Raw genomic sequence first — 72,089 nt, 5'->3', positions numbered from 1 at the left:
AAAGAAAGACAAGAATTCGAATGGTGAAAACTAAGCTATATAGTTATAATTCACACGATGAATGCAATGTTACGTCACAGGCGGACAATAGCTGCTAGAATAAGGTTGTGACACATTAACGGCGCAACCTATTGTTGTACGATATGTATTCAGTACCTACTTGTCACAAAACTAAAGCAAATTACAACAGCAGATCCTAATGAACACGCATGCAGGTACTGTATCACACAATCAAACGTAAAAACTTGCGTTACAATAGTTTCTTTTTATTCATTGCTAACGTGATATGTACGATTGTAGAGACGTATAACGTAACGTAGAGATATTTGTGTACAACGTTTGTTTATCTATCTGTATAACATAGCATTTGAAGTGAGGAATCTGAAGCTGTTATGCTTCAGCAGTGCCGTAACTAGGGCGGTGCCAGCGGTGCCCAGGCACAGGGCGCAGACCCTGGAGGGGCGCAGAAATGACCAGACCAGTATCTAGTTTTGTTTCATGCATGGTAGTTAGTAGGTACATTTTGTTTTATTGCGAATATGGTGTAGACGCGCCCTGTGTACTATCTATATCTATATGGCATTTTTCAAGCGATCTTGAAACAACAACACTTGTAAAGGTGGTTTTATATTTGTCTGATGTGTCGTGACGTGACGCGTCAGAACGGTATCGGTTTCATACATTTAGTACTAGCTGATGCCCGCGACTTCGTCTGCGCAGGATTAGTATTTCGAACAATATGTTTATAAATTGTAGCCAGTAGCGGCTTTAGGGTAGGGTGCGGTTGGGCGACGGCCCAGGGCGCCGGACATAAGGGGCGCCGCAGGCGCCCCCAACCAATCCTTGATCAGAATTTTACTCCTATTTTTATTTTAATTTTCATCAAAGATCGCAGCTTACAAGAACTGTATCCAAATGTATGGATAGCATCAGGGCCGCCTTAACCTATGGTGCAGGGTGTGCGAATAACCCGGGCGCCGCGGGCTCAGGGGCGCCGCGGTACGCTCCTGGACCAAGAAATTTCAATTAAATTAATGTATTGTCATACAATGCCGGGCGCGTTAGATACACTACTTTTATGTCCGAAAACTCAAAAATTTTCGCGCTCGCTTCGCACGCGGTTTCTTTACACTTACGTTTTTTCACATATAGCTACTTTGAATTTAATGTCCCAATACTCAAAAAAATTCGCGCTCCCTTCGCTCGCGGCCTCTTCACTTCACAGTCGCCTTTTATTATATATGTTAAGGACTTTTAGTGATCCAAATCTCAAAAAAGCTTTTTCGGGCTTGCTTCACTTTATAGTTGTTTTTATTTTTCAACATTTTTTTGTCTACCCTAGCAAAAAGGTAGCGTCGTTTTTAAGTCCTTTTATTAATTAGAAAGTAACTTCTTGTTTCTACTTATGGTACTACTTTAAGTCCCAAAATTTTAATTCATAGGCGCCAACACCAACAAAGAGTTATCTACATTTGGGCAACATTTTAAGTCATTTTTGTTTTGAGTTCTAAAATATAACAAAAAATTTCGCGCTCGCTTCGCTCGCGCAATCAGAACCTGTGTCCCCGTGTTTTTGCATTCGCCAACCAGCAGTAACTTATGTACGATTGGGCTACATTTTAGTTAATTTTTGCTTGGACTTGTGAACTATGAAAAAAAAATTCGCGCTCGCTTCGCTCGCGCAATCGGTAACTACATATATTATGTCTCTGTTTTTCGTATGGGTTTCAATTGCAGTTGGGGGCGCCGTAGAAATCTCGCCCAGGGCGCTAGTAGAATTAAAGCCGGCACTGATTGTAGCCTATGTGTTATTCTGATGTATAAGCTATATTATTGTAAAGTTTCATTAAAATCCATTCAGTAGTTTTTGCGTGAAAGAGTAACAAACATCCATCCATCCATGTATACAAACTTTCGCGTTTATAATATTAGTAGGATGGTAACGTTCACACTAGTGCATAACGTGTTGTGTTGTGATGGCTTATGTATGGAACCGATACAGTTCTGACACGTCACGTCACGACACATCAGACAAATATAAATTCACCTTGTCTTGCTCGCAATATTACATACACAAACAAAAGTACAAGACAAAAGTACAAGACAATTTCTGTCTATATTCACTTGGAGGGCGCCACTTCTAACTTAGAAGTTCTAAACAAATCTGTCAATCTAGCTGAGGAGATGTACATATAGTTCACGTTACGCTATCATTGCTGTCAGCCACATTCATTGGTACTCCCTTTATCTTTAATTTTATTCATTAACTACGCGTGCGGCGTTACTGACGCACTAGCGTGCGAGAGATAGATTTTGTATAAACAATTTTTATCTTAAAGAAATCTACTAAGTACCTACTGTTACAGCCTTTTTATCGTCCCACTGCTGGGCACAGGCCTCCTCTCACATGGAGAAGGATTGAGCATTTATCACCACGCTTGCTCAATGCGGGTTGGTGATTTCAGACTTTATAGTCCAGGTTTCCTCAAGATGTTTTCCTTCACCTTTTTATTAGCCATTGGTGTCTAAGTATACTTAGAAAGTACATACAAACTTAGAAAAGTTGCATTGGTACTTGCCTGACCCTGGAATCGAACCCACACCCTCATACTCGAAAGGTTGGTTCTTTACCCACTAGGCCACCACGACTCTTACCTATACCTTCGTAAACAAAAAATAGATAGATTTATTTTTATGCATGTCGGCGCGTTGATAACATTAAAATTATGAGCGGGTAACCCCGAATAGAGTAGTAAGTGTCACGACGAGTGATGGCAGCAGTCATTCTGGTGACAGGTGCCAACTGAATTGTGCACATACTAACCTATTGGCTCGAAATCCCATTCCATCTTACTGATTGTGTTTGATTGTGAATAAAATGGTGAGGAAACCAAATAATGGAACGGTGGACTACACAAGCGTGCCTTTATTTTTGAATTCCGGTCGTTACAACGCCCGAGATGCAACGTGACAGCCATGACCGCCGCGAGGCTCCTTCTGACGCTCCCACATCAGAAGTGGGATGCAATCCGAATGCCCACATGTGTTAAGGATTGCCCTGCTACGTGTTCAACAAAGTGAAAACGCTAGTAGCGAAAAAAAAAATATGTCTGTTACGACACTGCTATCGCAAGGAAGAATCCTGTGTGGAAACATCTTGTACTGCAACATAATGTTCATGGAGCTGTCTATGTAGAACAAGAATTTTGTGAACAGATTGGTTTCGGGAGAATTTGCCACGTGAAGATTGCAATCCTTATAGTGCTTAATAACCAGTAAAAAAAAATGGAACGTCGATTATTTAAAATGGTGTTTTTTAGAAGAAGATTTATAAAGAATTTCAGCGAAGGTACAAGTATGATAACCACGGTTATGGTTATGGTATCGGTTCCATTTTTTTTTTTTACCAGTCATCCTTGTTATCGAAGGTATGCTAGAAAATTAACCGAATTTATCTAATTTTCATGTTTCAACAATGACGGTGATTATTGTGCAATATGGCGACAAAATTACGGCGTGAATGGAGCATCCCAGCTGCCTGCGGAGCTTGACGTGTCATCGTGAGTTTAGAGTGTCGGTGCTCGTGCATCTCCGTGGTGCCTGCGAACGTGAAGCCGCTGTACTGCGAGCCATAGCGATGTGCGCATCGTCATGCGCGTTGAGTGGAAACCCGGTGAGACCGAACCATTTTTGCTTTATGTTGAGGTTATTTGTCATACGACATTTATAAACTTGAGAGGCAGTTTCAATCGCGTTTTTTTTAATTGATTGAATGTGCATCAGACTATAGATTTTTGGTAACATTTGGCGCTAAGTTGTACCAATGACGGATACCGGGGTGACTTGAAAAAGACCCGTTGGCCTCGTGATGGCATCGGGGTGACCAAGAAGAGACCTGTGTAAAGTCTGCGGTACTATTGTTTTTATTGTGTTAAGCTGTACCTATTGATGGGTATCGGGGTGACCTGGAAGAGACTCGTTGGCCTGTGTGACGGCATCAGGGTGACCAGGACGAGACCCGTATACATCTGTGGTACAGTTGGTAACATGTGTCTGATAGCTTGGCTAAGGGAACCCTGTGTGACATCTACTAGCCTGTGTGGCAATGACTAGCCTGTGTGGCAATACCTGGCCTGTGTGGCAATAACTAGCCTGTGTAGTAATGACTAGCCTGTGTGGCAATGACTAGCCTGTGTGGCAATGACTAGCCTGTGTGGTAATGACTAGCCTGTGTGGCAATGACTAGCCTGTGTGGCAATAACTAGCCTGTGTGGCAATAATTAGCCTGTGTGGCAACGAATAGCCTGCGTGGCAATGAGTATCCTGTGTGGCAACGAATAGCCTGCGTGGCAATGAGTATCCTGTGTGGCAATGATTAGCCTCTGTGGCAATGACTAACCTGTGTGGCAGCAATTGGCCCGTGTGGCATTGACTTTCGGAAATGGGTGACTTAAGGGAAACATTTTGTTGCGCTTGGACTTCAAAGAAGACGGATCAAAATTGCCCCACGTCCTATAACAATGTGACGTATCTCAAAAAAAAGATAAAAATGTTTAAAAAAATATGGCATACTCTCCAATTCATTTTTTTTACACCTTCATACGAAAAAAATGCTTTAAAAATTGTTCAGGCGCTGTTATGAAAACATCGTTCATGGGACTATTTATGGACTATTTTATTAAATTATTTTTTGTTTTGATTTGATTATATACCTCACAGTTGGTCCCATAATCATCAGGTCCGGATCTGATAATGAAAACCCTGAGAAATCTAGGGCAACTTTTGAAAGTTGTAGGTATGCGCAGGATAAAAACTTGACTATAAGGTGTATGTCTTATAACAAAAAAAAAAATAATTAAATAGTCCATAAATAGTCCCATGAACGATGTTTTCATAACAGCGCCTGAACAATTTTTAAAGCATTTTTTTCGTATGAAGGTGTAAAAAAAATGAATTGGAGAGTATGCCATATTTTTTTAAACATTTTTATCTTTTTTTTGAGATACGTCACATTGTTATAGGACGTGGGGCAATTTTGTATGGATTGTGATCCGTCTTCTTTGTAACCACTGTAAGATGTTGTACAACATGGACAAGGGAGTCATTTGAGGGGTCAGGGAGGCCGAACGGAGTAGACTGTAAGATGAAACCGGTACACACGAGGACGTGTGATAATGCAGGATGGCCGTGTCGGCGCGTTGATAACATTAAAATTATGAGCGGGTAACCCCGAATAGAGTAGTAAGTGTCACGACGAGTGATGGCAGCAGTCATTCTGGTGACAGGTGCCAACTGAATTGTGCACATACTAACCTATTGGCTCGAAATCTAATTCCATCTTACTGACTGTGTTTGATTGTGAATAAAATGGTGAGGAAACCAAATAATGGAACGGTGGACTACACAAGCGTGCCTTTATTTTTGAATTCCGGTCGTTACAACGCCCGAGATGCAACGTGACAGCCATGACCGCCGCGAGGCTCCTTCTGACGCTCCCACATGCACATTTGTCCACTTTATTGTCAGAGCCTGGTTAGAGCATTTTTCAAGGGCGCAGTTTTGAAAGCTCGCACCGGGCGCATAAAAGGCTAGTTACGGCACTGTGCTTCAGTTCTGTTAGCAGGTGTTGCTTCTAACGGCGAACCTCTGCAGTCTACTTCACTAAGTCTGAACTTATCAGATACTAGCGACCCGCTCCGGCTTCGCACTGGATAACAGTATATCCCCACTATTTAATGTATGTTATTATACATATAAACCTTCCTCTTTAATCACTCTGTCTATTTAAAAAAACCGCATGAAAATCGGTTGCGTAGTTTTGAAGATTTAAGCGTACAAAGGGACATAGGGACAGAAAAAGCGACTTTGTTTTATACTATGTAGTGATTCAGAAGATATCAAAAGTGATACCACAGATTACTATAATAGTTACTACGTAGTGATACGAAGACAGTTCAGACAGCTTCTCACGCACGACACTAACTTAGTGCGATAATGCGTTAAACTTTTAAGATTAGTCATCGACCTTCCTGTTCGATGCTTTTGGTACCTAGGGTGTCTAGAAAGAGAGAGAGAGTTAATGTAAAAAAAATCAGCAATTATGATCACCGATCATAGTATAACATAATCTGAGATACGAATACCCATTTTACAGGTAATACAGCTGACCTGAATCAATAAGAACGGCATAGTCAACAAGTAGACAACACAGCAGTCTGCTCAAGGTGCTTCCACGTACGAGGTCTCAAAAATAACTCTATGCTGTCAGCTGTAGTCATGCAATTTACTATGGATATAAAGTAGCAGTGTCGTATAACACAACAAGTGTCAACAATAAAGACTTCTATTGCTAAAGTTATAATATGGGAGACGCAAGAATGACGACGCAAGCGATCGGTCAAAATACACGCAAAAAACTTTACGTTGAAAACTATTGTGCTAGATGTAGCTGTTCATCAATCTGAATATTAGCAACAAGTAAGATTAAGTAGAATTAGTATTGGCCTTGAAGGGTGATAAAATATGGTAATAAATTACCTGCGTGCAGCTCGCCGGGCGCGGTGCAGCGGCCGAGTGCGGCGGTGCCGGCGACGCATGTGCAGTGACCGGCACGTATTGATTCATTGCCACGCAGGTCTAGACGCCCTGACACCTGCACCCCGGCCTGCCCCCCCCGGCCTGCACCCCGGCTGGTACGAGCCCCCAACGCAACACGGTAGGGAACCACAGTTATGACGCAATTGATCTGAGCAGCAATTGATTCAGGCGACCTAATTCACTCGACGAATAGTTTGTTGTGTTATGTAACTGTTTTATTTTTGCGTGTCCTGGTACGTAGCTTTTTTTATTACTGTAAGGACCCTTTTCCATTTCAAGTGAAAGGACACTTAGAATAATTAAAAAGTCCTAATGTTTCGAATTCACGAAATATGAAGTATTTTACTTTGTGGCTTCAACCACCTAAAATGTTTCAAGTTTATTGGAATAGCACAATACGAAACAGTTCTTACCGCGGAGCCTGAATAATTGAGGCGTAAAGGTCAAGCCGTGACGGCTAATCGAAGGTCCCTCGCTAATTCATCGACACAAGTCCAATAGCCTGTGACCATAGTGTTTACATAGCTCTGACAACATAGGCAGTAACATCGACCACGCCTTTGTCAATATTCATTCGGATTAATAACATAATTTGTATGTGCGCCGTATTGTTATACCTGCGCTGCAGATCGTTGGGGCGGTGCTTTAAGATCCGTAAGGAAGATTGGACGGTTAATAAAAGGTAGAAACCTTCAGATGAACGACTGCTGATTACTTTCCTCGTATAACAAGTTATTGTTTCTGATGATATGAAACAAGAGTTAGTACTTAGCTAATTTTAGGCTACAACTGAGCTTAAAAGATACGATGCGAACAGAAAATATAAACCCTATTTAATTTTATGACGTATTACACCATCGACATATAAAAGTGCACATGATGTAAACAGGTACATGTGCGCACTGCACCATGCGTAGTGTAACATTGACACAGGGCGACACAATGGCGTGGACAATGCGGTGACAGATGGGCCTCCGCCCCCGGACCTTGCGGGTTCCGTCATTACCCGCCCGCCGGCCTTCAGCACCAACTTAATTCATATCATGGTGTGCAAGTGCATGAAATACACCGTTGTCAACCGGAGGAAAACTCACTAATTACGTGTTCAGTTCTCGCGAAAACCTTGGAGAGGACGTAATTATACTGCGAGAGGAAACATAACGACCAATCAAATTCTACAAAAGACAATCATTTTAAGCGTTTTAAAGAATTCTTTCATCCAGTTAAAGAGAAGTTTACAATAGAATATCACTCATCAAAGAACTGTCAGTCTAGGTTTCTAGATTCGTGAAGGACGACAGATGGTCTGGTTCGGCAGAAATGTTAAGAGCTGGTAATTTTTCTTATGAAAACTCAAGAACATCAAAGCAAAGATAAAACATCACAATAAATAAGAAGTAACTGTTTTTCATGAAAATAAGATGTTCAGTAAGCATGTTTTTCAGTTTTTGTCGATGATTTTATGGCACTTTATTTTTCTGAAAATATATATTTTCTCTATTGTGCAACTTGAGCTCCAAACCTTATGAAGTAACCGGCACAGGCACACCTAAGTAGTGCACTTTACACCTAATTCCCCAACCTTGGCTTGACGATAACATCTCATCCAAGTGGATCGCACTAAACTAATCGCCGCCCACTAATTAGTCGCCAGCGTGACAATCACTCAGATACCACTGACTCATTCGTTGTAAATTGTTATGATGGCTCTTATCCGCAAAGAGTAAGATCACTTGCAACAAATTGCGATCTCTTTACCGCGTTATATAAGCAGTGGTGGCGGTTTGACTTGCACCCGGAAATTTAGCTATGTCCATTTCCATGTTGTATTGTATTTGAAGTCGTCAGATCTGGTTCATGTAATTATTGTAAGGAAATCGATAGGGACAGAATGCTGAGGTTGTAGCAATATTTCTCATGTGTTCTATGCAAAAAGAGGTAGTTGCTGTTTTATAGATACAACTCGCGCACATCCCACCGCTACATGTGATTCGTTCCTGAGTTATTGCAATAACGAATGCATTAAACACAGTGACCGCAGCAGGCAACAGCAGCGTGTGGTACGTGCGTCCTCGCGTATCAGATGACGTTAATGACGGATCATCTTCAGGTAATCGCTATACCGCACGTCGCGTATTATGGCACATTGTTGGCGCCACTATGGGAGTTCTGTCTTCGAGATAATTTTCTTCTTATCTCATGTGTGTTGTGTGGCGACTATACGAACATACCACCGGATAATGTTGACTAAAATGAAATATGATAGATGCATCGTGTGCAAATTACCAGCCAGTCATCAATGGCTGTCTTCCAAATTTTAAGATCCGGATAGATCGACTGTGGGTGTCCGTCAGATAGAGTACAAGATAACAATAGCAATAAACACCAATTGAATTGAACACACTCCATTGATCAGCCAGTTTACCATCAATTAAATATTGGAGCATTTCAGAGGATCAATTTGTGGAAGTCATGCCTATAAATAGACCTGTTCCTACAATATACTGGTTAGAAGCTTACTCATTCAGTAGTCCATCTACTGGATAATGAAACGCCTACGTTCGTCTGAAGTCTAGATCGGATCAGATATCAACTTGAGAGATGCCCAGATAGCTTTGATTGGGAGATTAACGTCACTGCAGTGAATTTATCTAGATAAATGAGAAATATTTTCCAATTAAACGTTTCAAGAAATCTCGCTCGATAACTTTATCCTTTGACAACAAACTGAAGCAAATATTCACATATCAACCTTCATCACATTAATTAAACAGTGTAACATTGTGACTCACGTTTACTTGTTGTATCAATACAAACCAATTACCTAAGTTCCTGCTAGTCTTCATTAAAAGTTTCGTCTGAGTGAAACTTCGCTCAACACCTACGTCATTAGGCAAGCAATTAGTGAAACCTCTGAAAGCTTTTAATGAAGTCGTATATCGTACTATACAGTACATTATGTGGTAACAAACCTGCGGTGACTAGTCACGCTTGTCCCCGCATGCGGGAGTGGGTCCAATCTTCATGTGTTTAATTGGAGCAACTCAAGCAATTGCCGTTGCGTCACTTACTTCGCTCACTTTACGGCGGAATAGCTGGCTCATCGAGTTACGAGTACTTTGGAGACAGCCATGTACTGGATTATTCGTGTAATCATGTTGTTTCATCAAATACATACATTCTGGACTATTAGTTGAGCTGGCTGAGGATTTAGTTATCCGTGGAGTGTAGTAGTTTTATGGAGTTGCGGAAATGTTATGGTCTCTGATCTTTACCTGCATGAATATACCTTTGGATTTCGAAGGACTACGTCGAGAATATTTTTTAGGTACATACCGTCATCAAGGTTGAGGGTGTTGGCGGCCCGGCGCGCGTCAGCGGTGGACACGTCGTGCTCCACGAAGTACTCCTCGTAGCGCACCTCGAGCAGCGCGTCGCTGGCGCCGGCGCCCCAGGGCTCCGACTCGTTGGCGCGGGAGGCGTTGGCGCGCCCCGTGCCCACCGGCCGCGACGCCGCCGCGTGACGCACCTGCAGCCAGGGGGTAAATATAGGCTAGTTTCATAGTGTTCCGTTAAAACTCATCAACGCCTCAAGCATATGCTGTGTTTGTTGGGGAAAACGAATTCTTCGCTATGACTTTTCCTACGAGCTGTTACGTCGTGTATACGTTGACATGCGTCTTCAGGGTTCCATCAATTTCTTCTGCAGTATCGCATCGGTTCCACCGTTTAGTGAGGAAAGCGTAACTTAGAAAAGAAACTCACATTTGCATTTATAAGAGGTAAAAGAGCACATTCTAAAAAGTTTTAAAATCTCGTAACGAGAGTCCCATCAGGCAGGTAGTAATAAAGCATGGTTCACCAGTACTTCAGGTACTCGGAAGACGACGTCGGCGGCCAGCAGCGGCAGCAGCGCTAGCGCGGCGCCGGCGCACAGGCGCGCGCGCACCCCCGCCCGCCAGGACACCATACCATCGCTCGCGGCGCCCAAGCACCACACGCTGACAAAAAAACGTATATAATGTTATTTTACCAACAAACAATTACTAAGTATCATAAAACAAACAGTAATTTTTGCATTTCAAGTCATTGCAACTAAGTAATTTATGTATTGACTTTCATTTATCAGAGAGGCGCTTGCAGAAGAACATCAAAGAACTTTTCCAGAATACCCCAATTTGTTAGTATGTAGGTAGTAGAAAATAATGACTTATAAAATGAAAACGACGAAAACATACTAAGTGAAACCCTTCACTCTAGTGACTCTAGAGTTCTCTCTAGTGAGTCACTCTAGCTAGTGAATAGTGATGTGCTAAACGTTGGAACTAATTAATAGATTTACTAAGAATAAGATTGATTGCTGCAGGCTGCAGTGGTGTTACTTCAAAATGATCACAGGGCTAAATTATATAATGTAGATATGTATTGTCATAAATCAAACAGATTACATATAGTTTTATCATGTAGCTTCTAGCTTTGCTTACGACATAACAGTAAAATTGAAATGGGATCATAATATAATGGTTAGTGCAAACTTCGTCGGAGTGCCGACTTGCAATGACTATTAAACCTAATATTTAGCACTCGAGCGAAGCCAACAAGCCTGCCGGTCGTACAAATGGCTGCATTACTCGGGTACGCCGTATTCTGCGTGCCAATAAACAGCTTTAGAAAAGAAGACCCGTGGCACATGCTGGACATGAACTTGATGGTTAGAATTTCCGCTTTTCCTAGGCCTCTCAAGGCAAAGCTTGAGTTTCTATACAAAGCTATCCAGCTAGTAGAATATTGTTGCCAAGAGTATTTAGCGGGATATAATTTTGTCTTATTTAAGTAGTAGCACTTCTGCTGCACTTGGTGTCGATGCACGGTGCACAATATGCATGGGAGTTGTTTAGGCATGCGCGGCGCGTGCGACTCGCCGACCACTTGGAAACGTTACGCGATTAGTACGCTGTCAGGCAGCAGCCATGGGAGAGTTCGCTTGATACTATGAGCTACTGAGCTACATGACAATTCCTACTTCAATTTCTACTATTTTTCGTGAAAAACTTATTTTTTGTAACGATTTTGGAAGTTCTCTTAAAAAGAGGTCATGGATTTCATAGCTATGCTAACAAACACAAAAGTAATAGCGCTCAAGATAGCACTCTAAATAATAGTTCTAAGACTTCTTGAAGACTTAGTCGATTTTCGTATATTAATGTTTTCACTTTCTGAATCACCGCCTTCGCGTGAGTGGTCTTTCATATCCTCCTTCAATTAATCACCTACCGAAATAATTTTCTTTGAATTTCTATTATGAACTAAATAAGGGCCATGAACTACGAGTGTCCATTGTGTCCGTTATTGGGTCAGTGGTGTAGGGCCCGACGTGTCCGCTCGCACGTACCCACGGATTACTGTTCCCGACAGTTTGACACCGCGCCGTTACTCCTAAAGGAGTCTCACTATATCAAACACTGCTGCATGTAAATTAAGAAACGATATTTTAAATTCAAACACATAAATGATAGTATACCTAATGAAGTAATTAATGTGTAATGGCATGATTGAGCCTCATTGTACAACAATGCAACATTATATTTTATACTGGTTCAATCTAGAATTATCTTAGCTAGGTTAATGCGTCTACCATTTACGGTCAAGCAATAAAAACTGTCAATAGGTAAAAAAACAACGTGACAGGAGACAGGAATACTAAAGTATCAGATAAGTAGGTCCTCGTTGTGGGAATCCATCCGAGACAAATTGTTGGCTGTTGACCAATCGACGGCAAAAACTCGGCCTTCGATCGACTTCCCGCAGAAATGTTAACCGATCACGTGAAACGATTGAGAAAAAGTCTCCAGTAATGATGTCAGTTATTTTACAATTGTATTCCAGCACAAATTGGTTTGTCCGAGCGCGTGTTTACGTTCACAAAGATCTTTGTGAAATCGTTGTAAATTTTAGCCAAATGTTTGCAACTTTATAGTAAACAAACGGCTTCTAACGATCCTGTAAACACGATGAAAGATATGCTTCAATAAATCATATGTATTGTGAACGATGATGTTGCTATTTAGGCTGAAAAGCAAAACGTTTACTATTATTTCAGTTGGTCAGCAGAGTTGAAAATATTGCCTGAATATTGCGTAAGCTCGAATATTTAGGACAAATGAATCATAATAAATTGTCTTGGGATCTTAATAATTCTATTTGAAAATGTTCTGGTTTAGGCGAAATAGTCGAACGTTTTGAATAGATAAAGCCGTAGGTACTCATCACAACTGAGCACAGCTTGGTAACAGCTCCGGCTGAACTTTTTATGTATACGCGATTTACGACATGTTAAGTGGCTAGACGAAGTGATGCGATGATTTCAGATAATGCAGCTTCAAGGACCGGCTGTAAACCACACCATCCACTCACAAACCTATAAAAACATCAATAAAGTACTGCCGATAGATGTCGTAAACTAAAAATATTGTTCACCTTGAAATTTATTAGAAAACGATTCGAAAAGTTTACAAAATTATGATGCTGCTGATAGTTATATCGAAGTTTTATTTCGCCAGATAAAATATTGTAAAGTTACGACCCCGTCATCCCGCGATGAAGTGCCTCTATTTCAGGCTATTTTTTGTGAAACTACCGGCCCTCCATCTGAGTATTATCAAGACGAAAAGAAACTCGGCTAATTTAAATCAGATTGTGGAAAATGATTGCGTACAATTTAACAGCTGCAACATAGAGGGATCACGACGCCGCATGAAACCGATCACACAGTTTGTTGTTAGTTACGTAAAGACAATGACTTATGGACGCTCAGAATATGTTGAATCATGACACAGTTACTCGTTCAGTTTGCAGTCAAAGTCAGCTAAACAAGTGGAGATGGCCCACATTCCGCTGCAGCGTAACTATAACTATCTGGAGATGTATGTAAGTGTGTCAGTCTGTACGTGGATGTCCGCGACGTTGTAAAGTGACACCCGCGTGACTCTTCCGCTGCCATGTACACCGCCACTGGATGCCACTTAGCGGTGCATCTTTAATTACGAAGCGCTTTGATGCACCACGCTTGGATACTGTAATAAAACCGCGGTTTTCTTCCTTGATGTTATGTTAGAACGTAAAAGGGAACTTTGGGAAAAAATTACTTTGATTTATTTATCAAAATTCAGATTTGAGACACGTTAGATCAGTTTTCCGTTATATAAACTATTCTAAAAATGAATGTAACTTTGCTCTTCTGCAATTTGAAAAGGAAGCTACACCTCTCCTACAAAGATAAGGGGAAATGTTCTGCACGTAAACTGTACCGTACTGTAAGTTAGTGACACTATCTTATCTGCACTAGCCCATGCGCCGGTCGGTGTGACAGCGTGCCAGGACGGTGCGGTGTGACAGTGTGACGGCGCTTTCGTGCGAGAGCATCAAGTTCAACGACACCCAAGTACTTCCACTGTGATAAGCTCAGGATTTGTAGACACTGATAAGCTCGCGATTAACCAACATTGTCGACAACTATGGATAATTCGTATTTCTGGGCTAAATGTTGTAGTAGCCAGTCTCATTCACTTTCAATATAATTGATACTTAGTTACGATAAGGCAGAACATGATGTATGTCTCTGACTGCACTTTGAGCAGCTGATTGGTTGTAGATGATATTTTTTCAACATTACTTACTTAAGTACTCTACACTATAATTTAGGAAAATAAACCAGGAATATTTCCGGTATAAATCAATAAACTATTCACGCTGAAAATTAACTAACGGTAGATTTGAGTAATTTCAACAAAACAACATCGACTAGCAATACTGGACAGTGTGGGCTGCGGTCAAATTTTTTGCAATAAGTAGTTAACGGTAAGGAGGAACGCGTAAGAAGTTAGCTGTGAATTTATCATAGTTTTTGCCCTTATTGTGTGATGGTATTCTGTGAATATTTTATCGATGAAGCTGAGCTTTTGTTCTCACAAATCTGGCGCTTAGAATAAAAGTGTCTACGGATTGATTAAACTTCACTTAACAAAGAGTTTACTTGCAATATGCTTTAGTTTTTGTATGTATGCGTAATGAACGAGTTGTTTAATATGCGTTACATGTGGCCGTACACGACAAACAAACAATTTGGGTCGCGATCCTCCACCTAAAGGGGACTGCATTAGAAGAGAGGTGTGTAACGTGTGTCAACACTACAGTGACACAATGTGAGCACTTAACTATCAATAAATTACTCCGACTTATTCGAGTAGGTACCATTCATTTAACCACCGAACCATTTAACCATCGTAGCAAGAGTAACCATTGCAAAGATAAGTTATTCGACTAAGTAATTAAAATCCATCTAAATAAATCGTTTCTTTGAAAGTTTCATTAACATTAGAATGACGTCCCAATACTGGCTAATCAGTTCTTCAAATACTTGGGATAAAGAAGAATTTACGAAAGAATATCATTTGAAGAACTGTGCTGGTCAACGGAAGACATAGGTTCGCAAGTGAAGTTGGGGAAAAAATGTTCTAACCAATAGGTAAGATAGATTCAGAACAAATCTATAGAAGTGACGTTTGGCTATGAATCAGCGAGTCCTGCGCCCACGCAGCGCGTCACGAGTAGATATCAATCAGCTAGAACGCGAGTGGCAGTCATTTGCACCTGGCCCGGTGGCCCATTCGGCATAATGTATGGCCCATTATGTATGACCCATATTAATCACTACCATTTGTAAGAACGATGGGTACCATTTGCTAGATATATCAGGTTCAAATATTTTATTGCCTTCAACATCAATAGAGATAGAGTTACATACTTCGAATTTAACTGCTTCATTGGTTTAGTTTTCGCAGGAGTGATTACTAACCAATAGATTCTGGGTCCGTTTAAGGAGTAGCGACTTACTGTAAATATTATGTTGAATCTAGTTTTGCAACCCTCTGCTTTTTATCCACAAATGTTTATCAAAACTGGTACTGGTAGCTTGGCCTGATATTTCTCTGGAAAGTCTACGGGTATTGATGGCAAGAGACGCTATGTATCGGTAAGTGAACAAGTGGAGACTACATGCGCTTGAGTGGGTACGCAGGCGCGCCGCCGCCGGCACTCCGCACTCAGCACCGTTCCGCGGCACCCATGGACCGTGACCACGTCAGATACTGCAGGGTGCATGACACTAGCGGACAACCAATCAATATACGTATAAAATAAATGGAACGAGCATAGGAAATATACCTACTGCAATATTGTCAAGTTAAACTCTTTCTGAGAAGTTAATTAAAAATAATTTTGGGTGTGCGAGCTTTCTGATAGGAGGGTATTGCTACTGCTGAACAGTGGCGGCCCTAGGGGTGTGCGAACTGTGCCATCGCACAGGGCCTCGCGCTTGGGGGGGCCTCGCGCTACAACCCACACTAATATAAAAAAAAAAAATTATTAAAAAATATAAATCTGGTCCAAGAAAAAAAATGTGCATTTTTTCTTTACTTCTAATTCATTCTGCGTTTACTTTTTGAGTCCTCAATTTAACAAAAAGTTGGCACCAAAGTAACAAAAACCACTGGCTCTCGATCCAGTCACGAATTCTTTTTATTTGTGCTTAATTCCGAGTTTAATTTGAGAGTCCTTAAACAAACAATTTAAAAAATTCGCGCTCGCTACGCTCGCGACTGTTCACTTCGCAGTACCTTTCCTTCTAACTTGATTAGAGTAGTTTTATGTCCCAAAACTACGATTTTCGCGCTCGCTACGCTCGCGACTTCACCTTCCACTGTTGTTTCTTATACAAGTTTAGGTGTTTCAGTGACCCAAACCTCAAAATTTTCGCGCTCGCTACGCTCGCGACTTCACCTTCCACTGTTGTTTCTTATACAAGTTTAGGTGTTTCAGTGACCCAAACATCAAAATTTTCGCGCTCGCTACGCTCGCGGCTTCACCTTCCGCTGCTGTTTGTTATACAAGTTTAGGTGTTTCAGTGAACCAAACCTCAAAATTTTCGCGCTCGCTACGCTCGCGACTTCACCTTGCACTGTTGTTTCTTATACAAGTTTAGGTGCTTCAGTGACTCAAACCTCAAAATTTTCGCGCTCGCTACGCTCGCGACTTCACCTTGCACTGTTGTTTCTTATACAAGTTTAGGTGCTTTAGTGACCCAAAGTTCAAAATTTTACTTGATTTATTTTTTCATCGATCCTTTTTTAACTGAACCTAGACGGTAGCGCCGCTTTTAAGTCCTTTTATTAACAAGAAAGCAACTCCTAGTTTCCGTATGAACCTTCTTATTTACGACGTTCGAACTACTCAAGTCACAATCTTTCAATACATAGGGGGCGCTTTTGTCATGATGGCACCCGAACGCTACATGAGCTAGAGACGGCCCTGAATCAGTTATACGAAGAGCTGAATATTATCTCGGTGCTGAAATATATATTAGAAAATAATTTAACTGAAATTTATCCCACTACCGAAATAGTCTTGAGAATTCGAATAATAAAATATTCATGTCGAAAAAGCAGTTTTTCGAGGCTTAAAATTATTAAAACATGTTTAAGGAATTCGATGACACAAGATCGCCTTTCAGCAATTGCTATTCTTTCGATCGAAAATGACGTTGCACATACATTCCATTATTCTGCTTTAATTAAAGATTTTAGTCTTAAGAGAAGTCGCAAGCATCAGATCATTTTAATATTTGTTAATTTTGTGATTCTTTAAATATAAACTGTAGTAAAATTAAATTTTATTAATTTGTTTAACTTGAGCATTTCTCCTCAAACATGACGTTTAGCTAAATCAAAACACCAGCTTACTATCGCAACACATACTTTTCACGTAGGACAAAGGGCCTCGCATAGACCTGCCGCACGTAGCCTCGCAATGGCTAGGGCCGCCGCTGCTGCTGAACGATGAAAGAAAGAAAGTTTTACAGAACTACTCGGTTCTTCTCCTTATTACTTAAAAGTTGAAAGCTGTATCCCCTTATAACACCCTGGGGGCTATCACATTCTCTACCATTTAATTTGCTTACCACCTCCGTGTCTTACAATACATAGGTAACAATATTGATTCGCGATCCCGCTGTCTGACTGATCGAAGAGGTATACCAGTGAGTCATGCAGTCTTCCGACCGTGACTGTCTTCCACTCGATATGATTGTGTCATTATAGCACGCAATAAATAATGCCACGGTTGAAGACATGTGCCTTATTGGAGATCGATAGGGGTAAGTGAACCGTGACAATAGTTCTGCAAACCTACTTATGTTCCTTCCAGCCGCAAGTAGTAGAAAATTTAATAAAACGTTATACGACTCCTGTTTGAGTTTATTATCGCAAACGTTTGTTGAGTGTATCGCGTTGAGCTGAAAATTATCTTCGCTAAATAGAGATATCCTCAGCGCAGATTAACTGGGATGTTTGCCTGAACTCTTTCGGAAGTTAATATTCATTATTTACCTACTCATGACCAGCAAACGTGTAGCAATTTGTGCCTCACTTTAAGAAATCTCAATTTTAGAACACCGTTTTTTATTAATATTTTCGCTAGAATTAAGAATAAGGAGTAAACCAAGACTTCGGGTACGTTGACCTTCAGACTCAATGTCATTGACCCCAGCCACCCCTCGCGGAGGGAGCAGAGGTGGGACCCCAAGTTGTGCGAAAGTAGGTCACTGGGGTGTCTGGCCGAAACAAACTGCCAAACGGTCCTGTAAGTATTACTTTATTCGGAATACGAAGTCCTTAACACTTCCAAAAGGTCAAAAGATCGGTTTGTCGGATATCAGGTCCAGTAACTTTTATATTAATTTTCTTTCTAAATGCATTTTCGATTGCGTTGGTAAAGTAAGCTCTACTTTTAACTTCCAAACAAATCTCATTCATGTATAACAATAATTCATTTAGATTCACAATGACATGCGTCTTACTCATTGAATAAAAATGTGCATGCCGGTTACGTGAGCGACAGGTGCAGACTTCAAGCTATTGTAGTGATGTCCGTCAGTACAGACAGACACGTTTTATACACGTAGCACCCCTTTAGCATTGGCGTAGCTTCTCTGTTGAATAGCGCGTCCGGTCAGCTCGCAGCTGCCTCGACACATAATGCCTCATTCAGCGCCATTACATCAGCACACAATACGGCCTATGGCGCACATAGCTGCTCTATAGACCAACGCGTGGAAGCGGATAGGTGTGGGCTTGCTGAACTTTATTTACTTTGCGATATGGTGCCCTGTTTGCTAAGTTTCCGCAGAAATGTCTATAAGAAACGTGCGTGTGTTGCAGTATGAAGTCTTCAGAATATAAAATAGAAAAGAATAAAATGTTTTGAAAGATTTGGAATATTGGAGACGCTTCTTTTCAGCTTGTTTGCCACATTTAAAACATAGGTGACAAGGTCAAGAGCCGCACGACTATTTACTGAAAAAGACTGGTTATTGGTGAATTACATAGCAATGGAGGAAATTACAACATCTTTGTGTACATAAAACGGGTTTAATTAGCATGTACATTTCATTGAAGAATACGAATAAGTATTAACATTTTAACTTGTATGCTCTCAGAGGGGTTTTGACAATATGTTGCTGATTGATGAAACACGATCTCACACCACTGAATAACATAATTAAACATTAAAATTGTGTATCTTTGTCCTTCATATTTACGATTTGAATATCTCAGAGCTAGAAGTCTATGATTTTTTTTATCTTTGGGATCCTCGACTAACATTACCTAATAACCGGATTTTTATTGTAATAGAGATTCGATAAGAAAACAACAGTTATGAGCTGTAATCGATATGAATGAGCTATAAATCGTGGTGAATGCAAGCGGATCGCGCACGCGGAACCGGGCGCGGCTCCAAACAAAGCCAATGAATTATGCAGTAGGATGCGCTCGCGCACCGCGCGCCGATCCTCCGCGATAGTCCAGTCAATCGTATTGGATTTCAGGGAAGAGATGCATCACGCAGGGATGGCTCGTGAATAGGTAGAGGTTTTTAAACTATCAGTAATGTGCCGCGGTCTAGTAATTACAAAAAACGTATAGTTTTACCAGTTAACCATAACTTAGCATTGTGCTTAATAAAATCCAACTGTTATTTTTTTTTGTGTTTCTACAGCATAAACCACTCAGATATAGCGTCCATTACGACACTAAGTATTGAACTAGTTAGCCTAAGTAATTGGATTAGGTGAGGCGCTACTGGGCGTCGGGCCTATGTGTTACATAATCTGTGAACACTTACATAATATCTAGATATAGGCGAAGTCGGCAGGTCTAGTTGTAGCCGGGGAGACGCTGGGCGCCGCCGCTCAGTGGGTGGATGATGCTGCAGGAACGACCGCGAGATTGCTTAAGTATCGGGCGCGGAGGTCACAGCTATCAGCGATGTTGGCGACAGATCATTGCATTAGCTGATGATTTCGAACAATGAAGGAAATCCTCTTTACTGGAATGAGCCGCATTATCTAAAGTGGCAGATAATGTGTTTTCGTGTTGAAACTTGGAATTTTTACGCCAGAACTTCCATGTTCCTTGCTGCTTCCTCGGTCTATTAATATTGAAGGTCGCGTGTAGGGATTGAATGTATTGCTTTTTATCGAAAAAATATGAGGAAACTTTTGATATCGATACGAAATATTGTTGGTTTCGCAGACGCAGTAGCCTGCATTCATCATCATCATCATCAGCCTATCGCAGTCCACTGTTGGACATAGGCCTCTCCAAGTGCACGCCACTGAGATCTATTTTCGGCTTCTCGCATCCAGCCTGCATTCAAAAGCTCAAAAATTACGAAACACCTAAAACGACATGTGCAGTAGTCTACAAATTATGTCTACAAACTAAATAAAGGAGTATGATCACGTATCTATTCGTCATAAGTTCTTTAATAATAGGTTTCAAGAATAACTTTAGCCTTCCAGACTTCCAGTAGGTGTCATTTAGGAAACACATTGTTGTAATGACGTGGACTGAATTCGATATTATTCTGCTCGGGTGACATTGCAGGAACACCCAAAAAAATATTTCCTTTCATTCAAAGTCAATAGCTTGTATAATTTACAGAATTATGTGAGCGGTATGAAGGGTTCCTAAGCACTGAATTTTTGTTCTCCAACATACAACCCTTGAAGACGTTAAAATAATAGTGCAACAAACAGAAGTTACCTATATAAATTCTCACTTAGTAGTACTTTACATAGCCCAAACAAAACATGGAAAACCTCTAACACGGTGGGGAGGGCAACATTTGGCCTTTAAACGGTCAATGTAAAGTAAACAAATCAAGTACAACTCTTTAAAACCGATATCAGTTAATATCAAGCATTCTATTGATAGCAGTATGACGAGACCCCTAATTAGCACACAATAGGTGAAGAAAAACTAACGTTTGGCCTGCGAGACGGCAACGTTACCTAGCGCGGGCTACTGAGCGACTAGTGGACTTTCTCACGATACGCTGACGAACACAGCATTGTTATTACTTAATTGTTGATTGGCTCTTAACGGCCCTGCTCAAGATATCGCGACTCACAGATAATTGCTTTTTATATCAATTGTTGCTGAATAACAAACAGTGCTTGGTTATTTTTTGCAACATCAGACTGCTGCAGTTTAACAATTGTCTCATAAACATCAGAATTGCCAGTACTATACAGGAATGAATTTTAAGCAGTGCACAAAAAAAAACTGGTGGTCCAGAATGATTAACAGAACATATCTGCATCATCAGTAAAAAAAAATCCCACCCAAAACAAAAATGTGAAAGGCTGCCAAGTTCGATAATATGGGAATGCTTTGCCTATAAAAGAAGTGAGATCTGAATAAGTACCAAGTTCCATACACATACCTCAGTTAAAAATAGTTACTTTTTAATGATGTTACTTGGCAAGTTTTCACACACCTTGTTATAAACCTACTAAACGCAATGAATCAAGTATATAATTTTCTATTAAAACTTGCCAAGTACACTATGCTTCTTACAAAGAAATGAACTAGATTAACTAAATGGACTAGATTTACCAACTGACTGACATGCCATGTTATCATATATTATGTTCGTGGATCAAAGTTACACATTCGTTATTTTAGAAAGTGACTCACACTTGGCCGTTTTCAGATTTTTACTTTACTTTGACTAAATGCAAACCTTTGTAACGAATTTCAGATCGGTACGACCATTCAAAGATATATTATATAAATATAGATAAATTTAGTTCGTTTTAGTTCCTTGGGAGTATTTTACACCGGGTATAAATGTACACCTTCATTATTTTGAAACTGATTCACACTTGGCCATTTTCAGATTTTTCCCTTTACCTTGACATAAAGACCTACCTCCATGCCAAATTACAAGTCAATACGACCATTGGAAGTGGTCTAGGTTTTTGATGAGTGAGTCAGTCAGTCAGTCAGTGAGTGTATAGTAATAAAAATAGCGATTTTCTGACGTCAATATCTCAAGACCTACAATAGGTATATTAATGAAATTTTGTATTTTAGATAAGTGAGGGGATCTCAACAGATACTAGAAATTTGATATGTGTAAATTAAATAGATTTTGAGTTATAGGGGGGTCGAATTTGGCCCGAAATGGTTCGTGTAATATAACCCACGGCCGGTGTGTCGCTTTTTTTTGCTCGAACTTGGCGGACACACTGCCGTGTGTCTAGATTTCATTCTTTTGTCCGTCCGTCTTTTTGTTTAATTGTTGAGGCATTCAATTCCGAAAAAACATTTTTCGCGCACGTCCGTTATGGCTTTTTATATGTTTACTTCATGAAAACTCTAAGGAAAAAATCGCGCTCGCTTCGCTCGCGGCTTTTGCGCTTCACTTCTGTGCTTATCTTACTTTTTGACTTTGCTTTGTTAATTTACAGTGGTTTTTATTTGTTTTGTGACCTTAAGACTAAAAAATTTTCGCGCTCGCTCCGCTCGCGCTTCCTTACATGTGGTATGTGTCTTATAAGTTGACTTTTCAACGAGAAACCCACCAAATAATATATTTTACTGACTTTAAACATTGTTATAGATATTTAAGTTAATCACAATCTTTCAATACATAGGGGCCACTTGGGTAATTATTGCACTGCATTGATGCCCTAAGCAATTGCTTAGTTTGCTTATGGGCTAACCCAGGACTGCTTAGGTTACCTACTCTGAACATTTCAAGTAAATAAAAAGTAATGTGTTATGTATTGCAATAGCTATTTATCCAAAAGTAGGTGGGTTTTCTGCAATCAAAGCGGTGCATGTACATATTTTTTTCTGTTGGACTGTAAGTTGGATATGAATGGGCGGAGGGGGGGACCCCCTGGATCCGCCTTTTATATTTTTTGACAAAACGTATGTAGTCGTAGGGCGGCATAAGCAGTTTTGCACGCGGGCGAACAAACATTTAGCGGCGGGCCTGGCGTCAGTGAACCGGTTTCGCGTTGCCGCCGTGCCTACTATGACGACTGTGACCGTACAATCGGTTACAAAATAAACATCTTTCGATATCAATAACTTTTCTTTTTTGTACTAAAACACCACAAAATAAAAATATACGTATCTATAAAACTTATTTAACTATGAGTTGACAAAGTTTGCGCACTGGATAAAATTCATTCCTGTATAGATTTTAATTAACGCTTTTACCTAATTGCGCTAAACCGTGGTTAATTTAGTAAAAGTCTGCTAAACGTTAATTGATTAGATTTTGTGAAACTACTTACCTAATTCTTACACAAACTTATCTATTTGTAGTGAGAGCTGTTAGACAAACTCTATAAGTACCTATTGGTTGTTTGAGGTCATGAAATCTACCCGATGGCTGTGAATATTATCGGATCGCCATCCGATACGCATCCCCTCGCGTTATGACGTGGCCAGTGTGTCAGTGACGTCATTTGCAATAAAACGGCGCCCTTAGTCTGTCTGTACCTACATAGCTACTTTCAACAACGGTGAACAAATGTTGACACGGTAATAAAAATTCGCAGTTCCCGATAAGAGAACCTACCTACTGGCGCAATTTATTTGTGCGGTTGTTAATTAAAGTAAAAGATATGCAAATGAGTTCGTAATTTTTACACAGCTGTTGCTGACGAATGCTGACAAGTTACCCCTGCAGGATGTAAGTAACAAGAATAAAAATAACTGCCTAAGAACGCACTCCGTTAGTTCAAGACCACTTTCCCTACCAAATTGTCTCATGTTGGTAGGCCCAATATTTTCACCAGGTTTAATAGGAACGTCACATTATTTCTGACACCAGTCAGCGCTATTTTCTGTTTTCAGCATTAGTCAGCAAAAGTAAGATAGCTTTAGATACTTTTATTTACTGAGAGCTTTCAACAAAGTTTTCTTATTGCAGATTCGTGAATAATTTGTAAATTCATCAATTGGGCTATTCGCTTGTGTTATTTGCTAGTTATTGTCATATTGCTCCATGGACGACCTTGTAGTCCCCATCAACATCCGATTTACTCTTTAATCCGGGAGGTTAATTGGTTAATTTCTTGAAGTGCCTTTGTCAATAACCATTTGCGTATTACGCCGTGGCTCCGAGTAATTTCGCTGAAATTCGTCTGGTAGGTTTCGTGTTAGGTATCAGATATGAAGTGGTGAGGTCGCTTCAAGGTAGCCGTAGCAATGGCTGCGAGCTGGTGTAGCGTGTCGGTAATCTCAGCGGCCATCGGAGACCCGACCGCGAGACTCCATCAAATTGATGATTAAGGAGTTAATAGAAAGAAACTCCTTCAAAGAATTATAATATCGGCACAGTGCTTCCAGCGCTTCCGGCCTTTCTATGTTTTGGTTATCAAGTTTTATTTTATCCATATTGTAAAGTTTGGAGTGCCGCGGGTTTTATGAGAAGATCTCTGCTCTTTTCAGAAAGAACCTCTATCCCCTTGTGAGTGTTTGGTTTTGCCAAGTGGACATAATATTAGCCGTTACTAAGCGTGTGGGGAATTGCCCCAATTACAGCTGGTGAGCGCAGAATTAACGGCGGCACGCGACTTACTGCGTTAATCACCCCTTTATATGTAGGAAACACTTACGTTTTTAAAGAAAATGTTCTCTAGTGTATCTTGCAGAGGCAAAAAGCATTTGCACAAGATAAGCATAATTTGATTCGGCATACCGTACTATTTATTGAATACTTAAGTGTTCAACGATAAGCCTCTTCACACTATCTGCACCGTGCTTATAGGTACATACGTACTGACTTTTCGTAAGCTCGCATTACGTGGTGTGCCTATCAAAATACAGAAAGCTTGAAGTTCAGCTGGTTCTATTTATTGTTACCAGCGACTTGTTGCAGTCTTAAATATTTCTAATATGAATCTTATCGGGAAAACATGTTTTAAAATCTAAATCTTAGGACTGAAAGCTAAAAGTGGGAGATTTTGTGATTTTTAAGTAAAGCATCGATGTCCGTAATCCTTTTATTTAGGCAGAAGCATTGATAGTAAATATTGCTATAGTTTCGCAAGACTTTCACTTAGATTCATCTCCGGATATTGAACAGGAGCTTTGAAAATATTTTGAAAAAATAATTCTAATAATTGCATTTTTAGGTGTAAATGAATAGTAAATTAACAATAAATATTTTAAGCTATATTTCTAATAAATACTCACGCCGCACAGCCGGCAACGCAGACTTGGAGTCAAATCCCTTATATTTTCCTTACAGCAAGGAAAATGTATTGATTTCCAGCACACACTAATGAAATCTCACTTTTCAATATATTCCAGTGATTTTATTCGAAAACCATGTTAATTGTTATTCACGTATCCCGAGACGCGACTGCGATCATTGTCGTGTGGAAATAAGGTAAACAAAAGTGCGTGTCGCGCGCATGCGCCGCGGCTGGCGGCTGGCGGCACTGTGCCGGCCGCCGCGACATGCCGCCGCGCTGGTGGCGGGAAACCGGGGAAATTATACGATACAGTTTTCTTTTAACGAAATTTTAATCAGATCAACAAAAACCATTATTTTTAAACAGACAGTTGTTCATAAAATTAACATCGATACTTAAACATAAACTCACTTCTAGCACGTTAATGAAATACAACTACATAGTTTAGCTTAGAAATAATTAAGCATTGAATTAGATAGACATTAGTAGACAGAATTCTAATATATTCATGGAAAAACTCGAAGTCGATAGATACTCGTAGTTCTATTTAGTTTTGTACATTCAAAAAGTTTAAATCTTCATACTACTAGAATATAATTTTTATATATTTTAATTTGATCGATCAATAGACATCAGACTTTAAATATGATTTTCAATAAAAAAATATCTTATCCTATTGCGGAAAATTTAATAAATGTAAAATGAACAGTCTTTCAAATGTTATTGCTCTCTATTTTATACATTACAAGTTCGTGAACATTAGGTACATCATTTCCATCAGTTTTACTTGTTTCCTAACTTCGAATAATAAGTGAATAGTAAGCTATTTGTACTAATAACTATATTTTACGTCCACTAGGATCAGTCTACTTTAGATCCGGCTTTTTATTAATTTGAATTATGATAATATTTGCATGTAATTGATACAAAGTCTGATTTTACCAGGTTCATATGTTCTCAGAGCAAAATGGAAATGGTCCTTGTAAAATTAGACGTTGTTCGTTACAAGGAGCTAAAGCACTTACTTGTTATGAATAAAATTTTTATTATAATGTAAGCTGTGTATATTACTTTTGATAATACTTGAGGCCTTTTGTAAGCGTATTTTATTAACATTGTGAGTGGAGGAGCAATTTACTGAACACATCATTATTAGCAACTATAAGGGTGCGTCCACATCTGGCGAATGTGCCGCGAATGTGCAGCTCGCAAGCCGTTTGCTCGCTGCCCGCGAGCTGCGCGCGTGCAGTCACTGCAATAGCTTGGTGCTTGTCTTTAGCGCAACTCATGCAAGGCTCGTATAGAGCGCGCGATCTGCGCGCACTCAGTTCTCGCCCTTACAGTTCCGTATACTGGCTCAGTACTATCGAAGATGTCAGACGTCGCTTGCGCCTGCGCGCCGCTCGCGTGCGGCGCTTAGGTCGCGCGCGAGCTGCGCGCGGGCCAAGCAGAAGCGGCGCACGAATAAAAATGCACGCGCGCAGCTCGCGGGCAGCGAGCAAACGGCTCGCGAGCTGCACATTCGCCAGATGTGGACGCACCCTAAGATAAATGTATATTTCTCATATGTGGTCTTGGCTCTAAGCTGCTACTACCTTTATATTATAATCGGAACGATTCTACATGTGACGATAATATACTACTAATATACATTTGATGTCGTAATTTTTCATGTAAGTACTTTTCTCAAAATATACTGGAGGAGTTTGAGATGCAACAGCATTGTTTAAATTTGAATTCTCTTCTGTCATTTCTTTTTATTTATTTTATGTTTTATACTATTCAGCAGAGATACTAGTTACAGAGCCTTTACCTTAAAAATATGTCTCCAGGCATTGACTGAAATATCACACACATAAGAAGGGCATGACCCTAAGTATGAGAACTGACCGAGAGGAGTAGATGCGTATTCCGCCAACAACAAATAAATTGGGAACAGAAGAGGGTGAAGAAACATTGTGAATACTGTCGTCACAAGTAGACACGTTCCGAGTAACCTATTCTACTTACATGTAAATCAGTCTGACTGCACATCATCGAATGGTGAGTTATTATATTTGCTATTCCACTGATACTCTCGTCTCGCCTGTTGTATATAACTTAGCAGTCTTTTCAAGGGCAAACTTTTCAAATATAACTTTGGTTCGTATTTTATAGTACTACATATACACGCTCGTATTTGTAGCGTACACAAACTTGTATAAATATAATCTGCATTTAATATATCTCTGGTGTATTAATATCGTGCTCGAATTGAACATCAGTCTTAACTATCAGACTTTTAGTGAAGCTGCTTTGCAGTCGTATATCTTCTTGCACACGTAGCATGACCATTAACCATGCCACTTTTGTTGGCAGAACATTAGAAAAAAAAATGTTAGCATGTAATTTTTTATATGTACCTATTTCTGACAATGACTTCGCGTGGCCATTTTCGTATTTTCGAGTATGGTACCTCAAGATCCACAATTTTGCATTGCAGAGCAAGTTACTGGTGGATGACCTTGGGCACTTGGTCATGTACATACATGCAAGTACTTACCAGGATGCTGATAGGTATCAGCACCAGAGTAGGTACCAGTCATGTCAACCATATGGTTGACTCTTTATCAATGTGGCAATTACCTTGTAGTAGGAACAGTCACGCTACGCGGGGGGCGCGACAAGAGTGTCAGTGGAAGAGGTATCGGTAACTCAGCCGCAGCGGAATTATCTCGCCAAGTACTGCCCACTGCCTGACGCTGGTAACGCGACCATTGTAACAAGCACTCACTCGCTAGGAAAGTGTCACACGAGACCAGCTCTACTTGTACTGGGGCTTGATTCTGCTAATTTTACTTAAGCGACATACTATTGACATCCAACTAAGATTCAATCATGACTCAATTACGATTGAAGCGTATGTGGCATTCCGATATTTTTTCTTTTAAATAAATGTTTTTCTCCTTTTTTGTGATTCAATAATGAAGCATATTGTCCGCAAATACTTTACGATTGCAATATGATTTTAGAGCAGACTATCATATAGATAGACCAAATGGCAAACCAATGAAATGTTATTGAAATACGATTGGTCTTATATTAGTAACAGAATGCCTAAGGTTAAAACTGTTATTGGGATTCAATTATTATAAAATGTTCACATTATTAACTTCGGGAACGCAGAATCGGGCCTCTGGTATCATTACCATCGACAAGCAGTTGGCGGTACTAATACTTAACAACTAACTTAATGACTAACATTATATTATTTTCATCTCCTACTATTTGCGGTACTCACTATATTTGAATGCTTCGAGTAAAGTCTAAACGGTTGGCATTAAGGCAATGAATTAAAGTGATAAGTTTTCTAAATTCTCACACAAAAACATCATTATTCTGGAATAAAATCTATATTTGTATTGTGAACACTTTTGCTTGAGTCAGGTTCTTTTCAAGTAAATAACCTGCCCACTCTAACAGTAACACTATTTAGAATAATATCTTGGAGTTAATCACGGAATAGCGAAAGATGACACTACTAATATTAAAGTTATTTAAAACCTACAAACTCGTATATTTGGCTCAAACAGCAAACAAACAAGCCATTAGGGCCTAGGCACACCACGTTTTCTAAACGCGCCGGCGACGCGCGTTTTGGGAACACGCGTCGCCGGCGCGTTTTTTTCCTGCAGAGCAGTCCCATAGATATAATATTACTAAACAAGATTGCGCACGCTCAAAATATATATTAACGAAAATGAACTCTATTCTAACGCAATAAGGTACAAAATTGGTTGCATAATACACAGAGGCAAATCCGAGCCGAGAGGGATAGTTCGAACGGAGGCTGTTTGTCTCTTTCTAACACCTTGCCAGCATAAAAAAATGTTGTGATCAAAAGTTTTGTCTTCCCAAAAACAATTGAATCACTTATATTTTTATCTTATTTTAACAATTGTAAGTCAACAAATTACTAACAATCGCATTAATTTATTCGTATTTATTCTTAAAACATAAACAACATAAATTTTTATTTTGCTTTTTTTTATTTTCTAGCGGTAACCCTGAACATTCTTGGCGCGTAATCAGCATTTAAAATGTTGTTTATATTTTTTTGTATTAAATCAATTTAAACTATTAAAATGGTGAAAAAGTGTTGCGTTTCTACTTGCAAAAGTGAATCCTATGGTGGTTGCAATATATCGTTCCACAGGTTAGCTAATAATAACATTTTCGTAAACCAAACAACTAGGGTGCCCATGAATTCTTGTAACGAGTCAAAATATGGGTGATGGATTTTAAAACTGTTGTACTATTGTTATAGCTTCCCAAAAAATGAAGAAAGGCGACATAAATGGCTCAGCAGTCTATATATGAAGTAGAAATACAAAAAAAAACAGTCTTCACTTCGAATCTTCCTGCTTTTATACTGCTAATTTCCGCTAATTATTAAAAGCCTTTATTAGTATCTTAAGGTCACAAACTGCGTAAGTTAAAACTTCAATACTAATCTGTGTTTAATAATCTTAGCAAATTCGGATTTGTCTCACATAGCTTAATCTCATAGTCACCCTATTAGAAAGGGACAGACAGCCTCCGTACTAACTGTTTCACTCGGCTCGTTTTTTGGGTTTATATGCGCAGTCCTGTTTACTAATATTATGTCTATGAGCAGTCCTGACTTGCGAGCGTATCGCGTCTGTATCGCTACAAACGCGCGTCGACGCCGCGTTTAAAAAACGTGGTGTGCATAGGCCCTTAGTTTCACAAGCCTTGCTACATCATTATTACAAGTTAGAGGATCGATGCTAAGTCTATCACTGCCACTAAGCGACGCTACACATTACTAGTTTTACGTGAGTTACGGTACAAGCTCAAACTAGTTATTTCTAAGATTAATGTTAAATGTTTGAAAAGTAAGAACTACAAAGTCTTCTTTACTCGTAACTGTACTTATTTAAATGTATAGTGGGTGCTGATTTAACCACAAAAAATAATTATAATCAAGAAATATCAAATAAATAATCTTATAATCTACATATATAAACATGAAACCCGCTTTCCGTTGTCACGACATAACATGAAAACGGCTTGACCGATTTGGTTGAAAATTAGAGGGGAGGTAACTTAGACCCAGGAGAAGGTTTCAGGATAGTTTTTGTCACCATCCGGCTACGGGACGCGGGTGAAACCGCGGGGAAAATCTAGTAGTTCATAAAAATTAATAATATTTTGATGTCATAACTTTGAGGTTATTTATATTAATTACATAAAGATTAAACCAGCATCCCATATAACCTTAATATTAAAATTCTCACTTTTGACACCCATAGAGAGTGATACATCATCAGTGTGGTGTTTACTCGTCTGTCATGTCGTGGTTCCTGGTGGTGTCGACGCACTCGTAGCCGTACTTGATGATGAAGTGGAAGCGAGGGTCGGACACCAGCTCCGCCAGCTCCGGCGCCGTCAGGATGTCCTCCACCGGCGGGAGAAGGAGCTCCAGGTCCCCGCCTAGAGTACAATTAATGTTCCATATGAAAGTATTTCATGTGCGATAGTTATAACTAACTATTCAGTAATGGCATTTTTTTTTTCAAAAAGCACGTGTTCTTATTTCTTTTGCAACAAAAAGTAAACTTCATCAAACTTTTTGATAACTCGAAATATCGTCGAGGGTTATTATCTGTGTAATTGTGCTTTTGAGATAATTAGAAAATCTTGAGAAGATAACAGTATGAGGTATGCTTACCCATGACGTGCACGAGGTCGATGAGTCGGAAGAACATCTTGGTGTGCAGCTCGTCAGCCGGCGAGTCCACGCGGCACGACGACCAGTCGTCACGCCGGATGCACGCGCACCACACCTGACACACGGGGAGGATAAACATCTTTGCTTATACAAGCAGTTTGCATGCCTAATACCCACGGAGTATGGAAAGACGAGCGGAGATGCCATAATGCAGGTAGGCCAGGTGTCTTCTAGTTCAAATACGTATCGTGGCTTGACCAAAACGATTAGTTACGAGTCAACTACCGAGGCTTTTAGGATCTTTGAGACATCTGCTGACGATTTTGGTATTACAAGAAATTTCGAAGAATCCCTATAAGGGCGGATACAATAACTTTATTTGTTCCCCCACTCCATGTTTTAGAGTACTACATACCCTGAGGCGCAGGTCGTCCCTGCGTTCCATGTCGTGTACGTAGTCCGTGAGGTCCAGCGCCTTCTTGTAGTCGTACTCCGTCAGCCCAGAGCTCTCCGACTCTATGTACATCTGCCAACAATACACAATGTTACTGTATAAGCAAGTTTAAACGAGTAGTTTTGGCGTTTCGAGCGATCTAGTGTTTGTGTAATCACGTGTTCTGTTTATTTCTCCCACAGCCCTCTAGTATAGAATGTAACGACTGTACCTGCACGAGTTGGTCTGGCGGCAGCACGGGCGAGTCGCCGGCGTCGAGGCCGTGGTGCAGGCGCAGCGGGCGCGGCAGCGCGCGGTGCTGCGCCGCCAGCGCCAGGCGCGACTCCAGGCGCCGCCACGCGCCGCTCTCCGCGCCGCCGCCCGCCGCGTCCGCCTGCAGGCACAGCTTGGCCAGCGACGCCGTCGTCTGACACAAACATTATTACATTATGCTTATAACGTATCATATCACTTCTATTTCACCACCACCCTAGGGTAAACTGGCAGAGAATGCCTAAGGCGTTAAGTTTGTCGTTGTACAATGTGCAAAAAGTATAAATAAATAAACTTAGTTCCTGTGCAGATTTTTTATTAGCACTCATATATTATTAATTTTACTTGTAACTATGTATGTAAAAAAATCTTGCAATCTTAATTTTGTCTCATATCCCGCTTTTCAATTAGGTTGAAAACCCACGCTCTGAGTTTTGATAACAATACATGACTAGCTAAGCAAAGTCGTTATAAATTTAATATGGAGGCTTCCTAAAATGGCAAACTGGATTTTACATATCCATCTTCTTAATATGGATGTTAAATAAAAGGGTTTGTTGTCAAAAATACAAAAAGAAATAGTCACGTGACTTAGATTCAAAACAGTATTGAATACCGTGAGCCTGTTGACGCTGTCGACCTCCTCATTGGCGAGCACGAGCAGCGCGTCGGCAGCTCCGGCCAGGTGCTGCGTGCTGAGCAGATGCAGCGCCAGCAGGGCAGTACGAGCCGGCGCCGCCTGCAGCCACGCGCGCAGCGGCGCCGCCAGCCGCGCGCCCACGCGCCGCAGCAGCAGCGCGCTGCGGCCGCCGCCGCCCTCCGCCAGCCGCGCGAATGTTATCTCTGCTATGCCCTGTAATCAATACAAATGTTACTGACGAATATATGTCATTTCTATACTAATATTATAAAGCTGAAGAGTTTGTTTGTTTAACGCGCTAATCTCAAGAACTACTGGTCCGATTTAAAAATTTCTTTCATTGTTAGATAGCCCATTTATCGACGAAGGCTATAGGCTACTTTTTATCCCGGTACGGGAAGTAGTTCCCACGAGATGCGAGTGAAACCGCTGGCAGAAGCTAGTCAATTATAAAAAGAACTCCTAACTATTGTTAGGCTAAATTTATAAATATTATTTTAAATTTACAAATAGTTCTTGTAAAATGATTTATTAATAACGTCACAATATGCTTTTATATTTTTGTAACTGGCAACACTTTTGTGGTAGTTACTCGTTTCCCGCTTTAAATCTTTTTTGTACAGAATACCAACTGTCATCGACAAGGTTATTTAAGGCGGGAAATGCTGAGAAAAAGCTCAGTCGTCACTTGTCAGTTGTCTCGATAACTTAGTACCCTCTGCTACACAAACGCTGTACTGTAATAAATAGTTTACATATACGACAAAGGAGTTTACTTTATCAAGCACCCCAACATATCAGAAGCCAGGATAAAAGTAGAACTAAAAGTTCTACTTACCACGTCCACAGAAGTGAAAACGTAAGTAAAACTTTTGTTTTTTTTCTAATCTGCCTACCTACTGGCAATGTGAAGAAGGATTTTGCCCATTGTACAGCTAACTAGATTATCGTTTAAACTAGTGTAGTTGTATTATAAATAATTTTATGTTCATGAAATGCAAGTGTAAACAGAGTTTCATTGGTTTGTTCGTTCCGTTTTATCACGACAGTGTTATCAAGACTTACATGTACGCACATACACATGCACATAACCTTGCCAGGGCTACTCCCTGGAGGTTATACTCACATGTACGCACATACACATGCACATAACCTTGCCAGGGCTACTCCCTGGAGGTTATACTCACATGTACGCACATACACATGCACATAACCTTGCCAGGGCTACTCCCTGGAGGTTATACTCACATGTACGCTCATACACATGCACGTAACCTTGCCAGGGCTACTCCCTGGAGGTTATACTCACATGTACGCACATACACATGCACATAACCTTGCCAGGGCTACTCCCTGGAGGTTATACTCACATGTACGCACATACACATGCACATAACCTTGCCAGGGCTACTCCCTGGAGGTTATACTCACATGTACGCTCATACACATGCACGTAACCTTGCCAGGGCTACTCCCTGGAGGTTATACTCACATGTACGCACATACACATGCACATAACCTTGCCAGGGCTACTCCCTGGAGGTTATACTCACATGTACGCACATACACATGCACATAACCTTGCCAGGGCTACTCCCTGGAGGTTATACTCACATGTACGCACATACACATGCACATAACCTTGCCAGGGCTACTCCCTGGAGGTTATACTCGCACATGAACATACCAAAAGTCATGCAAAATACGCCTACAGATGTAAGTTAGTAAAGTTAATTATGAAGTATCTAATACACACAATCGTAAGTTTCAGGCAATACAATTGGGAATAATGCCGAAGCACAGGCAAAAATCCAGGCATGTGGACAGAAACAGTTCGCAGCAGGAAAGGAATGCTAGGACGCAGCCGAGGTCCAGAACTCCAGCCGTGCGTCGTAGCAGGTCACGTGAACGACGGTCGAGGAGAAGTAAGCGGGCGAGTAAGCGATCTTGTGAGCAACGACAGCTCCGGAGCCCTTCAGTGCACGAGGTAGGAGAGAATTCAAGAACTACTCATAAAGGCTTATCTAAAAGACGTAGAGTACAAAGTCAATCATCGCTGTCAAGTTCGGAGGAAAGGTCGCCTCGTAGGAAGAGAAGTGCTAATTTAAGTAATCTAGATATAGTTGAAAAACTTTTAAACGTTATAGCAAGTAAAAATACCACTGACGTAGATAAATTCCCTGTCTTAAATGTTGTACCTGATTTCGACCCAATGTGCCGTGAGCAGACTGTGGAGACCTGGATACATAAGGTTGAAGAATGCGCTCAGATTTATGGATGGTCTGATAAACAAATAGTCCATTATGCAATGCCCAAGCTCTGCGGCGTTGCTAAAACCTGGTATCAGGGTCTCCCCTCTCTGCTACATTCCTGGTCTGAATGGAAATTAAGGTTAACGGAGTCTTTTCCTTCACAAACTAACTATGCGGAGACACTTACTCAAATGTTGAATAAGAGAGCTAAGTTTGGCGAATCTCTTGAGGAATATTTTTATACTAAAATTAATCTGCTAAACCGTTGCAAAATCTATGGTAAGGATGCAGTCGACTGCATAATATACGGCATAGACGATAGGGGTGTTCGCCTAGGTGCTCAAGGGGCGCAATTCTCTGAACCCGAACAGTTGCTTAAGTTCTTTAAAAGTGTAAAAATTAATCAACCGATTGGTAACGATCCTAAAAATAAAAATACAGATCGACAGGAAAAGAAACCTGCTCAAAAATCGGATAATGATAAAAGGCCTAAGCCACAAAGTTTAAAATGTTATAATTGTAACGAGACTGGTCATCCATTTTTCCGTTGTTCTAAACCTACAATTAGATGCAATAATTGCAATTTGAGAGGTCATTTAGCAGATAACTGCCCTAATAAAACGAACCAAGCTCATAAAGCCAATGTAGAGTCCCAGTCTGTAATGGAAGTACATTCGACTGATAATATAAATGCTAAGTACAAAATTCCAATTAGAATTAATGGCAAAACACTTTTGTCTCATATTGATCTTGGAAGCGAATGTACCCTTATTAGACTGACTGACGCGATAAGTCTAGGAATTCAATGGAAAACTGAGTCCCTGCCTATTTTGAGGGGATTAGGTAATATTCCCTACCGGCCAGTAGGACGTGCGTTCGTTGATATAGATGTACAGGACATAATTGAAGAAAATGTTGAGATTTTGATTGTGACTGACGATATGATTAATGACCCGGTATTACTAGGACACACGTACACTGAACGTCCACAGATACAAATAACAAAAACTAATACAGATATAATTGTTAAGCGCTGCCAAGTTCACGATGACTCCAAGTTGATATTACTGACCTTTCAGTCTAATAATCTAAAACCACACACCACTAATGCTATAAAGGTAAAGTCAGATACAATTTTTTGCGGCAGGATTTACGTACACGGGACAATTAGAGGACGCCCAGGTTATGAATATTTTCTTCTTCCCGGTGAATATGACTTAAGTCTAGGATTAGGGACATTAATAATACAAAACATATGTGACAAAGACATAAATATGCCTATAGATACATTAGTGACACGAGCTCGGGTAGCGAGCACTCTAGACGTACCAAACACTTATAATATTTTGGACATACAATTAACTGACGAAGCTTTAAAATGCGGCAACATAACACAACAGCAGAAATTTGAACTTGTGAAATTGTTGGAGAAATATCGCAAATGTTTCTCATCTAATTTGCATGAACTGGGCTATACAACTAGTGTAGAGATGGAAATTAAGTTAAAAGATTCTGAGCCCGTGGTCTACCGGCCCTATCGCCTGTCATATTCTGATAGACAACTAGTACAATCTATGATTCAAGAAATGTTAGAGAGTGGCATCATCCGGGAATCTTCTTCGCCGTATGCAAGCCCTATAGTCCTCGTGCAAAAGAAATCTGGCGAAAAACGCCTATGTGTTGATTATAGGGCTTTAAACAGAAAGACCGTTAAGGAACATTTTCCACTCCCCCGCATAGAAGATCAATTGGATCTCTTGGCTGGTAATACCATGTTTATTACTCTCGATTTAGCATCAGGGTATTACCAAATTCCCATAGCTGAAGAATCCCGAGAAAGAACTGCCTTTATTACGCCCGACGGCCAATACGAATACAACCGTATGCCGTTCGGACTGGTAAACGCTCCCTCCGTATTCCAAAGGGCAATAAATAAAGTGTTAGCCAAGGTTAGAAACAAACATGTGCTTATATATATGGATGATGTTTTGATCCCAGGACGCTCTTTTGAAGATTGCCTAAAATTACTTGAGGAGGTTCTATTACTTCTCAAAAGCAGTGGGCTTACTCTAAAACTTGAGAAATGCAAATTCTGCTTCGATAAGATAGAATATTTGGGATTCGAAGTCAGTGCGGATGGGATTAGGCCGGGGTCCTTAAAAACTGATGCGGTTTCAAAATTTTCCGTACCCCAGAACCAACATGACGTGCGCCGTTTTATTGGTTTGGCTAGTTTCTTCAGGAGATTTGTCAAGGGATTCGCAACAATAGCGAGACCATTGACCGAACAGAATTCCTTTGAGACCTTGAAGCAAAATTTGGTCCAAAGGCCAATCCTTGCTTTGTACGACCCTCGAGCAGAAACCCAACTGCATACTGATGCCAGCAAAATAGGCATAGCCGGCATTCTAATGCAAAAGGGAGAAACTGGTGTATTCCATCCAGTTGCTTATTACAGCCGTCAGACAACCACGGATGAGCAAAAGCTCCATTCGTATGAACTTGAAACATTGGCTGTAATAGCATCGCTAAATAAATTCCGCGTCTATTTGCTTGGGATTAAATTCACCATTTTGACTGATTGTAACTCTTTGCGTACAACCCTAACGAAACGGGACTTAATACCCCGAATAGCGAGATGGTGGATTCAATTCCAAGAATATGACTGTTCCATTGAATACAGACCTGGTGAAAGAATGGCACACGCTGATGCCCTTAGTAGATGTCCCATTCCCGACAATGACTGTGAAACGCGTGTGTTAGACGTGCTAAACGTAGGTTCCCAAGACTGGATCGCAACGGTACAAGACAACGATGATGAGACTAAACGTATTAAAAACGTGTTAACTGATCCGCAATCCCAAAACGCTGCAGACATCATTAAGAATTATAAAATCAAAAATGATAAGTTGTATCGTATCATTGAACCAGGCGTGCTTAGGTGGGTGGTGCCAAAGGGTGTGCGTTGGCAAATTCTCAGGGCGAATCACGATGAAGTCGGACACTTTGGCTTCGAAAAAACGCTAGAACGGATTAAGGCTACCTTTTGGTTCCCAAAAATACGTAAATTCACAAAAAAATATGTTAATGCATGTCTTGAATGTGCCCATCATAAAGTCCCGTCGGGAAGCAAAGCTGGCTTCCTTCATCCCATACCAAAAACTGAAATACCGTTTCACACTATCCACGCGGATCATCTAGGCCCATTCAATCGTAGCAAAAGAGGTAACTGCTATATACTTGTCATTATTGACTCTTTCACGAAATACATTAACATAACACCGGTCCGTAATACGAAGTCTACGACAAGTATACGTGTGCTTAAAGAACACATAAGCTACTTCGGTACACCAACGCGACTTATAACTGACCAGGGTACGAGTTTTACGGGAAAGAAATTTCAGGACTTTGTTAAATCGCTTGGTATAAAACATATATTTAATGCCGTAGCTACACCCCGAGCTAACGGCCAGGTGGAGCGGTATAACCGTACCATCCTTGCCGCATTGGGCTCCATGTCCCACGAAAAACCTAAGGGAAACTGGGACGAATACTTACCAGACATTCAATTAGGAATAAATACCACCATACACTCCACGACAAAGAAAACTCCTACAGAACTTCTCTTTGGCTATAGAGCTACCCACCCCTCTGTAGGAAACCTAAACGAGATCATAGAAGATGTAGGGGCCGACGTTAGTAATTTAGAAAGTTTACGTGAAACTGCAAAGACCTTGATAGAGGTACAACAAGACAAAGATAAGGCACGTTATGATTTACATAGGAAAAAGGGAAATAATTTTGTAGTTGGTGACCTAGTTAGGGTTCTTAGGAATGTTCCTAGTCAAGATGGCCAATCCAGAAAACTAGAAGCTAAATGTCGCGGGCCCTATAGAATTAAGAAAATCCTCCCAAACGATAGGTTTGTCATTGAAGACACCCCGTTAACAAAGAAAGGGAAAACTTATGAAGCTATTGTAGCACTAGACAAGCTGTTTCCATGGTTAAGTTTCGGTAGTGCTTATGATGACATGTCCTCAACCGATGAGGATGACGAAGTCCAATGTAACGAATAATGTAAGTCTCACAAGTCTAGCCTTTTGTCAAGTTAAATGAAAAGGTTCCTATTGATAATTAAAATACTATCAAACCAAGGCATCATTTATTACACTCTAAGGCAGGGATTGGCAATGTCATGGACAGTCCCTGGGCAAAGTCATGGCCGGCCTCGCGCCCTTGGAGATTATTAAGATCTTGGTCACCGTGTGGTCATGCAGGGAGCGATAGCGTCATGGTCACCTCCTGTATGTTCTCACGAGAAGATCATGTAAAGTCATGTTCAATTATTAAAAGGCAAATTATAAGTACTATGTGGTATTAACACGCGACCATGTCAAAGGTGGCAGTGTCATGGCCCCTGTTGGTCAAAAGCTTTTAGATCAGGAACATAATGTGAATGCTTGATTGTTAAATTCCCAGAGAATTATAATATTATAAGTAAAAGTAGATTATACAACACGGTGTTATAGATGATTATATTTATTTCTAATATAAAAATGTAAAAATTAATTAATTATGATAGTATCTCTTTTCAAGAGGCTGAAGTACTTTATTAATTCACAATTGTAAACTTTAATAATGTTTATATCACATTTCACATCAAGTTGGAACTATATATTCATGTTTGATCAGATTTCGTGAATAATGTACTAAGTAACTATTTCATAACATATTTGATTATGTATCCACGAGCTACTTTATAATATTTGCTTGTCGATATAGACTATGTAAACCTTATTCTTATCTTTGATGTAAACTTGGCTATCGGACATATCTAGTTATGTCAAATATTACTATTTTATAATTACTTACTTTTCATTGCATATCTTTACATAACGAGAGGTCTCGTTAATGTTAGTCGGATGGCCGAGTTGTTAGGCTAAATTTATAAATATTATTTTAAATTTACAAATAGTTCTTGTAAAATGATTTATTAATAACGTCACAATATGCTTTTATATTTTTGTAACTGGCAACACTTTTGTGGTAGTTACTCGTTTCCCGCTTTAAATCTTTTTTGTACAGAATACCAACTGTCATCGACAAGGTTATTTAAGGCGGGAAATGCTGAGAAAAAGCTCAGTCGTCACTTGTCAGTTGTCTCGATAACTTAGTACCCTCTGCTACACAAACGCTGTACTGTAATAAATAGTTTACATATACGACAAAGGAGTTTACTTTATCAAGCACCCCAACACTATTGACCTCTTGTATGCGGTGCGCGGATCCACGCGAGACAAATGATTTTCTAATGTTCTCTTATTAGCGGCATACAAGAAATTAAATACTCCAATTACTATCCGAAATAACTAAAGTGCAAAAACGTAAGAAATATATACGAAACTTTTGATCAAATCCGAAAGTTTGTCGCAAAATTATAGCAATATAAAAATTAGTAACGCAAACTAACCAGAACTTCTTTTACATAAACCTACAATCATAAAGTACAATCTCACCTCATTAGAATATTTATCGATGTAGGCGAACAGTTTGTCGATGTCGTCGCTGTCGACACACATCTCGATGAGCAGCTCGAAGTCCTTGAACTTCTCCGCCAGCGCCGCCGCGCGCTCACGCTGACCCTCGTCCACTGCCGACACCAATTTTACACGAATAAATATAACCGATATTCAAACTTGTTCGAAAAGTCTAAAGTTAACACCAAAAAATTAAAAGCACAGCCAGGCAGGTAACTTTAGAATCACCAATTTATTTCAGACTGTAATGTGCAGCTGTAAAGGATGGCTGGATCATTATGAAAGTCAAGTGGGATCAAAAGTGGTTTACAACTAATTTTGTTTTGGTAGTGTAGCGACATGAAACGCATACAACCTTTTTGACTTGCAATCTTCAATACTCATGAAGAAAAATGCAATTAGGATTAAACGTCAAATTCAAAATTTTGAAATTTCAAAAGCAGATTTTCGCTGCCGCAATCGTGCAGATAAAAAAAAACCCCGACCCAAAAAAGTACGCAATAATTATGACAAAAGGTTAAAAACGCTAAACCCTATAAAAAGCAAAAAATAACTTTTAACACTACGTAAACTAAATTTTTTCGTGTCGGGGGACCGCTCTAATTCATTACTTTAGATACGTGTTTTTTTTTTTAACGAATGTTGTAATTAGGTAGGTATCATTTGATTTATGTAAGTATTAAATTCTTGACCGTTATTTGAAGCTTACTAGTTTGAGATAGGCACCTACGTGTTTTCCGCTTTTATCTCTGTCCTTTTCTACCCCATATCTTGCATCTCTCTCGCACACCGACCAGTTTCACTCCCCACCAGGCAGGAGGCGACGAGTGTTCTCGGCGGCCACAGTTCGTCATTGGCGTCTTGTTTTCCGCCCGAGAAGGTTGGTCTAACCAACCGCTGTAGTATTTCGTTGAAAAATAAACTCAGTGCTCTCGCAGAACACAGGTGAGTTTATAATATTTTATACAATTTGTTAACGGTTTTACCGTTCGATATTCGATTTTGCGAAATCAAGTGTTAATATTTTGTACATCTACCCCTTTTTTTGTCACGAGTTTCTTCCGTGTACTTTTTTTTTCAGTAATTTGTTTTCAGAATGAGTGACTTACAAAGCAAATACGGATGCGGTAAATAATAAAGCTACCACAGCCCGTGCACGTGACTATGGAAAAGAAAGCAAGCCCGAAGTTCCTAAGGCACCTGTGGCCCTAGTTCAATCCTGCAAGGCGTTCAACTTTTTGACAAAATAGAATGGTGTGAGGTGCGGTCCAACCAGCATCTCCTTAGTTCGGACTGGTCACTACCGCACTTGAAGAGGGCTGGTGGTGTCAAGAAAGCTTTTCGGCCTTGAAAGACTTGGTACGCTCCCCTCGGACTGCCAGTAAGTCTGTTAGCCACCCCCCATGGGGGTCGGCTCATTATCACGGCGTGTGATGGTTTTTGGCCTTGAAAGACTTGGTACGCTCCCCTCGGACTGCCAGTAAGTCTGTTAGCCACCCCCCGTAGGGGTCGGCTCATTATCACGGCGTGTGATGGTTTTCGGCCTTGAAAGACTTGGTACGCTCCGCCTAGGACTGCCAGTAAGTATACTAGCCACCCCCCGCAGGGGTCGGTTCATTATCACGGACCCGCGCAGGGTACCAATCTTGCATTTTGCGAGTCGCAGCATCATTACAAAGCAGGGACCAGTAAGTATACTAGCCACCCCCCGCAGGGGTCGGTTCATTATCACGGACCCGCGCAGGGTACCAATCTTGCATGTTGCGAGTAGCAGCATCATTACAAAGCAGGGACCAGTAAGTATACTAGCCATCCCCCGCAGGGGTCGGCTCATTATCACGGACCCTCGCAGGGTACCAATCATGCATGTTGCGGGTCGTACCATCATTGCAATCTACCCTCGCAGGGTGGCTTTTTGGATCGACTTTCGAAGAGTCGCCATTATAACCTTCCCTCGAAGGGAAATGGTAATCACACTCACGCTGAATGGCGTGTGACGCAAAACTCTAAAAGCTCCCTTGGGATATCACGAGTAAATTACAATAGGAACCATGTCCAACAGAGGAAACAGAAAGCGTCCAGGACCGCAGGCGGACTTTGATGCGTCCAACAAGGCACGTAAGTTATGACTTTCCAGGCGGGTTGCCTAACATTATATCAAGACCAATGGAAAGAAATGGGAGCTCCGCCTTTCTTGTTAAAAATAATAACTGGGTATCGCATACCATTGGCCAAAAGCCACCTTTGATAGATAATGCCAGATTTGACCAGAGAGTCCAAAGAGATGGATGTCGTCATATCCCAAATGATAAAACAAAAAGTTCTATTGATAGCTGCAAATTCTGCCAGCTTTCTTTCCAATATGTTTCTTGTGCCCAAAAGGCGACGGAAAGAACCGTCCAATACTCAATCTCAAGGTTCTCAACAAGTTCATAATTACGGAACCCTTCAGTTTAATAAATGTTTTTCGGGTGCTAGAGTTTCTTCAGAAAGACGAATGGCTGTGCAAGTGGATCTCGCCCAGGCTTACTTCTACCTTCCGGTAGCCGAAGGTCACAGATATGTTCTTCGACTAGTATACAGAAGAAGACTGCTTCAGATTACGTGCCTACCATTTGGCTTAAGCACGGCACCCAAGACCTTCGCCACAGTGACCAATTTGGGTGGCTCAAACTTTGAAAACTCAAGGGTTACTTATAATTGTGTATCTCGATTTTCTGGTGGCTCACCAAGATATATTTGCCTACTTTGGGATCATTTGCACCATGTTTTGGATGGCAAGTGAATAAATCGCAAGCATTATCAACAAGATAATGACAAAACGCACTACGTGACAAACAGCACGACAAACTTAGAAGACCTGCATAGCTTGATAGGACTTTTAAACTTCGCAAGTTTTCGTTGTTCCATACGGCAGACTGCATTACCGGGCTCTCCTCACTTTCCTCAATGCAGTGTTGAACAGCAATCTATACCTACCCTATTCATGGAACCGTGAGCCAAACGGTGAACAAACCATAAAAAGGGTTCTTATAAGTCACGATTGAAGTAATGATCATATTTTATAAAAATAACTACGAAAGTAATATACTGACAACATTAGAAATGATATTTTAGAACGATGTCTGTGGAACTTATGCAATCTTTTCAAACTTAATTGAAATCAAATATGTATAATAAATGCCGTAAATTATTTTCTTAATTTTAATGAAATATGTAGTAAATCGTTTACATTTAAAATGAACCTAGAAGTCTTGACTGTCATACATAGAACCCTACTTAATTGAAGACCACAGATACTAAGAACATTTTACATAAAAATGTGACGTTTTTGTCATCGGTCGGGTTATACCCACCATTTTGAAAAAGTGTCATTCTTTGGTTACATTGTGGGCTCACGGCTCGGTGAATGGAGTATAGCAATGTTGAACCTACCAGCAGATACCTTAGCAGATCTAAAGTGGTGGCTGGTCAGCTGCCACCAAACCTTGGATATTCATTCGCCACTTCCCTGTCACCTTATAACCACGGACGCCTCCGATGTAGGATGGGGGCACAACTGAACGGAACTCCCGTAATGGGTTCATGGAACGAGAGAGAAAAAGGCTTTCACTGCGATCTGAAAGAGATGCTTGCAGTATTAACTGGAAAATCACGGCAAGTTGCTAAAGAGATCAACAGCCATTTTTCAATGCAGAAATGGGACTGTGGTGTCATATCTAAGAAATCAAGGTGGCACCCGATCAAGGAGCCTACCGAACTTGACGTACAGAGTATTCAGTTATCTTGAGCTGTATCAAATCTATCACGTCGTGAATCATATACCAGCCCTATTCAACAGTCAGGCAGACCATCTCTCCCGACACAAACCTCCACCGGAGTGGCATCTTGTATCAGCAGTGGACCTATTTGCCTCGAAGCGAGCCCAGGGACACATAGTTGTGTACTACGTGCCCCTAGATCTGAAGGACCCGAAAGCGGGGTTCCACGATGCATTTTTCTCAAGTTTTGACTTACCCGCTAGCATGGGTATTACCGCCACCTTACCTTATACCGTAGGTCCTCAGTCATCTCAATTCAGGAACGGGAGTTAATCTCATAGTAGTTCCTTCGGTGGCACCAGGTATTTTGGCGAGCAGATTTGAAGTCCCGATCATTAGCAGTACCCTACACACTGATGAACCTCGAGCAGAAACCGATAGACACAGCAACGGGGATACCCCCTGCCAAGGTCAAGGAAATGGGGGGGGGAGGGACAAGGAGTCTCTCCGACTGAAGTCTTCTTCAATCCACACGCAACACTTATCAATCAGCTTGGAGTCGATGGTTAAATTGGGGCGAAAAGTATGAAATTGGATCCTATGAATCCTTGAATCCCTATTTGGACCTATACTTACCCAATTTTTAGCGGACTTACACATAGTAAATAAACTAGCATACAATACTATTTTATTACACAAGTCAGTTATAGCTACACTATGCAATGCAGAAACCACTCTAGAGCTAGGTTCACACGTTCTAGTCGGACACATTTTAAAATCAATAGCGCTGAGCAAACCTGTTCCCCGGGAAGCCGTCGTATCTGGAATATTGACCAATTGGTAACCTACTTAAGTGCAGTAAACGTAGACGAGAATAATCCATTTGCAACTTCCAGGCACACTGCTGCTCTTTCTTTTGCTAGCTTGTTTCGGAAAGGCGAGTCCATGATCTTTCCTTGCTTGCAATAGACCCAGAACATTTCAAAAACAACAAAGATAATTTAATCTTATGGCCAGTCTTTGGCTCTAAGACCGACAGTTCTAGTCATAGGCAGTCGGGTTGTTGTTTGATGGATAATCAGGAAAATATAAATCTAAGTCCAGTGTATTGGGTCAGAAAGACTAAAGCCTTGTTAGAAGATAGACGGACATCGGCTAATTCCTTAAATTTATTTATATCCGTTAGAGGCCAACCAAAGGCAGGCACCCGAACGATGATGCGGGTGGATTAAGACATTGTTAAAAGAGACAGGAATAACTACAACCCCAGGAAGCTTCCACTCGGCGGTAGCGTCAAAATCTGTGTTGACAATATACCTTTGGACGATATATTAGCAAAGGGTAATTGGCGATCAGGCAATACATTTGCCCATTTTTACAGAAGGGAAAGATACCCACTAAATAGAAGTAGCAAGTTATCTCGATTATTTAATTAATCCAGCTGATTAATGTCTATATTTTTGTTACTATTGTTATTAAGAAGTATCGCAATGTTTTTGTTAATTACTATTAGAAAATGAAATCAATTTTTGCTTTTGTTCTTGCATCTCTCTTTTAATTTTTATTACTCATCCTTCGAGCCCCTTTCCCAACTATGTTGGGGTCGGCTTCCAGTCTAACAGGATGTAGCTGAGTACCAGTACCAGTTAACTTTGATTACATTAGTATTCCAGGACGCAATACACATACTTACATGTGATTACTCGTGTACCTAAGTACCTATTTACATACACAATTTCATTGTGCTTTTGCTCACATTGGCGTCCACTTCCACCAGGCGATAACAAACACGTCTCAAACTAGTAAGCTTCAAATAACGGTCAAGAATTTAATAGCAGCGTTTTACCTGAAATAAAACGCATATTAAATACTTACCTTATTTGAAGCTTACATTTTAATTTCTGCCTGGTGTTTTCGACTCAATGACGAACTGTGGCCGCCGAGAACACTCGTCGCCTCCTGCCTGGTGGGGAGTGAAACTGGTCGGTGTGCGAGAGAGATGCAAGATATGGGGTAGAAAAGGACAGAGATAAAAGCGGAAAACACGTAGGTGCCTATCTCAAACTAGTAAGCTTCAAATAAGGTAAGTATTTAATATGCGTTTTATTTCAGGTAAAACGCTGCTATTTATGAAGGTAAAAAGCGGTCCCCCGACACGTCAAAATTTAGTTTACGTAGTGTTAAAAGTTATTTTTTGCTTTTTATAGGGTTTAGCGTTTTTAACCTTTTGTCATAATTATTGCGTACTTTTTTGGGTCGGGGTTTTTTTTAAATTTATAATTTAATTTTATTTCATGCTTTTTAAAGGAGCTCCATAATTTTTCCTTCTTTCATTTAATTTATTTTATCTTAAGATGGGGTCGCTATATGCGATCTCGGCCAAAGGAAGCTGTTTATCAATCCTCATGACAAACTGGCTCTGGGAGAATTGCACAGATTGAGAAACATTTGGATATTCTAGATTTTCAGCAAAAATATAAATCGGTTTATCCGTTTCATTCCGGCATTTCAGGATTTCATCCGCCACATCCCATTTCCAGCATCAGGTTCTCGTCAATCAGAATCATGAAGAGAACTTGTCAAGACAAATTCAACGAGCCCAAACTCGATGGGTTTACTAAAAGGCAGTTCAGGGTTACGTCTCCTACCTTCGTGCCCTAACAGCAGACCAGCTCAGTGGTTCCAAAAGACATTAGTGTTTCAAATTTCAGATCCCACATATACTTGCAAGTAAACTGATCGTGTAACATTCCTATCACATCTAGCAAACGAGCTGATGACCTTGAAGACCTGAACCGATTTCCACCAACCATAGCTAAGAACACTCCCGACTGACATACCTTTTAAACAAAAAAAACCGCATTACAATCGGATCATCCGTTTGGGAGCTACGATGCCACATACACACACACACACACACACACACACACAGACATGTCAAACTTATAACACCCCGTCGTTTTTGCGTCGGGGGTTAAAAATAGGGCGCCGCCGGTCTGAATAAATCAGTCGACAGAAATTTCTAGTATTTTACTCATCTCCTAAAGTAGCAATAATCAACTTCTTATGTTTGCAATTTATATTATTTATAGGTGTAGTAGACAATGGAACATATTATGATGGTTAAAGTAGAAGTAATAGTAGCGGTAATTACCGTAAGGCTGTATGGTGTCCCTGCGGATGCGCTCGTACAGATGCTGTGTGTGCGAGGAGGCGTTGAGCAGCTCGGCGTCCGCGAGGATGAGGTCCGCCAGGTCGGCCGCCGTCTCGTACACCTGCGCACGCAGCGCCGGCTCCGGGCAATCGTGTGCCGCCTGGTATTGTACGTTTTATTACTTCTTTTTCCTCCGAGCCTTTTTCCCAATCATGTTGGGGTCGGCTTCCAGTCTAACCGGATTCAGCTGAGTACCAGTGCTTTACAAGAAGCGACTGCCTATCTGACCTCCTCAACCCAGTTACCCGGGCAACCCGATACCCCTTGGTTAGACTGGTGTCAGACTTACTGGCTTCTGACTACCCGTAACGACTGCCAAGGATGTTCAATGACAGCCGGGACCTACAGTTTAACGTGCCATCCGAAACACAGCCAATGGTGTCTAAGATATACTTAGAAAGTACATACAGACTTAGAAAAGTTGCATTGGTACTTGCCTGACCTGGGATCGAACCCGCGCCCTCATACTTGAGAGATTGGTCCTTTACCCACTAGGCCACCACGACTTTTTTTTACGTTACGTTTTATTACTTCTAAAATATTATATCATCACAATTTTTATTGAACAGATGCTATTAGTTAGAGCGAGCAGTCTCGCGAAGCAAATCCTCAGCCGGTAAAGATGTGCCTTATCCGAGGTAAACGCACGCGCAGCCTCGCCCGAGTGTGCTGCGGCCCGAGCCGTGCGTTGTCGGTGTTTGTCGATGCTCAAAGGCGCTTCAGCCGCGTTTGCCGCGCACACTCAAGACGGTAGTGCTTTGCATCAGTGAGTGAGTGAGTGAGTGAGGGTACCTGTGTGACGGCGCGCGTGTGGAACTCGGAGAGACAGGACAGCAGCGTGCGCGAGCCCAGTGCGGGCGGCGCGGGCGGCCAGTGCGCACGCGCCGCGTGCCGCGCGCGCAGCAGCGCCGCCAGCACGCGCGCCGCGGCGGCGGCGTGCGCGGCGGCGGCGCGGGCGGCGGGCGGCGCGGGGGCCGCGCACAGCGCGCGCAGCACGCGGCACACGCGCGACACGCGGCGGTAGCACACGTCGGCCGGCGCCAGCGCGCCCGACGCCAGCGCCTCCTCCACCTCCGGCTCCTCCTCCAGCTCCGCGCGGCTGCCGCACACCACCTGCACACAAGTTCAATACTAATCACAATATTTCTCTGGAGGCAAAGATTTGGCAATGACCTTGCGCATACGCTATCACGTGTACATTTTTACATCGTACATATTAAACTTCAGAACAGCAAAGTAATGTGACGTGAATTGAATGCATTACCTGATATATGGCAGCGTCGATGAGCTGCGCGTCGGGCCCCTGCTGCAGCTTGCGCAGCGTGATGGCGGTGGCCAGCTGCTCCGCCAGCCCGCCCAGCGCGCTCTCCGTGCTCACCACACCGCCGCCCGACTCTGTGTGTGATACATATGTTATACCACACAAACAAAGCTTCATTGTAAGTATAATATTGTAGTATCAAGTACCGTTAGTGACGAGTCCGAGGCGCTGCCACAGCCCGACGGCGCGCAGGAAGTCGCAGAAGAGCGAGAAGGCGCGCTGCTTGTCGCGCAGCTGGCGGTCCAGCTGCAGCGCCGCCGAGCTGCCGAGGCAGATGTCGGTGGCGGGCCCGCGCCGGCGCCAGCGCGGGTCGCCGGCCGGCGCGTCGTCCAGCAGCGCGGCGGCGATGCGGCGCGCCGCGCGGTCCAGCGGAGCGTCCACGTCGCGCTCGTCGCCCGCGGGGAACAGCTCCGCCAGCGCGGCGCGGCACGCGGCCGTCTCGCGCCGCACGTGGAACAGGAACGCCGTCTTCAGCTTGCCGCACGCGTCCTGCGTCACCAGGCTCACCTGCACCACACATACTAGTTACTACCATATCGTCACGCGCGAGTATTCCTCGTTAAAGTATCAACACTCACCTCATGCGGATCTATCTCGTAGAGCGACAAGTTGCCGTCGTACATGTCAGACGGACACGGCGAGCCCAGCGGACTCTCGCACATGGATCTATACAACACAAAATATATTTTTAAACTGAATAAGTATTTATTTATTTATTTATTTATTTATTTATTATACTTTTTGCACACATTTTACAAAAAAACAATGTACAAAGGCGGACTTAACGCCTTAGGCGTTCTCTACCAGTCAACCTTTAGGTGGAGGAGAAATTTCATGGCAGGTGCACTAAATATGTATATGAGACAAATCGAAAATATATAAACGTACATAGACTTATTATACATACACATATATATATAATATTAAATAAACTTTAATACATATATAAATAACACAAAATCAAATGCACAGTTGTGTCAATTCTGCAAACTCTGGTGAAGATACTCACGAAGCTTCAATTTGAAAGTCAATCGGCTATTAATCATCCTAATTTCCGAGGGCAACTTGTTCCATAAAATAATAGATTGGACAAAAAAAGAGGAATGAAGGAAATCTGTGCGATGTGAGGGGCATTGGAGTAGACGGTTGTTGGAGGAACGCAAATTTCTGTCATGTTGAGAACACAAAAACTGGAAGTGGCATGATAAATAAGGAGGTGAAAAAGGAGTATGAAGAATGGAAAATAGAGTAGTTAATGCTCTCATCTCACGTCTTTGCCTAATTGGCAGCCATCTAAGCTGGTCTCGATAAGCAGACACATGATCGTACTTGCGGAGATTAAAAACGAATCGAATGCAATTGTTGAGAAGCCGGTCAAGTTTATTGAGCAGATCTGCATTCAGGTCATAGAAGCAAACATCACCATAATCAATTATGGGAAAGATCAAGGTTCGCACAAGCATCGCTTTCACGTTGAACGGGAGAAGGTTTTTTAACCGATAAAAGTAGCGCAGCAAACCTGTTACCTTCTGGCTAACACTCCCAATATGAGATTGCCAGCTTAACGTAGTGTCGTTTAAGATGCGCTGAGTAATATGCTAGAAATAAATTAGTCAAAGTCAAAGTATTAAATATTTGTAAAACATAGGCAAATATAAAATGTAGATCTTAAAAATAAAATAGTGCACTGTGGTAAGAGTTCTGTCTGTGGTGAGAAGTACGTATAAATATGGTTTAGTAATAAGTAAAATTAGAATTAAACATGTAAATGAGTAATTTTAAAACTCATCAATGCTGTATAAAAAAATCGCATTCTCTGAATGGCCGAACTATAGAAACATTTCTCAATTAGAATTTTTTGTAAGGTTTTCTTAGATTTATGAAGAGGTAATAATTTAATTTCATCAGGAATTAGGACTGTAGGGGATAAATAGCTAGCAATATAGTTAGTTACTGACGGCGTGGGCTGCGCTTGCGGCGGCTGCGCCAGCGCCAGCACGCCGTGCTTGCGGCTGAACAGCAGCGGCGTGGGCCCGCACAGCGCCGCGCCCAGCACCGCGTCGCCCTCGCCCGACACGTCGATGTACTCCACCTTGTCGTTCGACACCGTCGCTGCACACCATAACGACATCTTTCTAACTTCACATTATACTTCAATTTGTCACTTTAAAGGAGATGTTTCAAATCTGACCCGCTATATTACATTTGTTACTTAAGAAAATGTTTCCAATCCGGCCTACTATATGTACGTACAGTACCCCAAAAAATCAAGAAAAATCTAAGGATTTGGGGAAACATACAGATTAATTCCTGGAATGCACATTTTTTTCGCAGTAAATAAAGATCATAAATACGTATGAAGGATGGATGAAGTTTTCCATATGTTGTTTCTCTTTCTTTCCCTGTGGGAATGCCCACAACTCTTAATTAGTTATAACATAACCCTTCTTTCTTCTTTGTTTTTTATGTACTCCTCTATGTATTCATATATTCTCTTAAGTATTCTCAATAAAAATACATTCTACTATTTCTTTTCTTTCTTATTCTTTTACGCAAAAACACCTGGACCGATTTGGTTGAAATTAACATAGGCTGATTTTTATCAACACACCAAGCTGGGGAAGCCTCGGGCGGGAGCTATTTTAAATATTAAGGTATTGTAACGAATGAGGTATAGTGTATGGTATACTGACTGGAGAGTATGGCGATGTAGTTCCTGGTGTAGAGCAGCGCGTGTCTTGGCAGCGGCAGGAAGCGCGGCGGCTCGTCCGCGTCGCCCGCCCAGCCCCGCGCCTGCACCAGCCACGACACGCGCGGAGCGGACACGTCCTCCACGCTCACGTGCGCTGCAGGACGTACTTGCTTTACTCATATCCCTCGGAAGTACAGTTCTCAAATATAAAAAGTCATTTATTCAAAGTAGACCGAAAATCAGCAGTTTAAAGGACAATGCTCATGAAGTATGAGAATAAAACCCAAGCCCGGCGCAAAAGAAATGTTACTCAAAATATACGTAAAAATGAGTTATTAAATATAACATAGGGGGCATCATCGAAATCAGTGGCTATATGTGTGAAATTGCTATTCGAATATTAACATCTGCGCCACATTGCTACTCGAGATTTTAGAGGTAACATAATGAATTAGTAAAAGGAACAGTGAACCGATACAGTTGTGGTTTAAGAGTGTACATAATAACATGTTTATGGCAACTTCTCGACTATTCTACCTACTTTTACAAGATAATAGGATGATAGAACTAAAGCACGATATGAATGTACTTTTCATTTTAATAATTAGATACGCTTAAAAGCCATCGATTCTCTATTTCTAACACGACATGATCCAAAAATGTTGCGGGATGCGCGAACTGTTCCACATGCTTAGCCCACCCTAAGTTGGGACAAGTTTACGTCGCATCCCAAAGTCCCGAGCTGTACTTCGGTATTGATTTATCTTTTTGGAGAGGCTTATTACTTGCCATATTACTTGTTTGTTGTTTCAGATAGCACTTTAATTAAACTATAAGCCCCAGCTGCTCATGTTACCCCTGTAAAAATCAAATAGCAATTTCACCCATATAGCCATTGATTTCGATGATGCCTCCTATGCAGTATTTCATTACTTATTATTACCTATAATTTGAGTTACTTTTCTTTTGCGCCGGGCTTGGGTTTTATTCTCATACTCCATGAGCATTGTCCTTTACAAAAGACAGCCCCCCGCCCATCACCACTTCCTACGTATTTTTGCTGTGAAGAAGAAGTGGTAGAACAAACTCCCCAGTTGACTATTTGGAAAATACTTGTCCCCCACTCCAGTCATCGGCTCATAAGTATAAGTATTGGTTTCTACCCAACCCACGCGTATCGTTGTTTGTCGTAAGCTGTGCCAAACTCGTGCATACATACCGATAGCGTATCGCATCTCGGGCGAGCGCGCGACGTTGACGGTGGCGATGAGCAGCAGCAGCCCGTTGTTGCCGCTCGGCTGCACGTCCAGCGCCATGATCTCCAAGCTATTCAGGTCTCCTGGAAACATAACTACATTATTTTTCCATCCCCCAAATATGAAGTGACATCCCTACTATAGTCCTTACTACTATTATAAATGCGAAAGTAGGTAACTCTGTCTGTCAGTCTGTCTGCTACGCTTTCACGTTTAAACCACTGAACTGATTTTAATAAAATTTGGTACGTTGACCTTGAGAAAGAGCATAGGATAGTTTTTCATCCCGGACCTTTGAAGAGTTCTCTTGGAAACGCGATATAATCGAGCTCGTCGCGGGCGAAACCGCGGGCGGAAGCTGGTTGAAAAATAAAGGCTTTATTTTGAAATTAGCATTTCTAAGGGGTAACAGGTGATCACCGTGCGAGGCGAGATGCGTCCTGGCCACGGCGTCGGTGAGCGGGCGGCGCAGCGCGTGCTCGTGCAGCTCGGCGCCGCGCCACAGCTGCAGCGCCGGGCCCCCGGACACCAGCGCGATCGTGCTCTCCGCGTCGCCGCCGCCCGGCAGCACCACCACACCCACTAGTTTCTACAAACAAATGTCTCACTTTAAGCATAGTCCAAGCAAAAAAGATATAGAAGAAATCTACATAAATATACAAAAGAAAGTCGTCTTAGTTACACATTTTATAACTCAAAAATGGCAGAACCGTTTAGACGAAAATTAGAGGGGAGATAGCTTAGACCTGGGAAAAGGACATAGCATAGTTTTTGTCACCATCCGGGACGCGCGTGAAGCCGCGGACAGTAGTTAGTATTTTATAATCGTAACTCTGCAAAGGGCATAGCAGTAATACCGAGCGACAATGTAATCGATCCGATCCAACTCATTGCGTGCGTGCGACGAGCCTATTAAACAGTGGGAAAATTATCACGCATTCGCAATAACTCAGTAAGTAGGTCACTAAGGGTAAGTTCGACTGAGTGTTACGTCGACTCACCTACCATAATATATATAATATGTATGGACTTGGATAGTGTTGATGGGTGAATGAAGCATGTAATATGAAATACTTACAGAATTACTACAAAATCTGTTGAACACAAAATGTAGCTGCAAAATGGACCCATTTCAACGTCATAATTTGTCATTTTGTGAGACAAGTGTTCAACAGATGTTTAAAAGTTTTTGTGGTACAACTGTTAATGTCTAGCTAAGACATGGATCTCACCGTGTCAGCGTGTGCGGGCATGGAGCCGAAGAACAGCAGCGAGACGCGGCGGCCGATGCCGCCGAGCCAGCCGCTGGGCGGCCGCAGCGTGCGACACGTCACCGTCGCGCGGCCCTCTGATACATAGTGTACATGTATTGCATGTTCATGTGCTTAGGTACAACACTTATTAGGTAATTACCTACTATGTAAACATATCAGAAGCCTAGGACCAATTATTTTGAATAGCTTGTTTATTTATATGAATCAAAAGTTTATAACCTAGAACAATCCTACTATTTATTTATTTTATTTACATGGCTTTAAAAGACAATTGTATAAATGAAAGCTAAACTTATACTATAACTGTGAGCTTTTTTTTTTCTGTACCCATTAAAAACTCATAGAACAACCTAATGATTGCAAAATTATTGAAGGAAAAACAGTAATATCACAAAATACCATCATTACAATAGTCAATATAGCTACTCACCAACAACAGTGGGGTTGAGCAGCACTACGGTGCACGTAGTGGTGGCCAGCACCAGGCCCTCAGGAGTGTAGTCTCCCAACTTCTCACACTCCTGGCCGGCCAACTCACATGAAACGTCTGTGTACACTCCCTCCTGACCCACCGACGGCCAGTAGCGGACTGTACCCTCAGGGGACACTCCGATACAGGATGGCATCTGTCACATAAATGATTTCACTACTGATATGTACTCTGCTTTTAGTTTATAACTAAACAGCATTTGAGTGGGCACTTATCTAAAAATAAATTATCTTGATATTTAGATATGCTTTAAAGTGACTTCCTACCTGTGCGCCTTCCATATAGAATAGTACAACTAGATCAGCCTTGTGTGCTAGATCTGTCTGAGGCAGAGACAGTTCCCTGGCGATGGTGCTGGCTGGTGCCAGGGACGTGTTGCTGGACGTGGTGGAGGTGCGCGGCCACGAGATGATGCGCCGCCCCGACACTATCCAGCACCAGCCGCATGCTGACAGCCGCACGCTCACCTCACCACTCGCTATAATAACAATTTGTTCATTATTTCATCACAATTGATATGATACAAATGATACTCATTGTGACGTACTTTAAGATAATTATAAATGGTTGATAAATTTTATAACTACATTAGTGCTTACCAAATGTTAGGGCTTCAGTAACCATCACAGGGAGGGGCATCCCATAAGTCTCTATTGTCGTTAATGGAGTTTTGTACACAACATCTCCAGCTGGTTCACCCGTAGGCTGCATAAATTTACTGAAAAAATACATCATATCAATATTTGTTTGCACATTTTTAAATTCAAATTGAGTGGAATAGGTTATAAATACCTTTGGTTCTTTTTAGCTGACGAAAGCCCAATGGGCCTTCGCCCTGTAACAGACTGCCTCACTCGAGGCGAGAACGGACTTCTCATCGCACCCGTGCTGCTGTAATCCATTTCGAATAATACTATTATGATTTATACGCAAACTAACTGAAACAGCACAAAATTACTAATTCAAAACGTCAAACAAAAAAAGATCAATATGCTGCGTTCCACTTCACGATAACTTCACAAAGTCTATTTCTTCAAAAACAATATACAAATGAGTATTTCAAAAGTTTTGGTATTTAAATATGTTATTGTTTTTAATTTTTATGCATTAGTAACAATTTGCTGATATAAATAATAAATGATTTATGCAAAATCAACTTTATACCAAATCCAAATCTAGTCTAACCCCTTGAAAAGGAACGGAGGGTTCAAAGAAGTACCGCGAAGCCATTTTGACAGTTGATAATAATGTCAAAAAATTGTATTTTCCAACGGCCACCGCTAAACGGATTTACATTCAATAGTTTTAGTTATTCATAATTCAAACCAATGAAAAAGTGTGTGTTATCATAATATCCTCGATGAGTTGGTGTACGTCAAGATGTACATCAAGTCTATAGTGTTGGACGGTTTCAAGTCATATGGGAATCGTGTGGAGATCACCGGTTTCGACCCCGAATTCAACGCTATCACTGGACTGAACGGCACAGGGAAGTCGAACATCTTAGATTCGATATGTTTTGTGTTAGGAATCACCAATTTATCAAACGTAAGTAGTCGTTGCATATATTTTTGTTTGTAAACATTGCATTGGTTAAGATTTTTCCCGCCAACGCGTTTCTTTGTTCCATAAAGATTGCATTTTCACAATTTTGATTATATCTATCACATTGCCACCTAGACCAAATTAGATTTTGAGATTCATAACTTAAGAACATTGTTAAAAATTCCTAACAGTGTTATGTGAAGCATTGATGAACATGGCTCTCTCTCTTTACATTCATACCATAGTCTTGGTTAAACAAGGCTATGTTGCCTGGTCTTTCAAGCTGAGAATTCTATAACCTCTGGGCATATTATGAGCATGGCTATGGTTATTGCAGGTGCGTGCGGGCAGCCTGCAGGAGCTGATCTACAAACATGGGCAGGCGGGTATCACCAAGGCCACTGTGAGCATAACCTTCGACAACAGAGACAGGAGACAATGCCCCATTGGATATGAAAATCAAAATGAAATTACTGTTACAAGACAGGTATTTATTCAGACTATAATTACCTTATAATTGCAGGTGTATGCGGTGCTGACTCTTGACCTAAGCGGTAATAACATATCTTGTTGGATACATACACGGACAGTGGAAAATATGCTTGTACTCATTCTATTTTGCTTTTGTATAACTCTGCTTAAAGTTTTTTTTTGCATTTAGATGTTAGTGCAAAAAGTTTTTTCCTGATGTCAACCATGATAATTGAATCTATTGTTATGCTAATTGTCTCCATTTATGCTAAAGCAAAAACAGTCAATACACTATAACATTGCATTTTTCTTTTAAAAGAACTGAGCATTGCCAATATTATTTGTTAAAACTAAATCAATGTAATATTCCAGGTGGTGATGGGAGGTAAGAACAAGTACATGATCAACGGCATCAATGTTCAGAACAAGCGCGTGGCAGACTTGTTCTGCTCGGTGCAGCTGAACGTGAACAACCCTCACTTCCTCATCATGCAAGGTCGGATCACTAAGGTGCTCAACATGAAGCCACCTGAGGTCAGTCATGCTGCAAATTTTTTGTTCAAGAATTTTAGTTAAGGAGAAACATAAGAATACTCCTTCATAGGTGTCACTGAACTTCATGAACTAATCTAATCTGTTATACTTTTTATCTAAAAACACATAATTTCAAAAGTAAATATTTATTTAATTTGCTTGTGGAGGCACTAGACTATCTTAATTATACAATTTAATATGGAAATGACTCAGTACCTGCTTATCTACAAGAACCCCATTTAATACTGTTTGAATGCCTAATCTGATAACATTTCTTTGCATTGAATATGCATTAAATTTCATCAAGATAATTGATAATTATAATAGCTAAATAATATTGAAAGCATATATGTAAATTGAGTATGATACTACCTACAATTGATGTAATTGCAGATCTTGTCCATGGTGGAGGAGGCAGCCGGGACCAGAATGTATGAGGCTAAGAAACAAGCTGCACAGAAGACCATAGAGAAGAAAGACGCTAAACTTAGAGAACTTAATGATGTATGTATTGTATTACATAATATCTTGAACTACACACTGAATTCTGCAATAATATTGCAGACATTGTGAGGCATAATTTAATGACTAAACTGAATGAATGTTTGTTTTCAGATAATAAGAGAGGACATAGCACCAAAACTACAAAAGCTACAAGATGAAAGATCTCAGTTTCAAGAATATCAAAAAGTTGTGAGAGAGTTGGAGAATCTCAATAGATTATACATAGCTTATAAGTAAGTCACACATACTGTTGGCTCTCTTCAGATAACTTTGCCTCTCTGAACTAAGCTTGGCTCAAGAACAGTAGTTTTTTCGTACATTTTACACTATCACTATCGTGAAGCTATGAAGTAGACTAGCAGAAATCTTTAGGACTACATAATCATTTGACGAAAATATATAAATAGTCTGGAGTAAGAATAATAAAGAAATAATTTTCAGGTTCGTAACAGCAGAGGAGCGCGCGAAGGAAGCGGAAGCCAAAGTGACGGAAGTACAAGAAGACATACAGAGACAGAAGGATCAGATCAAGAACAACCAGAAGGAGGCCAAGGAGTTCGACAAACAGGTTGCGGAGCTCAACAAGAAGCTAGATGAGGTAATGCATACTGTTTGAAATACATTAAAGAACCTGCAACTAGTGGATATTGATCATAGTTTTTTAGTTTTATAATGGCCGACTTTTAAGAATATTTATGTTGTATAGAAATTATGTGAAACAGTTATATTTATTCTTCAAATAAAAGTTAACTGATGATTGAAAAATCAATTTTGTGAGAGTTATACCATGAAATGAGAGTTATACCATGCCTTCTGAACAATATAGGTTTATTATTAACACACAAGTAATCTCCCCAGGAAAGTGGCAACGTTCTCAAAGAGTTGGAGAAAGAGCTGCAGTCGCTAGAGAAGACAGAAGCCTCAGCGTCGTCCGCGCACCGCGCCGGGCGCGAGGCGGTGACGTCACACGACAAGCGGGCCAGCCTGCTGCGGCGGGCGCTGGCCGACGACCAGGCCGCGCTCGCTGCCAAGAAAACTGCCTTGGACAAGGTAACTCACACATTTTATAAGCGACAAGACTGACTGTCTCACTGTTGGGAAAAAATTTAGGTACTGTCAAAAAAGAAAGGCATTATATAGTACAATGAACTTAGTCGTGGGTTTTCATAGTTAATTTTCTTCACCTGAAATAGTCTCCAAAATACACTAAAAAGTACGATATTGTGAGCAATACTTTTTCAATATGAACTAAAGTATTCAAGAGGAAATTGCCTCTTGAATATCTTGACAAATTCTGAACCTTGTGCTTTTGTCTGTCAGGTGGAATCAACATTCGAGAATCTCCGCACGGCGAGTGAAGCCAGTAACGCGGCACTAGCTGAAGCGCAGCAGAAGTTCCTCGCTGTCAGTACTGGTCTAGAGGGAGCTTCAGAGTCACTGCAAGATCAACTAATGGGTACTTAAGATATTCCATATTACTCTTTTATTTAATTTTTCATTACTCGATAGTTATTTGGTTGAACTGCTCTTAAGCTTATCCTGATGATTTTTGTCTTAAAATCGATATCACCATGGTTCATGGCGCTCTAAGATGAAATTATGAAATTGAGCATTATATTTCGTGTTCCCCAGCGGCAAAGCAAGAGGCGTCAGAAGCAGCGACGCGTATCTCGCAGAGCACGATGGAGAAGGCGCACGCGGAGAAGCGGCTCAAGGCGCTGCAGCGGGACTTCCACAGCAGCAGCGCGCAGTACCAGCGCGACCAGCAGCACATAGCCCAGCAGCAGGCGCAGCTCGATGCGCTGCAGGTTCGGAATTACACCTAGTATCAAGAATAGTATAATAATCGATTTAGGTTTGCTTATACCTGATTTGAATTTCACAATTCTAAACGAAATGGTATAAAAACTCGTACTAATGAATTTCGAGGACGATGTCTATCGAAATCGTGTATGACAGATTTTTCTGCTCGTTCGGCTTGGATAAGGGTGCGAGGTTTTTCTAGAATTCGATCCTTTTGTCGCGGTCGATTCTGACGGCATATAAGTAAAGCTCATTCCTATCACAGACGGAGTTGTCGGGCATGAGCTTCAGCGCGGAGCAGCAGACAGCACTGCGGGAGCGGGTGCGGACTCTGCACGGCGCAGTGCGGCAGCAGCGCGACGCGGCGGACGCGCTGGCGGCGCGGCTGTCGCGCTGCAACTTCCGCTACTCGCCGCCCACGCCCGACTTCGACGCCAGGCGCGTCTCCGGTATGTACACCACACACTGATATATACACAGAATCAAAGCATTGTTTTTGTTTTCAAAGTATCAAAGCATTTATGACGCATAAAGCACACAAAACAGAACAAGCAAATATGCATAAAAAAAACTCAGAAAACAAAAAAAAGAACAAGGAAAGAATTGAAGTACTCTAAACTTTATCAATAAATGATCATTCTGGTTCTATGAATGCAATATCTTCTCAACAAACCTAATACAAATAAAGATATCAATACTAATACAATCAACGATTTATTAGAATCTTATTAACAAACATTGTCATTTCAGGTACAATCTGTAGACTGATTGATGTCTGCGACCCCATATACTGCACTGCATTGGAAACTGCAGCGGGAGGTCGAGTAAGTAACTAACAACACTTTTTCTTTTCTCGATAACCTCAACATTATAATAATACTAGCGACCCGCCCCGGCTTCACATAATATAACACTATTTCCCCACTATATAATGAATGTTAATACATATAAACCTTCGTCTTCAATCACTGTATCCATAAAAAAACCCTCGAAAATCGGCTACATAGTTTTGAAGATTTAAGCGTACAAGAGGGATATAGGGACAAAGGGATGGAAAATGGGACTTTGTTTTATACTATGTAGTAAAAGACAATTTAGTGTTTATTTTAAATACGTTTATTGAATAACGATTACGCTCGATACATAAGCGACTAAACGGCTAGTCAATCCGATCGTCACGATGTCCCGTGGGCAACCGCCTCCCTCCGCCGCCGCCCGCGAGCGCGCGCGCCCGGCGCGAACATCCCTGCGCGCGGGAGGGGTGTGTTGTCGCGAAACAGTCACGGCTTGCTTGTTATTGTAGTTGTACAACGTGGTGGTGGACACGGAGGTGACGAGCAAGCTGCTGCTGCAGCGCGGCCAGCTCACCACGCGCACCACCATCGTGCCGCTCAACAAGATCAGCTCGCACGTCATCGACCGCAATACCGTCCGCAAGGCGCAGGAGATCGTATGTACTACTGCTTATGTGGATAAAAACCTTGTAATGAGAATATATTATGTGGTCCCTTCTTTTGATTCTTCCTTCTGCCCTGTTCCCATAGTCAAAAAAAGTATTAAAGGCTTGATGTTGAGTTACACGATACATTCGTTTTAGTTAATTATAGTCTATTTTACAATTTTCTTCTAGCCAAACAGCTTCTTTAAATGAAATATTAAAAAATACATTTACTCAAAGTAGGTCTTTGAGGGTCAACTTTACAAAAGCCAGATCCCAAAAACGCCCGCCCTGTCACCACTTATGTGTTTTTGCTGGGAAGAAGAAATAGTGGAGCAAACTCCCCAGCTATTAATTATAATACAGTATACACATTCAGTAGTTTAATGACGTTAGTATAAACCGTGGTGTGTCACCAGGGCGGCGGTCCCGAGAACGTGCAACTGGCTCTGGACCTGATCTCGTTCGAGAGTCACCTGAAGGCCGCCATGTCGTGGGTGTTCGGCGGCACGCTGGTGTGCCGCGACCTGCAGACGGCGCGGCGCGTGACGTTCCACCCCGCCGTGCGGCGGCGCTGCGTCACGCTGGACGGCGACGTGTTCGACCCCGCCGGCACGCTGTCCGGCGGCGCCAAGCTCAAGGTGACCGACCTAACGTTACCACTAAACTATCTTGTAAATTAAAATCAAGATACTTTATTTGTATAAACATGGGTATACATAGAATTACGCAGGATGTTATAAAAATAATAAACGTACGGTCAAAATTCGTTTATTCAAACTTGGCTGCAAGACAACACTTTTTGGATGCCAGGAATTTACAAAAGACAGCCCCCACCCAAAACGCCCACCCTTTTCACCACTTCCTATGTGTTTTTGCTGGGAAGAAGAAGTGGCGCAACAAACTCCCCAGATGTCTGAATGTTTCAAAACTTTCATCTTGAGAAAGTTGTGTCAAGCATAAGTTATCGTCAAATCTTTATTTCTTTATGCATCAAAGTGTCTAATACCATATTTACTTTCATCTTTATTTCTGCTACAAGTTTAGTAGGCAAAAAAAAATATGTTAATTAGTTAACAACTTGACATAATTTGTTAGATGAGAGATTTTTTTATTTGATTAGTTATGTGTAGTCACACATAACTAATCAAATAAAAAAATCTTCTCCCCATTACTTTTCAAAAGTAATAATTCACGTTATTTTAATCTTCATTATGATTGTCAGGGAGGCTCGTTGCTAGTGCAGCTACAACAGCTGAAGCAGCTAGAACAAGAACTGAAGACGTCGCAGGCGCAGCTGTCGCAGTGCACCAACGAGCTGCAGGCCATGCAACACGTCGGCGAGAAGTACACCGCCTTGCAACAGAAGTAAGCCATTTCTAACAGAAAATTACTTGTTACAATTTATTTAAATTCTTTTGTATAAAAAAGGTGTTGAGAATCAATGTCGCAGCATTGCAGCCTCCTCAACAGTTTGTAAAATTAAAATATATGTTCACAAGATGATTCTTGGTTTTATCTCAAGCATTTGACTAGCTTAACACATGTTTATACTTCATAAACGATACAATTAGTCGTCTAAAGATATCAAGCCTCTGAGACACATCATGCAAAATAATTTAGGAGTATTTATTTACAAAAATAATAACATTCTGTAGCATTACTTGTGTGAATATCGGTACAACAGTTCGGGTTTCCCACAAGGCATGATGTTGGGGCCACCGCTAGTATTGACATTGTAATGTTCGACAGAGTGGAGATGATGTCGCACGAGCTGGACGTGGTGAAGGCGCGGCTGGCCACCACCTCACACGCGCAGACACACGCTGAAATAGAGAGCTTGCGGGCACAGGTATGTACATGCTACATCAGTAATTCATTAATTTGATTATTATACTTAGCTTTACGAGGTCGGCTACTATTATGTAAAGACTAGTCAAAATGAGTAACCGAAATTATTGCGCATGCGCGAAGCAATAATTTACGAGGTTATTTGATGGGAACAGAACTCGGACTATAGTTAATATTATATTATTGTAGTCATACAACTTTATACTTTTGTACTAATAATCCGCGGTGGTAACGATTAATTATGCTAACCGTGTTTTACGATAGGTAGCGGAGCTGACGGCGGCGGTGACGCGTGACCGAGAGACGCAGAAGGAGACAGCCGCGAGGGCAGCACAGCTCGAAGAGAAGGTCCGCGACATCAAGGGGCACAGAGAGAGGTCAGTGACACACTCGTTACGACGACATGTCTTTATTAATTGAAGTAAAGAAATGGCTCTAATTACACTTCTGCATTTGTAAAGACAAAGAATCAACTACTAAACGAATGAGAATTTGGCAACATTATGTGTTGTTCGTCTTTGTTATAAGATAGTCTTGAGACATCTCACATTTAAGTTATTGGTTAACAGAGAGTTCAAAAAAGCAGAAGAAGCGTTAAAGAAAGCGAAGAAAGACGCGGAACTTCACGGCAGCTCATGGAAACAGCGGGAACAGGAGCTGGAGACGTTAAAGCTAGAAGTGTCGGAGTTGCAGCAAGCAGTTGCCACGAGCACGCAACAACTTGCTGAGACTAAAGCGGCTGCGGAAGCCTTGCATGAGAGCTTGGAGAAGGCCAAAGAGGAACACAGTACTGCTAGCGTGAGTATACATACGAATGTTGATTGTTTTTGATTTGAATAGGGTGACAAGATCATAATATATTTCATACAGCGTTTTATATTCTGTGCGGCCAAACGAAATTTAATCATATTATTATGTTGATAAAACAGAAGCGTAACCGGCTTGCATTCAATAAAAGTACTCATTCTCTTACCTTACAATTTCGTCCTTACTAATATTGTTGAAATTAGTTTGTTTGTTTGTTACTCTTTCACACTTACCTACCTTAACCGATCCCGATGAAGTCGCAGTCAAAACCTACTTACCAAAATTGTCATATTCTACTAGGAAGCGGTAAAAGAGATGCAGGGTCGCATCAAGCGTCAGAAGGCGGAGATCGCGGGCCGCAACACGGAGATCTCGCGCATCCTGCACAAGAAGGAGCAGCTCGGCAAGCTCAGCGCCGACCTCGAGCTCAAGATCAAGGAGCTCGAATACACCAGCAAGGAGCTGCAGGCTGAGGCCACGGATCTGCAAGCCAAGGTAACGAGCTGTACATCCCCTAGTTACGGTTTTATAGTTAAATTTTGAAAAATATCTCTGCTGTTGTCAGCCTATGTTAATGGATTTCTAAAATAAAAATAATGGAAAATTCATTTTTAATGTTTTTGAAACTCAGTAATGCAACTTACAAACAGTTCAGTTCTCAGTTTAGTTCTCACTGTGTGCAGCACTTTTTTCAAGAAAAAGAAAAGGACCTAGAATCGAACTTTGCGGCACTCAGTTTGATGTACTTAATAATTTGTATGCGTGTATCGCCAATAACGTCTATCCTCTGATTTTCTTGCAATTACGAAGATAAAACCTTAGAGGCATTTGTTTCCCTTATGTGCTCCCTAAGTTACTCCCCTTTTGCTATTGCTATATATATTTGCTATTGCCTTATGTTCTACGCTTATGTACTCCCCTATCTACTCCCTTGTGTTTTACGCTTATGTACTCCCATATACTATGACCATATACTCTTTTATGTACTGGACACACTATGTACTTACATGAGGGGGTACGACTTGTCGCGATGGTCGTAAGTCGTGACATGCCGTGTTGTGGATGCGTGCCGCTTATGTTCGTAGCCTTGATGATGCCACTACGGCGTAGCAATACTACGTTGCTACAAGCTACGTGTAAATGTGTTATGTCGAAGTTTCGATGAGTTTCACTATGTTGCGTCTTGTTTATTACTTGATTGGTGATGATTCCGTATTTTTGATGTCAGATAATATCGCTGGAGGACGAGAACCCGTGGATCAGCTCGGAGAAGTCGTACTTCGGTGCGCCGGGCGGCATGTTCGACTTCACGGCGCGGCAGGCGAGCGTGGCCGGCGCCCGCCTGCAGCAGCTGCGCGAGCGCCGCGACCGCCTCGCGCGCGGACTCAACGCGCGCGCACACACGCTGCTCAGCAAGGAGGAGGAACAGGTGCGTAGTGTACCGGGGGCGCCGCGACCGCCTCGCGCGCGGACTCAACGCGCGCGCACACACGCTGCTCAGCAAGGAGGAGGAACAGGTGCGTAGTGTACCGGGGGCGCCGCGACCGCCTCGCGCGCGGACTCAACGCGCGCGCACACACGCTGCTCAGCAAGGAGGAGGAACAGGTGCGTAGTGTACCGGGGGCGCCGCGACCGCCTCGCGCGCGGACTCAACGCGCGCGCACACACGCTGCTCAGCAAGGAGGAGGAACAGGTGCGTAGTGTACCGGGGGCGCCGCGACCGCCTCGCGCGCGGACTCAACGCGCGCGCACACACGCTGCTCAGCAAGGAGGAGGAACAGGTGCGTAGTGTACCGGGGGCGCCGCGACCGCCTCGCGCGCGGACTCAACGCGCGCGCACACACGCTGCTCAGCAAGGAGGAGGAACAGGTGCGTAGTGTACCGGGGGCGCCGCGACCGCCTCGCGCGCGGACTCAACGCGCGCGCACACACGCTGCTCAGCAAGGAGGAGGAACAGGTGCGTAGTGTACCGGGGGCGCCGCGACCGCCTCGCGCGCGGACTCAACGCGCGCGCACACACGCTGCTCAGCAAGGAGGAGGAACAGGTGCGTAGTGTACCGGGGGCGCCGCGACCGCCTCGCGCGCGGACTCAACGCGCGCGCACACACGCTGCTCAGCAAGGAGGAGGAACAGGTGCGTAGTGTACCGGGGGCGCCGCGACCGCCTCGCGCGCGGACTCAACGCGCGCGCACACACGCTGCTCAGCAAGGAGGAGGAACAGGTGCGTAGTGTACCGGGGGCGCCGCGACCGCCTCGCGCGCGGACTCAACGCGCGCGCACACACGCTGCTCAGCAAGGAGGAGGAACAGGTGCGTAGTGTACCGGGGGCGCCGCGACCGCCTCGCGCGCGGACTCAACGCGCGCGCACACACGCTGCTCAGCAAGGAGGAGGAACAGGTGCGTAGTGTACCGGGGGCGCCGCGACCGCCTCGCGCGCGGACTCAACGCGCGCGCACACACGCTGCTCAGCAAGGAGGAGGAACAGGTGCGTAGTGTACCGGGGGCGCCGCGACCGCCTCGCGCGCGGACTCAACGCGCGCGCACACACGCTGCTCAGCAAGGAGGAGGAACAGGTGCGTAGTGTACCGGGGGCGCCGCGACCGCCTCGCGCGCGGACTCAACGCGCGCGCACACACGCTGCTCAGCAAGGAGGAGGAACAGGTGCGTAGTGTACCGGGGGCGCCGCGACCGCCTCGCGCGCGGACTCAACGCGCGCGCACACACGCTGCTCAGCAAGGAGGAGGAACAGGTGCGTAGTGTACCGGGGGCGCCGCGACCGCCTCGCGCGCGGACTCAACGCGCGCGCACACACGCTGCTCAGCAAGGAGGAGGAACAGGTGCGTAGTGTACCGGGGGCGCCGCGACCGCCTCGCGCGCGGACTCAACGCGCGCGCACACACGCTGCTCAGCAAGGAGGAGGAACAGGTGCGTAGTGTACCGGGGGCGCCGCGACCGCCTCGCGCGCGGACTCAACGCGCGCGCACACACGCTGCTCAGCAAGGAGGAGGAACAGGTGCGTAGTGTACCGGGGGCGCCGCGACCGCCTCGCGCGCGGACTCAACGCGCGCGCACACACGCTGCTCAGCAAGGAGGAGGAACAGGTGCGTAGTGTACCGGGGGCGCCGCGACCGCCTCGCGCGCGGACTCAACGCGCGCGCACACACGCTGCTCAGCAAGGAGGAGGAACAGGTGCGTAGTGTACCGGGGGCGCCGCGACCGCCTCGCGCGCGGACTCAACGCGCGCGCACACACGCTGCTCAGCAAGGAGGAGGAACAGGTGCGTAGTGTACCGGGGGCGCCGCGACCGCCTCGCGCGCGGACTCAACGCGCGCGCACACACGCTGCTCAGCAAGGAGGAGGAACAGGTGCGTAGTGTACCGGGGGCGCCGCGACCGCCTCGCGCGCGGACTCAACGCGCGCGCACACACGCTGCTCAGCAAGGAGGAGGAACAGGTGCGTAGTGTACCGGGGGCGCCGCGACCGCCTCGCGCGCGGACTCAACGCGCGCGCACACACGCTGCTCAGCAAGGAGGAGGAACAGGTGCGTAGTGTACCGGGGGCGCCGCGACCGCCTCGCGCGCGGACTCAACGCGCGCGCACACACGCTGCTCAGCAAGGAGGAGGAACAGGTGCGTAGTGTACCGGGGGCGCCGCGACCGCCTCGCGCGCGGACTCAACGCGCGCGCACACACGCTGCTCAGCAAGGAGGAGGAACAGGTGCGTAGTGTACCGGGGGCGCCGCGACCGCCTCGCGCGCGGACTCAACGCGCGCGCACACACGCTGCTCAGCAAGGAGGAGGAACAGGTGCGTAGTGTACCGGGGGCGCCGCGACCGCCTCGCGCGCGGACTCAACGCGCGCGCACACACGCTGCTCAGCAAGGAGGAGGAACAGGTGCGTAGTGTACCGGGGGCGCCGCGACCGCCTCGCGCGCGGACTCAACGCGCGCGCACACACGCTGCTCAGCAAGGAGGAGGAACAGGTGCGTAGTGTACCGGGGGCGCCGCGACCGCCTCGCGCGCGGACTCAACGCGCGCGCACACACGCTGCTCAGCAAGGAGGAGGAACAGGTGCGTAGTGTACCGGGGGCGCCGCGACCGCCTCGCGCGCGGACTCAACGCGCGCGCACACACGCTGCTCAGCAAGGAGGAGGAACAGGTGCGTAGTGTACCGGGGGCGCCGCGACCGCCTCGCGCGCGGACTCAACGCGCGCGCACACACGCTGCTCAGCAAGGAGGAGGAACAGGTGCGTAGTGTACCGGGGGCGCCGCGACCGCCTCGCGCGCGGACTCAACGCGCGCGCACACACGCTGCTCAGCAAGGAGGAGGAACAGGTGCGTAGTGTACCGGGGGCGCCGCGACCGCCTCGCGCGCGGACTCAACGCGCGCGCACACACGCTGCTCAGCAAGGAGGAGGAACAGGTGCGTAGTGTACCGGGGGCGCCGCGACCGCCTCGCGCGCGGACTCAACGCGCGCGCACACACGCTGCTCAGCAAGGAGGAGGAACAGGTGCGTAGTGTACCGGGGGCGCCGCGACCGCCTCGCGCGCGGACTCAACGCGCGCGCACACACGCTGCTCAGCAAGGAGGAGGAACAGGTGCGTAGTGTACCGGGGGCGCCGCGACCGCCTCGCGCGCGGACTCAACGCGCGCGCACACACGCTGCTCAGCAAGGAGGAGGAACAGGTGCGTAGTGTACCGGGGGCGCGGCGACCGCCTCGCGCGCGGACTCAACGCGCGCGCACACACGCTGCTCAGCAAGGAGGAGGAACAGGTGCGTAGTGTACCGGGGGCGCCGCGACCGCCTCGCGCGCGGACTCAACGCGCGCGCACACACGCTGCTCAGCAAGGAGGAGGAACAGGTGCGTAGTGTACCGGGGGCGCCGCGACCGCCTCGCGCGCGGACTCAACGCGCGCGCACACACGCTGCTCAGCAAGGAGGAGGAACAGGTGCGTAGTGTACCGGGGGCGCCGCGACCGCCTCGCGCGCGGACTCAACGCGCGCGCACACACGCTGCTCAGCAAGGAGGAGGAACAGGTGCGTAGTGTACCGGGGGCGCCGCGACCGCCTCGCGCGCGGACTCAACGCGCGCGCACACACGCTGCTCAGCAAGGAGGAGGAACAGGTGCGTAGTGTACCGGGGGCGCCGCGACCGCCTCGCGCGCGGACTCAACGCGCGCGCACACACGCTGCTCAGCAAGGAGGAGGAACAGGTGCGTAGTGTACCGGGGGCGCCGCGTAGTGCGGTGCGTAGTGTAACAGGTACGTGCTGCTCCCTCACCTGTGTGTGCAGTGCACTAAGAACAAAATTACTAGCAGAGGTGCCATAACGGAAAATCTCCTAAAAAAGTAGCGCGCCAAAATGCAGGTGTGGGGGACGAGGAACGTTACTGTCTTCGCCATTATACGCTTACGCCATTATATGCTTTCTTTGGGCCCTACCATTTTTTGCAATAAAAAAAATGTTGTCAGATGTCCCAAAGAACTCAGACAAATCGTTAGTTCTCTCATAACTGATCGTTTTGGTCATGCCCACCGTACGTATTTGAGCTAGAAGAAGGCGCCTGTGTCACCGCTCAAACTTCCTAACTCCGTGGTGTAGTGTGAGGCGGTAGTACAGAGTATCGTGTTGTGTGACAGTACCAGGACGTGCTGCGCAAGAAGCAGATCGTGGAGGCGGACCGCGCCAAGCTGGTGCAGGTGATGGCGGAGCTGGACGAGAAGAAGCGCCGCACGCTGGTGGCGGCCTGCACGCAGGTCAACCGCGACTTCGGCTCCATCTTCAGCACGCTGCTGCCCGGCGCCCAGGCCAAGCTCACGCCGCCAGACGGACTCACTGTGCTCGACGGGCTGGAGGTCAGTATAAAACAACCACATCCATTGTCACCCCTTATTGTAAGAATTATAAGTACCTACAAAAAAAAATCTTCAGTAATACCTAGATAAACAAGTATTTCATAGAACAGTCTCCCAATATGATTGTTCGACTTATTCCACAGCTGTTTTTTCAGTTTGTTAAGGTATCATTTTTCATGTAGTAGACGGGATCTTTGCTTTTTTAAGGAATTAATATTTTGATTGGTTAATTTCTGCGCGTATCTCTGCAGATATCATAATCACTTTTGAACCATTGGTTCAACCCACCCTCGTACAGGTGAAAGTAGGCTTCAACATGACATGGAAGGAGTCTCTGGGCGAGCTGTCGGGCGGGCAGCGGTCGCTGGTGGCGCTGTCGCTGGTGCTGGCCATGCTGCTGTTCAAGCCGGCGCCGCTCTACATCCTCGACGAGGTGGACGCCGCGCTCGACTTGTCGCACACGCAGAACATCGGACAGATGCTCAAGGAACACTTTAAGCATTCACAGGTAAGTCACAATTGACAGATATACTCTACAGATGATTTTCATACTTTTCTAGAGAAATCATATAAAAAGATTGAAATCCAAAAACAATAACGACTAATCTTCCAGCTGCCTTAGGTGATCTTCACACTGCCCCGCATCACGCTGCATCTTGCGTGTCGACGCACCTACGCGCGTTCCTGCGGGAGTGCAGATCTGCATCATCGTGCGGGTTTTTCACGCACTCACGCGCGTAGGTGCGTTTTGTAAATTCACGCACAGCGAGTTCCATTTTCAAATATACACGTCACGCCCATTCAAAATCACGCGCGGCATTGCGGGATTCAGTGTGCCATACCTTGCGTCTCGCCCCGCACCTACGCGCGGGGGTGCGTGTTTCTCCGCATGTATGTGCGTGATCCGCATGAACGCGCGTGGATGCATTTTCAGTGTGTTGGACTATGCGTGTTTTCCATACAAACGGAGATATTTCCATACAACGGAAAAAAACGCATCCACGCACTACGCTGCATCATGCGGGGCAGTGTGATAATCGCCTTACAAGATTATGGCCTCATGTATGTTATTCACTGGCGCAGCTATGTCAAGAACTTGTGCTATTTCAAACAACAGTTTGATCCTGCCTTTGTTAATGTAATAAATGAGAATGAAAGAGTCTCTAATTCATTGAGACTAAAATTCAACAAAATACCCCTTTCGTCGTATCTAAGTTGGGCATTTTTTATTTGTTTCAGTTCATAATAGTATCTCTAAAAGATGGTATGTTCAACAACGCGAACGTACTATTCCGTACGCGGTTCGTGGACGGCATGTCCTCAGTACAACGCACGGTCAACTCGCGCCGGTGAACCAACCGGCCTTAACTAGCCTAATGGATACTAAACCAAACGAGCTTTGTACATACTAATTATACGTAGATCGTAATACAATGCCTAAACAGGATTGAACAGTGCTCTTATAATTGGTGGCTAATATCACCCCTCTTTCTGTCGGGGGTTAAAACGGTGCGATGTTTACATAGAACCTTAATCTTATATGACGAAACGCGACTTTAAAACAGCAGTCACAATTGGAATAGTTATATAGATGTACTGAACTGAATCAAAACGTCAAACGTAAGTATAGTGAAGGTAATTTTTTGTTTTGTCATACGAATTTATAGGTTCTGTGTATACTAGTTTAGGACATGATAAAATATGTGATCTAGTTTTGCCTAAAGTAATGGAACTGAGTGAATGCCGACGGCTGGCATCGTGATCTAAAGTTAAAAGTAATTAGCAATAAGTATTGTATTGTCTTAATAAACAACATGTGTTTAAGTTGTATGTGATGACGAAACATCGACCATTATACACGACGTCAATCTATGTTATAATATTTTGAAAGTATTTGTTAATTTCCAAGTCTCAATTTATTAATGTTCATAATTACACAGTGCGCCAAAACATAAGGGCGCATTCGCACAGACAGCGATCCGTTTTTATTCGGCAATGGCGTATTCAGTTGTACGAAACATTTCACACTCAGCTCACTGTATTCCAAATCCAGTAAAAATTGCCATATCGTCCAGTGTCATTTTCTTCTTTCATCGATTTCTTCTGCAATGTAAATATAGCTTGTATCTATTTTGTTGGCTTTTGTGATTCGCCAAATTCAAAATTGGAACGATTCATTTAGTTAACGTTTTTGAAAAGATTTAATTTGTGCTACACGTTTGTTTGACATGTCATTGTTTAGAAGTAATGAATTACAAGATGTCAGCCAAGACTGATAGTCGTTGTGCTGTAAAGTTAATTAGTTGTATGTGTATAGTTTAGAATAAAGCTCTTAATTTTCCTCTGCGTATTTTATTTCAAATGCGTACCCTTTGTCCTTATTTATGATGCTGAAGTCTTTAAATTGCAGTCAGTGGGTGTGACAACAAAGTATGTAAGCCATATGAAATGAAAATGATGATACTTGCTTAGCAGGGTGTTATTTAGTGCGTCCTAATGCTCAGTTGATAGTGACCGCGAGTGGCGCCATCTGCCGCGCGGGTTGCGAGCCGCCGCAGTGTGACAAGGCGCTTACTTTATGTGTGTGCGACATTTAATTGAGGAGGTAAGTGACATGTGCCGTTATAAAATATTATCTCAATGAAACAGTCAAGGGGTAGGTCATGGCATTACAAAATAAAAGAACAAAGTCAAAGTATTTTATTTTTATTTCAAATAGACCTATAAAAGCTCTTTTGAAACGTCAAACTAGTTGCACGGTTGCAAGGAGTTGATCTCGTGGAGAAGAACAACGGCAGTCTGTTTAAAATCTGCTTTATTCGTAGCTAGCTGTTTTTCCGCGATACCACTCACTTCCTGTAGGAACTACTGCCCGTAGCGAGATAAAATATAAACGACTAACATATACTCTGGAAGAATGTAGCTTCCCAACAGTGAAATAATTTTTCAGATCGGTTCAGTAGTTTCGGACCCTTCAGCGTACAAACGAACAAAAGATGTTTCCTCTATATTATATTAGTTAAGATTAGATGTGTAACTATCTCTTTTTGTTTTCAGATAACCAAATTAATGCTAGAGTTAGAAACTGAACATTTTTGAATTTTCAATAAGTTCTGTGAACCTGTGATGATTGAAGGAGATTGGCACGCACGCTGACAATGGTAAGCCTAACTGACCTTATTTGAAG

General features: G+C 42.9%; 3 protein-coding genes across 4 annotated transcripts in view; 1 reads left to right on the top strand and 2 right to left on the bottom strand.

Moving 5' to 3' along the window:
- LOC124640250 overlaps positions 1–25,460 on the bottom strand; it is a 29,841-nt gene extending 4,381 nt beyond the window's left edge. The window contains exons 1-3 of one of the 2 annotated variants that reach the window (XM_047177931.1): positions 25,215–25,460; positions 10,460–10,598; positions 9,934–10,126 (exon numbers count right to left, since the gene is read on the bottom strand). In XM_047177931.1, the coding sequence (XP_047033887.1) occupies positions 9,934–10,126; positions 10,460–10,567 (301 nt within the window). In that variant the 5' untranslated portion in view covers positions 10,568–10,598; positions 25,215–25,460. The remainder of the gene's footprint in view (positions 1–9,933; positions 10,127–10,459; positions 10,599–25,214) is intronic. The other variant, XM_047177932.1, reaches the window with a different exon arrangement.
- A 4,890-nt stretch (positions 25,461–30,350) lies between these two features.
- LOC124640336 (nuclear pore complex protein Nup133) lies at positions 30,351–55,075 on the bottom strand. The gene is made up of 21 exons (XM_047178051.1): positions 54,886–55,075; positions 54,693–54,811; positions 54,360–54,571; positions 54,034–54,229; positions 53,562–53,677; positions 52,750–52,918; positions 52,293–52,412; positions 51,075–51,227; positions 50,340–50,493; positions 48,960–49,047; positions 48,528–48,888; positions 48,325–48,455; positions 48,043–48,173; positions 47,853–47,982; positions 47,001–47,160; positions 40,065–40,198; positions 32,273–32,509; positions 31,616–31,810; positions 31,366–31,476; positions 30,951–31,065; positions 30,351–30,712 (listed from the first exon to the last, which is right to left on the bottom strand). Exons 1-21 carry the CDS (start codon positions 54,993–54,995, stop codon positions 30,558–30,560), a joined length of 3,297 nt encoding a protein of 1,098 aa, XP_047034007.1. The 5' UTR covers positions 54,996–55,075; the 3' UTR covers positions 30,351–30,557.
- Positions 55,076–55,334: 259 nt separating this feature from the next.
- On the top strand, positions 55,335–71,243 carry LOC124640123 (structural maintenance of chromosomes protein 2). Its single transcript, XM_047177781.1, has 22 exons — positions 55,335–55,641; positions 55,976–56,125; positions 56,482–56,643; positions 57,037–57,147; positions 57,259–57,380; positions 57,589–57,745; positions 58,006–58,197; positions 58,468–58,603; positions 58,780–58,955; positions 59,216–59,399; positions 59,701–59,774; positions 60,254–60,400; positions 60,808–61,029; positions 61,614–61,756; positions 62,141–62,240; positions 62,504–62,616; positions 62,809–63,037; positions 63,347–63,541; positions 64,275–64,475; positions 68,687–68,902; positions 69,201–69,410; positions 70,142–71,243. Exons 1-22 carry the CDS (start codon positions 55,474–55,476, stop codon positions 70,253–70,255), a joined length of 3,522 nt encoding a protein of 1,173 aa, XP_047033737.1. The 5' UTR covers positions 55,335–55,473; the 3' UTR covers positions 70,256–71,243.
- The last annotated feature ends 846 nt before the right edge of the window (positions 71,244–72,089 follow it).

This window comes from Helicoverpa zea, chromosome 20 (genome assembly GCF_022581195.2).
Source record: "Helicoverpa zea isolate HzStark_Cry1AcR chromosome 20, ilHelZeax1.1, whole genome shotgun sequence".
NCBI lineage: Eukaryota > Metazoa > Arthropoda > Insecta > Lepidoptera > Noctuidae > Helicoverpa > Helicoverpa zea.
This window is presented reverse-complemented; position numbering and strand designations above follow the sequence as displayed.

What these genes read in the sequence shown, in the direction of transcription:
- LOC124640123 (XM_047177781.1), top strand. Translation starts at nt 55,474, where the DNA reads ATGTACATCAAGTCTATAGTGTTGGACGGTTTCAAGTCATATGGGAAT. An exon ending in AACTTAGAGAACTTAATGAT is followed by an intron (nt 57,148 to 57,258) that starts GTATGTATTGTA and finishes GTTTGTTTTCAG; the next exon opens with ATAATAAGAGAGGACATAGC. An exon ending in AAACTGCAGCGGGAGGTCGA is followed by an intron (nt 59,775 to 60,253) that starts GTAAGTAACTAA and finishes TTGTTATTGTAG; the next exon opens with TTGTACAACGTGGTGGTGGA.
- LOC124640336 (XM_047178051.1), bottom strand. Translation starts at nt 54,995, where the DNA reads ATGGATTACAGCAGCACGGGTGCGATGAGAAGTCCGTTCTCGCCTCGA. An exon ending in TGCCCGCACACGCTGACACG is followed by an intron (nt 52,919 to 53,561) that starts GTGAGATCCATG and finishes ATTTGTTTGTAG; the next exon opens with AAACTAGTGGGTGTGGTGGT. An exon ending in TCGACGCTGCCATATATCAG is followed by an intron (nt 48,174 to 48,324) that starts GTAATGCATTCA and finishes ACTTGTGTGCAG; the next exon opens with GTGGTGTGCGGCAGCCGCGC.